Source organism: Eretmochelys imbricata, chromosome 14 (genome assembly GCF_965152235.1).
Source record: "Eretmochelys imbricata isolate rEreImb1 chromosome 14, rEreImb1.hap1, whole genome shotgun sequence".
Lineage (NCBI taxonomy): Eukaryota > Metazoa > Chordata > Testudines > Cheloniidae > Eretmochelys > Eretmochelys imbricata.
The window spans coordinates 34,477,415-34,548,658 of NC_135585.1; the positions used below are offsets into that span (position 1 = coordinate 34,477,415).

At 51.3% G+C, this 71,244-nt stretch overlaps 1 long non-coding RNA gene and 1 pseudogene across 1 annotated transcript; both read left to right on the forward strand.

Annotated features, from left to right (window-relative positions):
* The first annotated feature begins 23,279 nt into the window (after positions 1–23,279).
* LOC144274758 (uncharacterized) lies at positions 23,280–54,231 on the forward strand. Its single transcript, XR_013347950.1, has 3 exons — positions 23,280–23,434; positions 47,892–48,005; positions 54,180–54,231. It is a non-coding gene; the product is annotated as an uncharacterized LOC144274758 (long non-coding RNA).
* Positions 48,504–49,566, forward strand: LOC144274854 (uncharacterized; annotated as a pseudogene).
* Positions 54,232–71,244: the final 17,013 nt, after the last annotated feature.

The window sequence follows — 71,244 nt, forward strand, 5'->3', positions numbered from 1 at the left end:
CATGCTGGCGGCTCATCCAGAAAAAGAGGGAAAGAGCTCACCACTGCGACCACCTGAGGGATGTGTTGGGGTGAGATCAGCTGGTCAAAGCAGGCAATAGAGACAGAATCGGAGACTTGAAGCTCCTCGAGTGACCTCTGACCTTTCCAGACCTGCCCTTCAATCAGACACAGCGATTGTAAAGTTGAATGTGATAGTAACTAGACCCATTTTAAACCCTTCACCACAAAAGACAAAGCCCGTAGAATTCATCATTAACTATTTAATTCTCCTCCCCTGGCTCCCTACAGCCACCAGCCACCTTGGAGCTTTCCCTCGTCTCTCCCAGGCTGGGCTCACTTGATGGCAGGAGCTCAGCGGAGGGTCCAGCTTTGCTCTTTCGCTTCCATTCTTCCCGTCTTTGGGTGGCTGCATTTGCAACTGAGCAACCTGATCGAAACACTGAGTCCTCTGTCTCGGCAGGCAGGCCCAGCCGCGAAAGCCAAAGACTCCCTGAGAACAGGGGGAGGTTCGCCTCAACTCTCAGGAGTGGAGGCTGGGCCCATAGGGTAGGGTTACCATATTTGAACTTTCAAAAAAGAGGACACTCCGGGGGCGGGGGGGGGGGGGGAGTTGTAGCCCTGCCCCCTATCTACTCCCTCCCACTTCCTGCCCCCTGACTGCTCCCCACAGAACCACCAACCCATCCAACCCCCGCTGCTCCTTGTCCCCTGATCGCCCCCTCCCAGGACCCTGCCCTCTGTCTAAGCCTTCCTTCTCCCTGTCTCCAATTGCCCCCTCCTTAGATCCCCCCACCTGTCCCCCACTGCCCCGCCCCCTATCCGCACCCCTGCCCCCTGACAGACCCCTGGGTCTCCCACACCTATCCAACCACTCCCTGTCCCCTGACTGCCCCCGCAGAACCGTCGACCCATCTAAACCCCCCTGCTCCCTGTCCCTTGACTCCCCCGACCCCTCTCCGTATGCCCACCCCCTGACAGGCTCCCCCCAGAACCGCTGACCCATCCAACCCCCCCTGTCCCCTGACTGTCCCTTGGGACCCCATGCCCCTTCTCCAACCCCCCGTACCCTGCTGATCAGAGCAGTGTGTCTGGGGTGCGGAGCCAGACACAGTGCCCTGCTCCCCGGTAGAGCACGCAGCTCCCCTCCCGCCCCGAGAATGCTGCATTGGGAGGGAAATCCCGGACCTTTTGAGAGTTTTACAAATTCCTCCCGGAGGACGATTGAAAACCCCAAAAGCCGGACATGTCTGGGAAAATCGGGACGCATGGTAACCCGACCACAGGGACTCCAGGATCTGCAGCTGCTGCCACCTCTATGGTGAATCCTCCGACTCATCACCAACCAGCTCTTCCCCATTCTGCCAGCCGGCCCCACGGTCTGACCATGGAGAACAGAAATCCTTTGGGACAGCAGGAGAGTCTCCTCAATGCCGCACTCTTTGCATGGCTTCCCGCGGTCACCGGGAAACACGACTACCCTGCCCCAGGAGTCTCTCAAGGAGCTGCCGGCGCAGTCACTGGGCACCCACTCGTAATGGTCTCGGGCAGTGGCATTGCAGAGGGAGCTGAGCAGACCGTCCCTTCTGTGACTTCCTGAATTGCTGCCAGGACTGATTCTCCTCTGCGCTAGGGACAGACCCGAGGAAAAGCAGCCATGGTGGGGGAGGGGGCAAGACAAGCTTCCCCCTGAGCCCTTGACTAGCAGGCAAGCAGGACTCTGGGAGCCAGGGATCGGTGTGTCTTGCTGGGAGAGCAGAGCTGGAGAGCAGAAAAGGGCACTGGAGGAATTGTAGAAAAGTCAGTGTCATGGCCGGGTCATGGGCAGCCAGATCTAGTGGTCAGAGGCAGAGTCCACACTCACGAGACAGGAGTCGAGAGTCAGCTGGGTCAGGACATTGGAAGAGCAGAAGCAAAAGACCAAATTGTGTTCAGCACCTCAAGTCAGATGAGTCACCCCGAGTGCGGATGCCAGGAAATCAAGCCTGGGGAGTGGGAGCAGGAACAGCCAACACACGGTCCAGAGGAGGCAGGTGGGAGCTCGGGTGTTCAGACAGCTTCTTGTTCCTGCTGCTGGTTTAAGGAGGTCCCGGGGGCCGATTAGCTGCTCTGGGACTCTGCCAATGGGCCTCAGGGATGGAGCCTCAAACTGGGTCTGGACTTCATCAGTCCTAGCTAAGCAGTTTTTCGTAGGCTTCCAGGTGGCGTGCTGGAGGGTGACTGCTCCCAGGAACCCTGCAGACCTGGGTTAATGACCCAGGGGTCATGACAGTGACTGATCTCTCCCAGCTCAAACCTCCTGCACGAAACAGTCTCCAGGGTCCCGGACGCATCCTCTGAGAATAAAAAAAACACAGTCATGATGACAAATAGGCTATGGAACAGCCCCAAGTGCCCAGAAGAGTGGACGGTTCTTACCTCCAGGAGATGCCTGGGATCTTCCATCTAAGCCTCTTTGGGACCCCTGTTTCTTGGTCTGACAGGATGAGATCATCTGTCCCCACTGCTCCCTGCGCTGGGCTGGCTGCAGCACACATCTGTGTAAGAGGCTGGGCCAGAGAGATATTACAGTCAGGGTCCAGGCAGCCCAGAAGAAGAACAGAGGATCTGAAACCAGAAGACGAAGCAATCAAATCCGCGGATTCGACAGAGAAGTTTTGAACCCTACAGGGACATCAAAGAAGGTCTGTTAGGAAAGCTGAGGTGTTAGTCTGGAAACTGCTAAGGCAAAGATTGTGACTTGTTAAGATTCAGTTGAAGTCACTACAAAGTGCGTTGTATTTTGTTTGTCTGTTTGAAATTTGTCATTTTCTCTTGCTTACTTTCACTTAAATCTCTTCTTTGTTACTGTGCTTCCCAAAGCACCTCAGCGTTGTGTGTTCGAGTGAAGTGTGAGTCTCCAGCCTCCCAACAGGCTGAGCTGTGCCCTGTCTCTCTGAAGGTAGCGAATAATTTCTGAGCGGTGCTGGGCCCAGAGTCCAAGGGCAGTTCACCAGACATCTCGTGTGAAGCGCAAAGAGCAGGAGAGATTCAGGCCCCACTGATCCATGGGAACTTCCCACAGAAGAGGCTACACAGGGCTCCAGACACAGCCAGCAGGATCCCTCCCACAAGCTGGGCCGTGTCCTTACCCTCCCAGCCCCATAGCTTCCTCCCCACCCCAGCCTCAGGAACCCCTCCCACCTCCCTGCTCTCCCCACCCACTCTCCAATACCAGGCTGTTTCCAGAATGGAAGCAGGTGCGTACCAGAGTTCACTCACCGCTAGATGCTGGCCAGGCCTCGTCTCACCGCTTTCTCGCTGGGCTAGCAACCCCGTTGATACTCACTCTTGCAGTTTGCTGGCTGGGAACTCAGCCCTCCAACCAGGTGACGGTACTCTAGTCCACTCCTTCCTGAGACGTGCTCCTTGCAAAAGAAGTCCAAAAATGTCTTGAACAGAAACAAGGCCTTCCACCCTCGTGGGGAGATCTGCCTCAGCCTGATTTCAGCTCGGCCTGCCCTTCTTGGGTTTCTATGGTCTTCTGTGTCCCCTTCCTTAGGGACGGTGAGAGAAGCCAGTCCTACCCTGGACTCCAGGTTTTGTCCCAAGGCCATCTACTGAACAGCTCGCTCTGCTTCTGTACTTTTGATGCTGTTTTCCCTTGTTTCCTCTCAGGTGGGGCTCACTTGCTCATCAGTTTGGCCTAGCCCCAGGCTAGGCAGCCATAGGCCAAGCCACCCTGTTAGATACCCTCCTCCTTCCAATCCGGTCCAGCCTGGCTGACAGGTTTCCTGAGGGGATGGTGAAAACCCATTGCTGATCAAAAGGAGGTCAGAGTCTGTTCTTTAGGAGCTGAAGGTCCGTTTGTCGTGCTGCGGGAAGTGGAGCTGGAGAGCGGAGAAGTTAGGTGAAAGAGATTGCGTGATGGAGTCGGAGACTGAGGGACGGGAGCCTCCTCCCAGAAACGCTCCCAGGAGAACAGGTTTGAGGAGTTCTCTGGGGAGCCTCCTGCTAGGAAAAAAACAAGGGTGGCACATTGATGGAGATGTCTCTATCCCAGGGATGGGGGAAGCTCCCAGCCAGGCTGTGCAGCAGGGATCCCATTTCTCCCCCAAGAAACCCAGATGTCCAAAGAAGTCAATGGCTCTTACCTCCATGAGGGAACGGGATTTCCCTCTCAGCCTCTTTGAGAACTACCACTACTTGGTTTCCTCAGACAAGGGACCTGCCCCCACTGCTCCCTGAGGTGGTTCAGCTTCTGACTGCAGCCATCTGGGAGGCTGTCACACACCCCAGGGCCTAGAAGACGTGGGGGGAGGAGGCTCCTCTTCATGTCAGACTCTGAGAGCCCATAGAAGGGCCAAAGGAAGAATAAAGGGCAGGAGAGGAAGCTAGCCCTGAGCCTCTGTCCCATCCTCACCTCCTCAAATGTGGAGCTTCCTGAGCTTCAGTTGGGCAGACAGTCTGTAGCCCTGACACAAAGGTCCTTCTGCGCCATATGGGGCAGGAAGATCTCTGCCTGGGAGCACGGGGAATGGGATGGGGGTGAGATCAAGGAAAGAGGGGAGGGGTATGGGTGGGAGGGAAAGAGCTTCTGCCCCAGATGAAGGAATTTGGGGGGCCAAGGGAAGGACCCGGCTCCACAGAGAGGGCAGAGAATTTCTGTGAGTGCCAGGGGCCTCCATTTCTGCTTCCACTAGCCCCGCATTTACAGTGAGACAGAGCAGTACCTGCAGCAGGGAGCGGGACTTGCTGAACAGGGAGGGGAACCTTTAAGAGCATCAGACGAGCCACAGCCCTTGCAGCGCCTCGGGCATCTGGTGCAAGTGCCGGATGATGTGAAGCTGGCCCATGACCTTGGCTGTGACATCCTCGTGCTGCAGGGGAACGAGAACATGTCAGAGACGGAGACACTCCCCAGGAATCAGGGAGGATTAAGGGCACCTGGAACGAGCACCATCATTTCCATCCAGCAGCTGCTCATGTCTGAGTGGTGGATTCACCCTCCCGACCCCCAGGATGGAGGCTTGCTGTCCTCTCTAGTGACCTCCAGTGCCAACCCCCCTCCTTGTCGGGTGAGCTCCTGCCACCTCCCCATCAGTGCCCCTGACAGCTGTTCCACCTCCAACCCACCTGGGGACACCGCTTAAGTTCATAGAACCCTCTCCTCCACCCCTACCTCCATCCCCACCCAGGTACGGCAGGGAGGGGGCTCTAGCAGGGTGGTGGGGGGCAGGAGGGATTCTGGCAGCAGTGAAGTGGGATGGGGAGAGGTTGAGACCTTTCCCCAAGTCACCCCAGTGACAAAAGCTGAAACCACAGAATGGCAGCCCTGGTGAACGAGGCAGGTCAGCAGCCCCTGCTGACTGAATCCTCCCAATCTCTCGAGAGCGGGTCCAGCCCTACCAGCAGCAACACCAGCTTCCCACGCCCATGTGCCTCAGCCCTTCCTGCTCAGTCGCCATCACCAGTCAGTCCTTGGCCTCCCAGGCTGCCGGGGAAGGGAGCAACTCTCGATGGTGGCTCAGGTGACATGGACACTAGGCTATGGGGAAATGGGGGCAGCTCTGTGGGGCAGGAAAGGTTCCCAGAGGGCTCTTAGGGGACTCTCCTGTCCTTTCCAGGAGTGATAGCAGAGCACCACATCTGAAGAAGAGAAGTCCATGAAGTCCAGAAGTCCCCACTAGGCTCCTTGCCACCAGGCCAGCGAATGGCGATAGGATGGGAATGAGACCCTGGCCCCCACCCCAAGCTCCTGAGTCGATTGCAGCTGCTTACCGTGACCCCCATCAGTTGCTGGGTTTCTCCCAGGAGGGAGTAGACGAGCACCAGCCCAGCCTGGCTGACACGCAGCACAGGGTCATGGATAGCCAGCACTGCTGTCTGAAGGAAGGATCTTTTCTGACCGATGGAGAAGAATTTTCCAAAGACCTAAAACCAAGAGGACACGGGACTCTAGCAGATTGGCCAGAGCCAGCCTCCAAGTCCTGGCGGTACAATGGCGTCTAGTGCCCCAAAGGGCGGGGAAGAGAGCTGCTGTGGCCAAGGCACTTCATTCCCCAGGAGGCTTTCAGGGTCCCAGGGCTCAGGGAAGCCCCTTTATAAAAACGTCGCAGATGCTGAGGGACCAAAGCCTCCAGTGGCTCTTTCGGGAGGGCAATTTGTGGCAGGGGCCAGGATGGGCTGGAAATGGATCTCTAATGTGTGTGAGCAGGCCCACTCTGCTGTGCAGGGCACCGAGACGACAGGGGACCCTGTGTTGCTTCCAGCAGAGAGATCTCCTGCACCTCAGCGGCTAGAGGAGTGTGTGTGTGTGTTGTGTGGGTCGAGGGGATTGGAGCTGACGGACCAAAGGTCTCTTCACCCCAGCTTAGTGATTTCTCTCATTGCTGGGAATGGCCTCTGCATCTCCTTGGTTTCTTCAAGGGGAATCCAACCTGCAGCCTCACAAGGACAAGGTGACTCATGGCCCAGTCCCCATCCCAGACGCTCCTCGGAGACTTTTCTTCCGCTGCAGCAATTCAGCTTGTGGGAGGCGGGACAAGCTCACACAGTCTCTCTCACGGGGCGTCTTTGGAGCAGCGTTCTGTCGATGCGCTTGTCGATCCAGGAGCCGCTCCAGGGCCTCCTCTGTGATGTTGTGGCAATCACCCATTTCACCTTTGACTCCAGGCTGAGGGCACTGTGTTACAGTGTGTTCGAAGGTTTGGATATTCTCACCACAGTTGTGAGACGGAGCCGGGGGGTGTCTTTGATTTTCTACTTGTGCAGCAAGTAGCCGCAACTTGGCTCAGTGACAATGTGCTTCTTTGGAACAGTGGCTGAGGTCCAGATACTCTGCCATTCCCTGGCCAGGGCTGGAGACATGAGGGTGGCGCATGTGGTCCATATTGGCTCTGGAGCTCACTATGTCCCCTACCCAGTTCCCAGGTTGGGGCATTCTGCTTCCTGACCGGCAATGGAATTGGGCAAAGCCCACCTCCTTTCTCTGCTTCTACAGGGTGCAGGGAATTAAACAAGGGTCTGATCAAGCAATCGTGACTGACTGACTCAGGGCTCTCCTCTCAGACACTTGGGGATCAGCCAGGGGGACAGGAACAGAGAGACACCCTGAGCCATAATCCTATATTAACTCACCCACCCGGGGATCTTCCTTATGCCACAGAGCAATGCAGCCATGTAAGACACTCAAATCACGGCAACTAGCGAGGTTCCAATGTGGGACCTTTAGCACCAGCCTGTCCCACTGGTTGCTGGATGAGGAACTCTGAGCTGGAAATAAGGAGTGGGCTCTTTTCCTGTCTCCAGGAGGCATCCACTGCAGGGAACCCAGCCAGCCACGCCCTCTGAGCTGTGTCATGCCCTGGCACAGTGCCCTTACCTCCCCCACTCTGGCTGTATTCTTGTAGCCCAATAGCCTTCTGTCCTGGTGCCAGTCATAGCACCAGAGATCTTCCGCGTCATGTATGGTCAGCCCTGGAAGAGAGAGAGAGAGAGAGAGACTTTTCTCCTTCTGGTTGCAGTTTCTGTGTCCTTCCAATCCCATTGGTGGCTCCACAGTGGAGTGGAGAAGAACAGAGGCAGAGAGAGGCTTGTCCTCCAGCTGGGGTCAGTCTGAGAGAAATGGTGTGGGGTCCCATTATCCACCTGTGGTCACTCTCAGTCCCCTATTGGGTTCCGTGTCCCAGCTGGGTTCCTTACCCCTCTGTTGGAGCAGCAGCTGGTAGAGCCGGTAAGTCCCCTCCCTGGCCTGCCGGCTGATGTCCTTGTCTGGATCGCTGACAAATAGAGCCAGCTGGGCCACATGGTGCCCCATCCTAGGGAACTCGGCTGAGATCTAATGGAAGGGAGAGGAGAGGGGACTCCATCAGCATTTTCCTGTCAGCTCCCCTGGGCCAGAGGGCTCCTTCCCCTTAGCTCCTCTGCAGGAGATGTTGGGGGAGAGGAGCTTGAGATCGACCCTTCATTTGCTCTGCTGCCAAGAGAGCACGGAGCTGCTTTGGGATGCCAAGCAGGGGTGGAGCATGGGCTCCTTAAAGGCCCAGGGACAACACTGAACCAGGACAAGAAGAACTTGACTCAAGCCGAGCTCAGTCCCTGCTCTGACTCTGCCTCCCTATGGAGAACCCTCCTAAGCCACAGCCCCGGCAGCAGCCGATCCTGCAGCCCGCTGGAGCCAGCCTGCCTCCGCCGGGAGCCAGCAAGCTGGGGTCAGAGGTCACTTACGTCAAACTCAGGGAGGGAGACTGTGTATCTCAGCAGGGCTGTGCTGCTCCTGATGGCCCTGGCTCGCTCCTGCGACACCCTGGACACGACCCACAAGTTGATATTCTGCGGGGAAAGGAGGCAGGTCAGACTCAGTGGCCAGGTGCACCTGCTTTGCAAATGAGCCCCCCACGCCCCCAGCCCCAGGGGCCTGAGACATTCTGCTCAGGGGGGAATAGCTGAGGCCTTGATGGCAGAGCTTTAGAAGGGGATTCTTTCCCCCAGGACACAGCTTGTACCCTGCGGGTCACAACTTGTCAGCGTCTCTCTAGATTGGGACAATGTTCGGGGTCGGGGCTGGTCCCATCCTCCCAGAACTCCTGATTCCTGAACAGTTCACCAGAAAGGAGACTGAACTCTCGGCCCTTCCCTGCAATGAAAATCCTTGGGGGGATGTAGGGAGTGACTGAGAACACAATCCCCACAGGAATTTCAGAGCAGATCAGAGGGAAGGGCTGATTCCCTGGGCTCCTCCTGTTTCTGTAGGAAATGAGCGTGTGCCTCTTCTCTGAGAACCATCTCCCAAATCTCGTGGGGTGTGTGTGTTGGAGGGGTGGGGGAAGGGTGGGTTTTCAGACTCTCACTCCCCAAGACAGCCAGGAGCCCTGTGGTTAGTGCTCAGCAGAACCAGGCAGAGCTCTGGCTTGAAATCCCAGCTCTTTCCTCTGTCCCTCAAGAAGGAAGGACCTGACACTGCATTGCACTGACCTCCCCAACCAAGGACGGCCCACTGGGGACCCAGCTAGGAGAACACAGTAGAAAATGGATCTTCCAGTCTCTCCTTACCAGTCCTCCAAAGAGTTCAGGTGAAATGGGGCTCACCTCCAAGATGAAGTGGAGCCTGTCTGTGTCTGGGGACTCTGCCAGCAGATTCCCCAGCATGGCATCCAGGACCTCTGGGATGACTTTGTGCAGAGCCTGCAAAGCATGGGTCAGAGTTAGGGAACCTGGGTCTACACCTGCCATTGGATGGGAAGAGGGGTCTCTGGGAAGCACTGGGGAGACTCCAAACACATATCCTGTCCTCTCTCCTTCACATCCCACTGCAGGCAATTCGCAAGAATTGATGACCCTGGACCTTTGATCCATGAGCTTAGCAGGTCTCTGCAGAGGGCCTTGTAGGCAGAAGAGTATGAAACAGCCAAGTTGCTATGGATGGAAGCTGGGCTTCTGGGTAAAACACAGCTTAAGAAAGAAAGAAAGAAAGAAAGAAAGAAAGAAAGAAAGAAAGAAAGAAAGAAAGAAAGAAAGAAAGAAAGAAAGAAAGATATCCCCCAAGGAGGGGTAATCTCTTCCCTGCTGGAGGGAAGGATCCAACCCTGCAGCTTGTTCCAACTCCGCTACCCCACCCCTAAATCTGGAGCTCCAGCGAATCAAGGGAGCAGGGACAAAGGACCACTCTGGAAAAGTAAAAGGATGGAGGAGGAGGAGGTACCTGGATGTCGGTGGTGTCCTTCTGCGTGCCCAGGGTGAAGACGGAGTGAAGGGCAGCTCGCAAGAGGTAGGTCTCTAGGGCTGGCTCCAGGGCAGGTTTCATGGTGCTGGCAAGAGAGAGGAGCTGGTATTAGACTGTGCAGTACGGGAGTGGGACTGTCGCCAACACGGACACCAAGCCACAGGGATAGAGGCACAGGCTGGTGAGAATGGAAACTGAGGCACTTAGCTAGGGAATGATAAGGCCAAGGCGTCCCAGACAGACAGTGGCAGGACAGGAATAGCTCCTGTTCCCTGGAGCCTGCTGCCCCTCCTGTATCTGAGCCCGGGACTGAGCCCCTCCCCAAGGCCCCTGTCATGTTATGGGAGTGAAAAGAAGAGCACTGCCAGGAGAGAGTGAACCTTCCCACCCCACCATCTCAGCCAGAGGCGCCACTCTTGGGAGGTGACCTGGGAGGGAGAGTGACGGTGACTCCCAGCCTTGGGCCTGAGCAGCACTGGGGTGAGGGGAGCCGGCGGGGTGGGGGGGTGGGGCTGTCTCGGTACCAGAGGTTGCCCACTGCAGCCAGGGAGTGGGCGAGGACGGCGCTGGGTGACTAGTCATCGGGAAGCTCCTCGATGAGCTCCTGTGAAACGCGAAGGAGACAAAGGAGGGTGTAAGATTCAGGGCCGACTGACACCTCCTAGTGAGGAGATGACACAGCCAGTGCCCCACATGGCCAGCAGGATCCCCCACCACCACCCGCTCCCCCGATTCCTTCCTGCCCATCCGACTTGTCCCACTTCCCGGATTCCTGCCCAGCTCACCCCCAATCCCCTTCTCTCCTCCTCCCTCTCAAAACTGCCCCCATTCAGCCCCATCCCGATGACCAATCTGGGACCATGTAATTCCTTGTCCCCCACTCTCAGCTGCCCTCCAGCCCCACAATTCCCTCCCTGCCCACTACCCACCAATCTCCGAATTTCTCCCTTCTCTTCTCCCAAGTCTTCAGCGACAGCAATCCCTGTCCTCTGCTGCCACCTCCAATAGTACCCAGCCCCCACCCATTAGCCTGGCCATACCCTTGCCAATCCCATGTCTCTCTCCTCTCGCCAGCTGCCGTATGGTGTGTCTCACTCACCACGATCCTCTTCACCACAGCCACCTTGCAGCAGCGCGGCTCCAGCGTGTCTTCCCCTCTCTCCCGTGCAGCCAGACATGCAGGGTAGATGGCCCAAAGGAACAGGAGCTGCTGCCCTCATCCTGGACCCACCAGGAGTGGGGTATAGCGAGAGACAACCTGTTAGCAAGGGACCTTCCTGCCCCACCCAAACCAGCTCCAGGGCTCAGGCCTCAATGGGAGATTGTGGGGACCCGCCGATTGTCCAAATCCCCCACCACTCGTACGCAAGCAGGATCAGGAACTGGGACAGTGCCTGTGGGGGGAGACGACCTTGGCTGTTGTGGGACAAAGACCCCCATCTGGGGGTCCCACACCATGGATGTAAAAGGGCCCCATTAGGGGTGGTGGATCAGGAAGGACAAGACCGTTGGTAGGGGGTGGGGATACTGGGAAGGGACAGGGCAATCTTGGTTCCAGCCCAGGTGGGGAACATTTGTACCTTATCTCTGCACTGGAGCTGCTCTCGGATGAGCTTGAGAGCAGCTTCATCTTTGGCAACGTCCACCCCTTCCTCCTGCTCCGAATCCAGGGGGGTCCCTGCACCAGGGAGGGAAGGACAGGGGCGTGGTGGGCAGAGCAGGATTCAAGACCCCCCTTTCCACCTCAGGCACCCAGAGCAGATGGGGCCCCAAACCTCCCTCTCAGGGATGCCTTCAGCCCCCAACAGCTGCCGAAGCCCAGAGCAGAGCCCCCCTCCCCTGCCCAGGACTCCAGGGGAGGTGCCGATTCCCCTAGCCCCGGAGCAGCAAGGACCAATTGGCAGCAGCTCTTCACGCCCCCACCCCCAGGTCCCCGTGTGGAAGGGGCAGCTGTGTGACGGCTGCTGCTGTCCGTGGGGTTCGCGGGGCTCAGGCCAGACACCTGGGCTGGGGACCCCCCCGCCCATATCCCTGGGAGAGCGTCTGGGTCCAGGGTGTTCACATCCCGTCCTCAGCCCTCCCTCAGCCCAGCCTGGCTCCTCACCTGGAACAAAGCAGTGGTGCCTGTCGGCCTGGCTGCTGCCAGAGGCCCAGGTGCTGCCGCTGTCCCAGGCTGAGCTGCCGGTGCTGGGACAGGGACCTTCCCCTTCCTCGCCGGCAGGGGCTGGAAGGGCCTCAGAGAACGGGCAGGGCGAGGCCTCCTGATGGGAAGGAGGGCTGGGCTCCTGGGGCTGCTGCTGCCACCCTGCCCGGCGCCCCTCCTGGGCTGGGTCCTGTCTGCCAAACCGCAGCCTGGGCCAGCTCCACTGGGGCCTGGTCGGGGCCTCTCCCAGCTCGGCGCCTGCGCCGGGAGCCGGGGTCCTTTTCCAGAAGGCCGGGCACTTCCGCCATCTGGCCTGGACGGGAGCTGTTTCCCCTCCAGCGGGGACGCAGGGGTTTCTCTGCCCCTTGGGAAGATGGCAGCTGCTTCCCTCAGGCTCTGGGGCCACCTGCAGAGCCTTCCTCTGCAACATCCGCAGGAGCCTGGCCATCCTGGAACCGAGCGGGGAGCAGGGATGAGTCTGGGCTCAAGGCAGCCTTTCACTCCTGGGCCTTTTCCGTCCCTCCTCCTCCCTGCTCCAACCACAGCCGCCCCCTCTGCCCCCACAGGAGTGCAGGGCGTGCCATCTACACACACGGGCAGGAGTTCATTGCATGATCTGCTCCCAGCTTTCCCCCTCGTAATCCGTGCAGCTGCAATAGCCAGGAAGTCTCATCCATAGGGTCAGTCCCAAAGACCATCGGCTACTCTGGACAAGCAGCCCCCTCCTGTCATCCCAGGCCACTCTCCCACCCAGGCTAGAGAAGGAACAGAACCCAGGAGTCCGGACTTCTCCTGGGAAACCATTCCCCACCTCAAAGTCATAGAGACCCTTGGCACAGGAAGACCAGGGCCCTCCTCGTTCCCCATTGATTTCCAGGCTCAGCAGCTCACAGGGTCTGGCCCAGCTCAGAGACTGTCAGCCTGGAGAACAGTGTCCCACAAGGGAAGGGCTGGGAGCCCCATTGCTGGAACCTTTCCAAACACACTGGAGACGGCTCTGGAGAAGCCCCTGCCCGGTCTAAGAGTGAGGGGCTCTTGGGGGCTGTTTGCAAATGAAATCCCCCTTTGGAGATATTCTCTTCCCCTGTTTCTGCCTCTCCCAAGACAGACAGGGGAAGACACCGAGGAACCCGAATGCCACTCACTTGCTCTCAGTGATGGGATGATGGATGGCGGATGTTCAGGGTCAGCAGACGTCCCTCGCCCTCCTCCTCACTCTCTCCAAGCCCAAGGCAGGCTGGAGAGGGTGGTGACCTCAGGAGTTACCCTGCCCAGCCAGCAGGCAGGGTGATGACACGAGGGCGATTGACTGGCTGTGAAAACAAGAGTCTGTCTTATTGCCAAGGGACGGAGAAACTCAGCCAGCAGCAGGGGGGTGCCGAACACTGCCCTAGGGCGGAGGTGACAGCGCCTCCAGGATCCTGACATCCCAGCACTTTACACACCTTCCTGGAGCCTCCCAACCTCTCTGGGCTGGAGCGATGGGACCCCAACCCTACTGATAGCAAACGGGCCTCAGCTACCGGCTCAGGGTCACATCAAGTGTCAGAGCCATGGATGGACCCCTTCACTAACCACTGCCGCACACTCCCTCCCACAGCTGGCAATTGCAACCAGGCCCTAATGGCTGGTCCCCCTGCCTTTGAGAGGGAGGGTCACTCCTGCTTCCATTGCTGCCTATTGATCTGTGGGACTTTGGGCAAGTTGCTCCCCCTCTCTATGGCTCTCTGGGACTCACATCCCTGAATGGGCTTTAAAAAAGACAATGGTTAAAGTTTGGCCCCAACTAGTTCTTGTTTCTCGAGACGAGCCATTTTAGCAAAGTTTAGAAGTCTTGACATTCAACACCTGGAAACATCCCTTTCTCCTTCGCAGACGGCCTTAACATCCCTTATCTCACCCAGGCTCACTACTGCCTGGAGTTAGAGAATTGACCCTGTTCCCATTGGACCTACCCAAGGTGTCACACAGCAAAGCAGTTGACGGAGCCAGAAAGAGAAGACAACAGTCCTGACTCCTGTTCTAACTAACAGACAACAACCCCCCGGAGGCAGGGATAAAGCCCAGGAAATAAGGTCTGAACATTTGCATGGAAACCGTTTTCTGTCAGAAAATCCATTCAGACGAAACCACTTTGTTTCTTGAAATCATAACAAGAAGGAGGAAAATTCTTTGCAAAAATATTTGTTTGCAAAACAAGAGCATCTCCTGTTTATCATGGTGCATTAAACTGTCTCATCGTACACAAAGGAGAGACACTGTGGTCTAGAAAATTAGATGAGATGCTTCAGTCTGAGCTAAGTAGTTGCTGCTCTTCACAATTTCAAAACAATAAAATACAAATCCAATCGAATATTAGGTCATAATCTGCTATGGCTCAGTGTGATAGGACACCCCCTAGTCTGCACTGCTCCGAGTGACACTCTTCAGTGGATCCCCAGCATCCACCCATGGCGAGGTAGGTGGGAGAGGATTGTTATTCGTCCTTGACAGAAGGAGAAACGAAGGCTGAGAAAGGAGCAGTGACTTGTCTTAGCTGATGCAGCCAGTCAGTAGCAGAGTTGCTCTCAAATGAGCTACAGACCAACAATTGTTCCTAGTAATTATTCAGCAATTATTTCAGAAGAATTGGAATGTTCGAGAGGATCATGAACTGCTCCGAGACAATGAATGGAGAGCAGCGTCCAGATTGGTCAAACATCTAACTGGTTGTGACTTATTTGCTTGGTCATAAAAGAGAACAACAAAGACCAGAGTTTCCTCCCTGTTAATACCCCCCTCCTCAGCCAATCAAGGTTGGGACTTTGAGGGGTGGGAGGCTAAGAGTTCACATCAAATAGCCCAAAGAATGGCCCTGGTCACCACCGAGGGGATCACTCTCGGAGCACTAGTCCAGTCTCACCTCTCTGTGAGGGCCTCCCACAACCACCCCCCCGGACCCTGCCCCACCCACAGAGCTCCTGGTGGTGGCAGGAGAGCAGAGGAAAAGGACAAAGGAAGCAAGAAGAGAAAGGTAGGAGGGACAGAGGAAAAGGGAAAACAAAAAGGAGAAACCCCAATGTCCCCAGTAATTCTAAGGGACAAAGTCCTAGGTCGGAAATAAAATGCTGCCCCCACAAACTAGTGGTTTCCTTTCCTAAAAATCAGCCGGCACCTCATGGATCAGACTGAGCAGGTTCCAAACTTCTCCGAGGCTCTTACCTTCTATACAGGGATGTCTGTTTTTGAGCAAAACCACTAAAAGAATAGGAGAAAACTCCGAAGAGGGTCCTCCTTGCGCTCACGTACGTGCAAGTGAATGCTCTCTCAGTCCTCCAGGAGAGACCTCGAGAAGGAGACGTGCTGAAGCAAAGCCACAGGGATCTCCGAGGTTGCCCCTGTCCTGCACCCCTGTCCTGCCTGGCTGATGTCAAGATCTCTCTGTGAGGTCATCGCCTCCCCACCACCTCTGTCCAATAGGCTGAGGTCCTGCCAAAGGCCCTTGTGATGTCACTGCCACACCCACCCCTCCCCTGCAGTGCTGATGTCCTGCCCCTGTCCAGCCACACTGGATGTTTGAGCTGCTTCCCCTGGATCACCCCACTCAATGACTCTTCCTTGTGGGGATGACACCAACCACACAGTAAAACATCAGAGGCTTCTCCCCATGCTATGCTCAGTTTTTCATAAATTAGCAGACTTTATGGACAGAAGAGACAATTAGAGCATGTCATCTGACCCTCTGCATATCACATGCTTTCTGTAGCGCAAAGGAGCTAGTTTTTGACTACACACGTTCCAGAAAGGCATCTAGTCTTCATTAGAAGACATCAAGAGGTGGGGAATTCCCACCACTTCCCTTTCTAGTTTGTTCCTTTGGTGACTCATCCTCACGGTTGAATATGTGTACCCTCTTTCGAATACGAATTGGTCTCTTTTGAGTTTCCAGCCACTGGGTCTTGTTATGCTTTTCTCTGCTAGATTTATGAGTCCTTTAATACCTGATATTTTCTCTCCATGAAGTCACTTCAACACTTCAATGACGTCACCTCCCGATCTTTTTTATCATCTAAACAGGCTGAGCTCTTTCAATGGCTCACGAGCAGGCATTTTTCTCCAGCCCTTGAAATGTTTCATTGCTTTTTGCTGCCCCATCTCCAAGATTTCAAAATCGTTTTTCAAAGGTGGAAGCCAAAACTGGATGCAGGATTCCACGATCCGTCTTCCTCATGGTGTGTCACCTCCCTCTGCGCCTCACTGCTCTTTTCATACATCTAATGATGGCGTTAGCCCTGTTCACCACAGCATCACCCTGGGTGCTCATGTTGAATGGCTTGCCCAGCATGGCCCCGAAATCCTCTTCACAGTCAGTGCTTTCCTGAATACACTTCCCCACTCTGTAGGTGTGGCCTGCATGCGTTGTTGCTAGCTATAGGACCCTTCCTTTGGTTATTTTCAAATGTGTTTTCTTTGAATGGGTCGAGCTTCTCAAGGGATCCAATTGCTCTGTGTCACTGCCCTGTCCTCATCATTAATTACCACGCTACTACTATTTCATCACCCACCAATGTTAGCAGCAGTGATTTTTTATTTGGGTTGCAGTTCATTGATATTTATTTTCAAGAATTAGTCCCCGAGAGCCTCTTCATATCCCTAGTGCCCAGAACCTGCTCCACACAGCACAGGAAGAAAAGGCCGCCCGGCCCAGCTGTGCCATAGGGGCTAAGCACAGAACAACCTTAGGAGCTTGTGTCATCCATAGCTTCTGAACAACATGTGGGGGTCATCAGCTTACAAATACACTCTGGACTGGTAGCGTAGACAGGCCCCAAATGTTTCTAAGTGTCCCGCCTTGAAAAAGAGGAGAGAAAAAAACAGAACCTTGATTAGCTTTATTTTATAGTGATGGAAACTGAGGCACAGAGAAGCAAAGAGATTTGCTCATGGTCAAAAAGCCAGCAATAGAAAACGGCAGATCTGCTGATTGTCAGTCCTGGGCCCTAGCCGTGTTTGTCCTGGCGTCTCTGCTTCAGCTCCAGCAACAACCCGAGTCGAGGTTTTCTTCGTCTCCATGTCCTTTAACTTCACGTCACTGCAGAAGAAAGATTGTTTCTGACCAGCTGGCTCGAATGCAGGGAGATGTCTTTCCAGAAGACGTGCTCTGGCTCAGTCCCATGTCGTAGGTTTTCTGGAGGAAGCACTCGGTGACGTTCTAGGGCCTGTGTTGCACAGAAGATGGACAGAATGGTCCCTTCTGACCTTAATTCTTTTCTTTCGCTAGGAGGGTAACGCTGGACATTTTCTCTCATTCACTTTCCTTTGGAATAATTTCAATCCAGTCCAAAGGATTTCCTCTTCCATTGTGTCTTCAGCACCTTTCCTAGCAAACAGTTCCTGTTCGAGCACAGGTTTCCAGTTTCAGGCTGTCCCAGGGTGAGATGGCCATGAAAGGGGTAGTAGCTCAACTGAACCTATCCCCAGGTGAAGGGAATAAGTGCAGGGGCAGAAGGAGAGGCCCCGAGATAGGACAGATTCTTCTTCTGGGCTAAGAGTATAGTTGGATGCACTTCACTTCACTTCATCGGATGCATTCAGTGGAAAATACAGTGAGGAGATTTATATAGGTTTCAGAGTAACAGCCATGTTAGTCTGTATTCGCAAAAAGAAAAGGAGTACTTTTGGCACCTTAGAGACTAACCAATTTATTCGAGCATGAGCTTTCGTGAGCTACAGCTCACTTCATCGGATGCATACCATGGAAATATACACACATATATATACACACAGAACTTGAAAAAATGGGTGTTCTCATACACACTCACTTCAGATGAGCTATTACCAGCGGGTGGGGGGGGGGGGCGGGGGGAGAAAACCTTTTGTAGTGATAATCAAGGTGGGCTATTTCCAGCAGTTAACAAGAACGTCTGAGGAATAGTGGGGGGTGGGGGTGGGGGAATAAACATGAGGAAATAGTTTTACTTTGTCTAATGACTCATCCATTCCCAGTCTTTATTCAAGCCTAAATTAATTGTATGCAGTTTGCAAATTAGCTCCAATTCAGCAGTCTCTCGTTGGAGTCTGTTTTTGAAGTCATTTTGTTGTAATATAGCAACTTTTAGGTCAGAGATCGAGTGACCAGAGAGATTTGAAGTGTTCTCCGACTGGTTTATGAACGTTATAATTCTTGACATCTGATTTGTGTCCATTTATTCTTTTACGGAGAGACTGTCCGGTTTGGCCAATGTACATGGCAGGGGGCATTGCTGGCACATGATGGCATATATCACATTGGTAGATGTGCAGGTGAACGAGCCTCTGATAGTGTGGCTGATGTGATTAGGCCCTATGATGGTGTCCCCTGAATAGATATGTGGACACAGTTGGCAACGGGCTTTGTTGCAAGGATAGGTTCCTGGGTTAGTGGTTCTGTTGTGTGGTGTGTGTTTGCTGGTGAGTATTTGCTTCAGGTTGGGGGGCTGTCTGTAGTCAAGGACTGGCCTGTCTCCAAAGATTTGTGAGAGTGAAATGGCCCACCTTGATTATCACTACAAACGGTTTTCTTTCCCCTCCTCCACTCTCCTGCTGGTAATAGCTCATCTGAAGTGAGTGTGTATGATAACACCCATTTTTTCACATTCTGTATGTATATAAATCTCCTCACTGTATTTTCCACCTAATGCATCCGATGAAGTGAGCTGTAGCTCACAAAAGCTTATGCTCAACTAAATTGGTTCGTCTCTAAGGTGCCACAAGTCCTCCTTTTCTTTTTGCTTAGATGAATGGGTCTGTAGTTGCCTGGATCACTTTTTTCCCTCTTGCTTTACTATCATCGGACACTAGATGGGGAGGAAGAGCCTCACCAGCTCTATAAAACCAGCTGGGGGAAGGCTGGGAGCAACAGGTATCAGAATAAGCTAGACCCGGGCTTCTCAAACTTTTGGTTTTGCTGGCCCCACTTTGAAAGGCTATGACAAACCCCAACACCCAAACAGTCATAGCAAGTTACTGTACGGACTCATAGAAATATACGCATGGTATTGCCACCCTTACTTCTGGGCTGCTACGGGCGGGGCACTGCCCTCAGAGCTGGGCAGCTGGAGAGGGGCAGCTGTGGTAGCCCTCTTCCCCTCCTGCCCCCCTCCCCTGAGAATATTTTTGTGATCTCTTGACCCCTCCTCCCCCCTCCAAAGCCTTGCAACCCCCTTTTGGGTCAGGACTCCCAGTTGGACAAATGCCGAGCTAGACAATCTCAAACCATGAACTAGTTCCCAGGCGTCTCTGGGCCGATTCTCAGAGGAGGCAGCTCCCAGAATCAGGCCCTCGATGGCTCTCCCAGTGCAGCAGGCCCTGGGTGCAGCGATCCATTTGAAACAGGAACCCCTGCAAGATGCTCTCTACCTTCAGTTCCTGACCCCTCCAGGGGCCGAATGCATCTCCCCCATCCTCAGGCAGAGCTCAGAGCAGAGTTAGCAGCAGCAGCCCCTCCCCGGCGAGAGCTCCAAGCGAAGGCAGGGGCCTGGCAGAGAGAGGAGAGGGGCACAGGCAGGTCAGCGGAGGGGTGGAAGGTGGATCCCACCTCAGGAGATTTAACAGAGAGAGGAAAGTGGGGCTGTGAGCGCGCAGAACAGAGACACCCCCCAGGAAATCCCCCCACCCCAGACACCGAGATCCCGGCCTGGCAGAGGGGTTCGCTGCCCAACACTTACTCACGACAGCTGCAGCAAGGGGTCCCTGTGGGGCGGGAGGAGCTTCCACCCCGCTCCGGCTGGCTGGATCTGGAAAGAGAGAGAGAGAACAGGGAGAGGAGAGTGTGGTGAGGAGTTGGTGCCCAAGGGTCCCCCTGCCCCGCTCCTAGCTCTGTAGCCCCATTGCAGGGGTATCTGTGGGTGTGTTCTGGGAAGGGCCGGGGGCTCTGCTCCACCAGGGCTGAGAGTGTCAGAGCAAAGTAACTGTAACACTGCTGAGTCCCCCACAGCTGCTGGGTTTGGGCCACTGCCAGGGCCCTCTACACTGGGGTTAACATCTGGATCCTGGCCAAGCTGGTTCTAGCCCATGTGGCCAACCCCCAGTGACCAAAAATCACAAGTCAGAGCCCCCCAAAACCATGAGATTGGCTTAAACAAGATGAGATTTTGAAAACAACTGTGGGTTCTGTTCTTGATCTCCTGGTGGTGCAGCCTTTAGGGGTCACCTTTTCAAGCTTTTCTCCCCATCCAGGAGGGCTAGAGCAAGAAAAACTTCTGACAAAAATGGCCAACCCCGCAAAAATCTTCTACCAGAATCAGAAAAAATTAGTCCAGAATGATTGAAAACAGAACAATTTTTGTTTTTTTCCAAGAAGACAGTGAATGTTTTTTATTAAAGCCGACACTTTCCACAAAAGGTTGCCTTGAATCAAACACCCAATTTTTCCAAAAAAAAAAAAATAAATAATTGAACCATTTCAGTGGTTCTCAAACTTTTGTCCTGGTGACCCCTTCCACACAGCAAGCCTCTGAATGCAACCCCCCCGTTATAAATTAAAAACCACTTTAATATATTTAACACTGTTATAATGGCTGGGGATGAAGCAGGGTTTGGGGGTGGAGGTTGACAGCTCATGACCCCCAGTTTGAGGACCCCTGGACTACACTGAGCATGCACAGACAGAGAGCCAGAGGGTTGAAAGGCTGCTGGGATGGACAAGACTTGTGGGGCTCTGAGAGACTGTCCCCCCCGCCACCCCACAGCAGTGTGAATTCAGCTCCAACCAGGGGCAGGAATCTGAAATCAGTTAAACAGCAGAGACTTCATGCAGGCAGAGGTCCGGCTTGCCGGGCAGGGACAGCTCCTTCCCTTCCAGAACATGGGCATCAGCAAAACTCAAGCATCAGAAACCTGGGAATTAGAGGCAAGGGACAGAGGGCCCCCCCGCTCCCCCAGCTTGGAGAGGGGGAAGGGGAGGGGAGAGGGGAGACAGAGGCCCCTCCCAGCTCGAAGAGGGGGAGGGGGCCCCTTAGTGGGAGCGGTCGCCAAACGGCGATGCCCAGCCCATGAGTCGGGGTTCCGGCGGGGGGGGGCTCTGGAGGGGGCGGTTCCAGCCCCTGCCCCCCAGTGTCCCGGAGCTCCCCCAGCAAGCCCGGCGTGGGTTGCATGTTTCTCACTGGCTCAAGACCCTGAGGGGAAAAGGACCCTGCCAGATTTACTTGGGGGTGGGTCTTTTGCTCATGGGTTGTGTTATGAATCCTGTGGGTGGTGTTTCCCCAGCACAATGCCGCATTGTTTCCCTCCTTTATTAAAAGGCTTTTGCTACACTCAGACTCTGTGCTTGCGAGAGGGGAAGTATTGCCTCTTGGAGGCACCCGGGGGTGGTTTGTAATTCTCTCAGGTCTCTGGGTGGGGGCTCGAGCTGGTTTTGTATTGCGTTATTGAAACCCCTAGATACTCAACCTGGCCCTTGTTGCTGCTAACTCTGACGTGCAGAAGGGTTACAGTTACATAGGAATTAGATACAGTGCTCCTGTCAGCTAATTTCCAAGTTATCTGCAAAAAAACCCTAGATTTTTCAGATGCCTAAGTAGTACCTGTTAAAGTTCCCCCCACATCTCAAATGGCACCCCAGCACCCCCCCCAGCATGTACTGAAAATTGTTCAGTCCCTGTCCCAACACATAACACCCCCCCCATGTATCTCTACTTTTCTCCAGCTCCCTCCATCCTACCCCCATTTTCCCTGCACCCCTGGGTCTCTCCCTGCCCCCAGATGTCTATGGGGCTGTCTCTCCGAGGCCCCATTCCGGAGAGAAGCATGTGGCAGAGTTGAGAATGAATGCCAAGTGATAGTTACATTCCACAGTTTCCAGGGAAACTTTGTTCCCTTGGGTTTGTGGCTGGCTGCTTCTTGGCTCTGTTCCCAGCACTGACGTGCTCCCTGGGCTGCTTTTCTGGCCCCCCTGGCTGGCATGACCCTGTTCCCCAGCTCAGTTTGGACCCCTGCTTTCTCCTTAGCTCAGCCCCTCTCTCTCTGACCCAGGCAATTCTGGCTCACACAGAGGATGGGACCCCCCTGGCCTCCTGACTCCCTGAGTAACCTGCCCGCCCTGTCAATCAGGCTGACCTGGCGCATTGGCCTCTCCCCATTGTTCCTGGGGACTGGCAGTCTCAGGGTCCTGATTTCCCATTGACCCTTCCCCTTCCTTTTGGTACTGGGAGCTAGCTAACCCAGACACCCCCACTGAGTTTTAGGAAGTGGACAACAGTTGCCTTACATCAGGGAGACTTGTACCCCCAAAGGGAGCAATGTACCCCCAACTTCCTTAAACTGATGTGGCTCTCAGCCACTGTTGTAAAAGCAGGAGGGTTTATCAGCTGTCTGGAACACAGCGTAGAGAGTCCTTGGTTCGAACTGAGAGTTCCGGCATGGTCCATCCGCGTCAACCGAGAGCCCTTTGACCCCTTTGTTGTCCCAGTTCAGGAGAGCGTCCCCGATTCCAGTGGCCCCACACTGAACAACCCCCAACGTGGCTCCTCTTCAGCCCTTTCTTTTTGTTCCTGGGCAAACCTTGTCCCCTGGCCTTCATCCTCAGCCCTTTGTTCTCCAGCTGGTCCCATCCCACTGGCTTCCTGCAGAGGATGGGCCATCCATGATCGTTAGTTGCTGGGTGCCAAATGTCTGGGCAATTGGAGTGGCCATTGTCTTCTGGGGGTCTCCATGGGCAAGGGGCCCTGGGGCCCCAGGGCCCAGGCATCTAGGCGTCGGCCACGTCTGTATCTCTGGGTCTCTACAAAGGATAAACAACCTTTTCCCACCACCTACTTAACCATGCAGCACATAGGGGAAACTGAGGCACACAGTATTCATACAAAATAGTACAGAAAATTCCCACTCTGTCACAGTTCCAACCCTCCCCCAGTCTGTGCCCGGGGCAGAGAGGCCCTTCTTTGCCCCTTCTCCCCCCGTCCCACCAGTCTCTGCCCCTGCTCGCCCAAGGATTGCAGTGGCTCTCAACTTTTCCATACTACTGTACCCCTTTCAGGAGTCTGATTTACAGACCCCAAGTTACACCTCACTTAAAAACCATTCGATTACAAAGCCGGACATAAAAATACAAAAGTGTCACACAGCCACTATTATGCAAAAATTGCTGACTCTCTCCTTTTTACCATATAATTATAAAAGAAATCAGCTGGAAATGTACATGTCGGTGTATACTCCATAGAGCAAGATGAAGACGTCACTGTCTGGAATGTTGGTTTGCACTGACGTCACCAGTGCTTTCAGGCAGCCCCTTGTAAAACTAGGCCAATAGCGAGACGAGCAGAGGCGGATGAGGGTTTCCTGGGGCCGTGGGCCAGAGCAAGTGGACCCTCCTCCCCCTCCGGGGCTCCCGCCCCTTGTCCAATCAGAAGCAATATGCTAATAAGGCGTATGATCTTCCCCCTGCTGTGTAGTTTCATTCTCCTGGGGGCTGGCTTTTTCGGGCGCTTTCCCTTGCAAGAGCCATGGGGGAAGACATGATGTGTGTGAAGGGGGGAGTTGGGGTTCCCCCCTTCAGCTAATGCACAGAGAGGGGGAGATGGAGCAGGGACCTGCCTTGCAAAGGCTGCTGCAGCCATGGAGTCCCTGGAGGAGGTAAGCTGTGATCTTCCTCCAGAGCAGTGCCCTGGGAACCTGACTCCCACCCCCGCTCTGCAATGGAGGGACTGGGGTTAGGGTGGAGACGGGGGTTTATTCTGAAGATCCCAGTGTCATCACAGCCCTGTGATTATTGTTACAGCCCCCACAGGCAGGCTGCAGGGCCCCGCAGTGTCTGTGGATGACATATGATTTGTACTGCAGCCGCTGTTGAATTGTGTGTCCATTCTTCAGCCACAAACTGAGATCGAATATTTTTGTTTCCCCCAAAGTGAGGTGTTGGGTTAAGGGGAGATTGGGGGCGGGGGGGTTTCCAGGAAATGAACAGTAGCTTTTAGACGTGCCAGAAAACCCAGTAAAAAACCCAGAATTGCTCCCAAGTCGGCGAGACGTCCTGCCTTTCAGAAAGGGCTCCTGTTCTCTGGGAAATCCTCCCTTCGGGGGACAAATCAACCCCGTGTGCAGACGTCACTTCTCCCTTCCCGAGGAGCCTGGCCCAGAGCGCGGCGTGCATCGCTTGGCCTCCTGCCCCGGCCACTCCAACCTCTGGGGTCCCATGCTCGTGGCTGGGGGCGGGGGTGTTACGGCAGCTGCGGGGGGGCAGGCTCCTGGGGGACAGGATAGCTGGGGTCTTTGCAGGAGCCTTCGCGAGAGAAGCTCACCCCTGAGCAACCCGACAGCTGTGCTCGCCCCTCGGGGGCTGCGAGCAGGAGCCGCAAACAGGCCGTGTGGCCGAGGAGCTCTCTGGGTGAAGGGCAGACGGTGTCTGACCCTGCATTGGCCTGGCTGGGGCGGGCGGGCTCGCTCTGCTCGTAACTACAGCGGGAGAACAAAGTTCCGCCACCAGGGTGATGTTTAAGTTGAGGGGGGGGGCGGGGGGAGAGACACCTTTAAATCTGCTTGAATGCTCTGGGTGCCGTTGTCACCCCCAGCGCCCCTGTCTTCTTTCACTTCATCTCTCCCAGGTGGTGGGTGCAAGACCCAGGCTGTGGCTGCCTTTGTCTGTACCCCGATGGCCGGGTTCCTCTCCCTTCTCAGGGGCAGGGGTGTTGTGGCCGGGCTGGTCCCAGAATGTGAGAGAGACAAGGCGGGGAGCTGATAGCTTTTCTTGGACCAACTTCTGGTGGTGAAAGGTACAAACTCTGGAGCGCCACAGAGCTCTTCTTTGGGTTTCCTCTGATGTCCTCCCCCAGCCCTGAAGACGAGCTCTATGGAGCTCCGAGTTTGTATCTTCCACCAGTGGAAGTTAGTCCAGGAACAGGAATTACCCGGCTGGTCTCTCTCTTGCCTTGTTGCCGTCCTACTCTTTCTCTCCACCCGTTTCACATCTGATGTTCAGGCTGGGAGCTCTTTGTGGCAGAGATTGTCTTACTATCTGTGCGCAGCATCCCCAGACCAACCCCTAACCCGATCCAGGACAGGAACCTCTCAGCTCTACCCTATTTCTTTCCACTGCAGTCCTGCCTCAGGGATGGAAGCCCCATTGTGCCAGATGCCATAAAAAACATATCACAAAAAGACAATCCTTTCCCCACGGAGTGTGCAGGCGAAGCACAATAAGTAATTCTCAGCCGCTTGTGCAGAGGAGCAGCCGTGACCTCTAGTGGGAAGAGGAATTTCCATTGCTCGAGCACAGACAATCATAACAATAGTGTAATAAAGAATACAACTGCTCGAGAGGTTGGATCCCAAAGTGCTTTACCAACCACACCGTACTTATGGGACTCCTTTCCCCCCACTACTGACATGCAGCCACCTCTGGGGTGAAACTCCACAACTGTTCAGCAGCACACAACACGGGCAGACGATGTCTTAGGGGAATGGATGAAGCAGAATCCACTCACCTATTGGAATTTCAAAGGGCATTTGAGGGAGGCAAATTGTAGTCCCCCGAACTGTCATTTGAACCGACTCAGGTCTCCCCCATTAAAGAGGAGCCATAGGATTTGTAACGACCATAATGGGACCTTGCTTTTAACTCCCAGCTGAATCCTGACACCAGCAGAGGTAACAGCACCCCCAGCGGCCAGGTTGAGTCTCTGAATCATAGAATCATGGAATATCAGGGTTGGAAGGGACCTCAGGAGGTCATCTAGTCCAACCCCCTGCTCAAGCAGGACCAATCCCCAACTAAATCATCACAGCCAGGGCTTTGTCAAGCCTGACTTTAAAATCTTCTGAGGAAGGAGATTCTACCACCTCCCTAGGTACATTTGAATGCACCAAGCCAGAGATTCCTCCCAGCCAGTGATTCCTACATCGAGCCCAGAACTTGTGACTGAGTTAGAGCAGATCATTCGTAAGAGAGCAACTCCGTGTAAAGACTTTGAATGAATTCTCTCCTCTCCGGCCTCCCAGCACCTTGCTTTCCTGACCTACAGCGTGCCCGGCTGTTTGAGTGCTGACCCTGAGAAAAGCCCTCACTAGTACATTGGGCCTGAAGGCTTTTTACTAGGGCTGGCAAGCGATTAAAAAAAATAATTGCGCTTAATCGCACTGTTAAACAAAAAGAGACTATCATTTATTTAAATATTTTTGGATGGTTTCTACATTTTCAAATATATTGATTTCAATTACAACAGAATACAAAGTGTACGGTGCTCACTTTATATTTTTGGTTACAAATATTTGCACTGTAAAAAACAAAAGAAAGAGAATATTTCAATTCACCTAATACAAGTACTGGAGTGCAATCTCTTTATCATGAAGGTTGAACTTACAAATGTAGCATTATGTACAAAAAATAACTGCATTCAAAAATAAAACAATGTAAAACTTTCAAGCCTACAAGTCCACTCAGTCCTACTTCAGCCAATCGCTCAGACAAACAAGTTTGGTTACATTTTGCAGGAGATAATGTTGCCCACTTCTTATTTACAATATGACCTGAAAGTGGGAACAGACATTTGCATGGCACTGTTGTAGCCGGCATCACAAGATATTTATGTGCCAGATGCGCTAAAGATTCATATGTCACTCCATGCTTAAACCACCATTCCAGAGGCCATGCGTCCATGCTGATGACGGGTTCTGCTCGATAACGATCCATGGCAGAGCGGACTGAGGCATGTTCATTTTCATCATCTGAATCAGATGCCACCAGCAGAAGGTTGATTTTCTTTTTTGGTGGTTTGGGTTCTGTAGTTTCCGTATCAGAGTGTTGCTCTTTGAAGACATCTGACAGCATGCTCCACGCCTGTTAGCCGACGGCCAAGGATGTTTGGTGTGGTGCCAGCTATGCCCGTTTATACCATCCGTGACTTTAACCGCTAGGACGCACTGTCCCTTCGCGGCGGGCAGCCCGGGCTAGGCTGACGGATGCCCCAAGGTCCTAACCACCCGTGACTTTAACTGCTAGAGCTCAGAGCTCCTTCGCAGCGGGCAGTCAATACTGACTGAGAGGTGCCCCAATGGCAGCACTAAGAGCCTCTCCACACCCGTGACTTTAACTGCTAGAGCTCAGAGCTCCTTCGCAGCGGGCAGCCAGGATTGACTGACAGGTGCCCCAAGAGTTTGCCCCGTGGAGGCAGCACTACTCAACGCTAGGCTCTTCGTACTCTCACCTAATGGCCAGGCTTTAGAGCCAAAACGGCTGAGGTTCTTTAATTGTGTTGGCTGCTTTACAATAAACCAGAGAAAACAAGACAGGCTTATGCATAAATGGTTACCAAAATTTATTAAGCTAGATTCTAATCATATGGTTACAAAATTACTAGTGCCTACTTATTTAAATGTAGAGATGTTACACACACAAACAAGTTACAAAACTGAAGCCACAATCCCAAAGAAAGAAAACAAAGTATAGAGCTCTATTTCAAAATATGTGTACACTAAAGATAGGAGATCAGGTGTGGGTGCTTCTTACCCTCCTTGCATCTCTCAATTCCAGCGGTGCCAAGCCAGGATCGGTCACTCAATTCCGCGGAAAGACGAATAAGGGACAAGGCTTAGGGACCCTCTTAGCTGCAGAAGCCTTGGGAGGCTGTCACTTATCTGACCAGCAGATAGATAGTGAAAAGCACTCAAAAATCATGGTGCTGTAGGTCCCCTACTTATACCTCTGTACTCCTTTATTCTCTTTCTCCTTTCTTATGCCAAATTGAGGCTGGTCTGTCTGGGTGACGCCAGCTTTCGCAAGAGTAGTTTACACTTGCAAGGGAGAGAAACAATAAGTGTCGACTACTGGACATTTCTTTTATCAGGGTAAATATTTTCCCACCTAGGATGTTGGTGTGTGTGCATCACGCTATTTAGTAGGGGCTAAGAGCCATGTCTGTCACAGGGCCTCTGCCTGCTGTGAGCTTAATCGTTGTATCTGTTCCCAGAGGCACATTGTAGCAGCACACCTGTGCTTTTCACAGCTTCAAAGGCTGTGCTGGAATATATGTTAAGTGCCCTGTTCCGGCTTCCTCCTGTGTTTCCAGCAATGCTGGTCGGGGGGGGGGGGGCGCTGTCTGTCTGTCTACATTCCAGCCCCTGATGCTCCACACTACATCCCAGATTGCAAGGTGGCAGTGATGCCAGCACCTCTTGCCCTCCTTGGGGAAATCTCGAAATACCCAACAACCAAATTAGAGGATGAGGGTTCGCGGAATTGGTTAGGATCCCTTTTTAGCTCTAGGTATCTGATTTGTGTGGAGGAAAGAGCAGTTTGAATCAAACGCTTCATAATACATAAAGTTACACAAAAAACAATTACAATAATTAAAATGGTTAAAACAATATTCACAACCGAATGTAAAAACGGGGAGAGGGAAAATCCCAAGTGTTGAGCTAACCATTGCATCCATGAGGTTTGTCCATTCTCAGCCACTGCATGTAAAATTTTAACTGCACCTTTAATAGCAAGAGGTACAAATTCAATTCCCAGTCCATTGGTTGAATCTAGCAAGGTGCACATCCAGCAATTTGTAGCACCAGCAGCTGAGGCGATGGTTTGGATTGCTCCCCGAAGAGGATGTTCTGGTATTGCCAAGGTGACTGGAGCCAACAAAAGGATCATGAGGGCTCGCAGGAACATATCTCTGGTGGGTCGTGTTCTAGCTAAAAAAACTTATTTTAACACTAAAAGCAAAAATTACACCTGCTATTATAAGTAATGACAAATATATCAACAGTCCATAGTAGTCTCTAGTGATCAAACAGGTCTGCTGCATGGTCCATTTTGCTGACAGGTTAGCTGGCAGGTTGCTCGGAACCATGGGACCATTCCTGCAATAAATCACATGGTCAGCCGGTCTTGGATGCGATCCAAGCCTCTGTAATGGTTATTAGCCTTTTATCAGCATTTAAGGCACTCCATACACCTTTCTCTTTATAGGCGTGCAAAACACAGGTAAAGGTTCCCAGGGCTGGGTGTTTAATCACAACAGTATCTCCGGGAGCATACTTGGAACTGTGCAGTGGTGTTCTGGCAGGGGAGATAGCTTTCCCTGTAGGGAAGAATCCCCTGCTGATTGGACTTCCTGTAGGAGTCTGTCTGTTGTTTAATCTCTGCACCACTTCGTCCAGTCTGTCTCCCCATGTGCCATCAGTAGGCTTCAAGTGATTCTTTAGCAACCCATTCCAGCGCTCGACCATGCCATTAGATTGAGGTCGATATGGAAGGTGGAAGGTCCATTGGACTCCATGGTTAAGGGTCCATTCCCTTACAAGTTTATTCTTAAAATGCGAACCATTATCTGATTGGATTTCTTGAGGCATTGGGACAATTGCTGTTAAGCGGTTTAGTCCCATAACTGTGGACAACCCTGTTGCCAATCGGGTTGGATATGCAAAACCAATCCCTGAAACAATTTCTACCCCAGTCAAGATGTATTTCCACCTCAGTCAAGATGTATTTCCACCTCTGCCTTGTAGTGGGCAGTGGTCCGACATAGTCCACCTGCCAGGTTGCCCATAGTGTTTTTCCATCTCTTAGCCTGGCAAACCTTTGTCCTTCTGCTATATGTTTTCTAGTCTCAGCACAAATAGTGCAGGCTTGCACCAGGTCTCTAGCCTGTCTGTGGGTGATAGGCCACCCCCTGATATGTGCTTGCCACACTAACTCATCACTTCCTGTGTGTCCTAAATTATCATGTAACCATGAATATAAGCGTTCCCATTCTGCTTGTGTGGTAAAGAGCTGGGCAGCTGCATCGGCTAAATTGTTTAACTGTGCAGCTGGGGTATTATTCCTCTGATGAGCTGAGACATGTCCTATAGACAGGGGTTGTTGCAGGGCATGCTGATATAACCACTTCCAGTATTCCAGTCCCCAGACTGGTTTACCTCCTATTTCCCAGTGGTTATTTTTCCAGTTAGCGATCCACTGAGTGGCACCTGCCCATACCGCATAGGAGTCCGTATATACTGCGGTGGCTCCTGCTTCACAGGCCAGTTTAATTGCAGCCAATTCTGCAAGTTGTGCTGACCCATCAATTTCAGCAGGTAGGGGTGCTGCAGAGGTGTCTGCAGGCACTGCTGCAGCTTTTCCCTTCCATTTTCCTTTAACCAGCCTGGCACTGCCATCAGTGAACCACACTCCCTCAGGCTTAGAAGGATCAAATGGGTCAGCATCCTTAATGGGAGACTGCTGTGGAGGTAGGCGGTATTCATCAGGCATTCCTACTTTCCACAGGGATTCCTGAATCATAGTGGGGTTTTGTGCAGTGTCTGCACTCCCTACCCTGTGGTGTATGTAAAGTGCCCATCTTTGGATAGTCATCTTTTGTGCTACACCAGGTGGTAACTCTTTCCCTTCCAATATAGGTTTAATGATTGGAAGAGGAGTGTGAATTGTGATGTCCTTATCCTGAGTTAATTCCTCAAGGCTGTGTAAGCTGCCAGAAGCACCTTCTCATAAGGCGTGTAGTTAGCCTGTGACCCTTGCCATGACTTGGAACCAAACTGAATTGGTCGTCTGGGAGCAGTGTCACTTTCTTGCCAGAGAGCATAAGACATTCCAGTGGCTCCCACAGTTAGGTACAAATGGAATGGGGCTTCAGGATGTATGGGACCCAGAGCCTGATAGGTGTGTATCTCCCCTATCAGTTGCCTGAGGGCTTCCTCATGGGCAGGAGCCCATTCCCAGGCAGCACTTTTCTTTAACAAATTGTACAATGGTCTGGCTATAATGGCAAAGCCAGGTACATGTTTTCTCCAAAACCCCAGGGTTCCCAAAATCTGTCTCAATTGATCTTTACTTTCAGGGGAAGGTGCCTGATTTAGCTCTTGCACAGTGTCATTAGGCACAGACCTCCTACCTCCCATCCATACAGTACCTAAGAATTTTATCTCTTGGGAGGGACCTTGGCATTTCTCAGCTGGTAACTCTAAATTAAGGGCTTCTAGTGCTCCTTTGATTTGATTCATAGCCTCCTGTACCTCTTCTGAGGTTTTCCCACCTATTAAGATGTCATCAATGTATTGCACAGTTTGTACATTGGGTGGCAATATAAGGTCATCTAGGACCTTTGCCAGTGCCCCATGGCAAATAGTGGGTGAGTGTTTAAACCCTTGTGGCATTCGGGTAAAAGTGTATTGTACACCTTTCCAAGTAAAAGCAAATCTTTCCTGGTCAGCTGGTTGCAAAGGGACCATGAAGAACATGTCCTTTACATCTAATACTGCTAGCCAGGGTTTATCCCAGGTTTGTATGGTGTTTACAATATCTGTTATGCTAGGGACTGCTGCAGTTAATGGTCCAGTGTTACTGTTTAGCTTCCTATAGTCTATAGTGAGTCTCCATTTGCCATTTGGTTTCTTGATGGGCCACACAGGAGAATTAAAGCGAGAGTGGGTACGAATTAAAATTCCTCGCTGTTCCAAATCTTTGATCAGGTCAGTAACAGGGCTTATGGCCTCAGCTGGAACATTATACTGCTTTATGTTTGTTACTGTTGAGGGCGGGAGAGCAGGCGCGCTGCTAAGTAAGTTTACAGAATAGTGGGGAGGGCTTTCCTCTTCCAGGTGGGTGGCATGAGGAACAGAACTGACTCCAAAAGCCCATCTTTCCCCATTAATCCTTCCCTTCTTTCCTCTTAAAACGTCCATGCCCAGTATGTTGGCATTGCCCAAAATCACCTCATATTTTCGGGGCTGATGGTGGGGTTGCAAGGGGATATCCAGTTTTATCTTAACTAATGGGTAAGTTATGGTACTGCCATTTACTCCTGTAACAAGTACCTGCTTTCCGCCAGTAGGTGGCGAGCCCTGAAAACTTTCTCGTTTAATCATGGACCTTTGAGCCCCTGTGTCCATTAAGAAAGGAATAATGTGTTTGTCATTTACAGTTACATGTATCCGGGGGTCTTTTGCTGTTGCTTTCTCCTCTTTGGATTTAAGCTGGTTTATTAGGAGAGGAGACTGACCCCCGCAAGCTAGTTTCCCTGCTCTGGTAACTCTTGCAGTTGCTGCAGCAATGGAGTATACCGGGTGTCTGCAGGTGGGGAAAGAGGAGAGAGCTGCAGAGGTGCACTGGGGGTAGCATTAGTTGTCTCCCAGTCAGCTCTTTTAAAGGTGGTGAATAATTTTAGCCGCTCTGTGGGCAGTCCATTTATCACATCTCTGGGATAACCTAAAGCCAGACATTGTCTCCACAACTTGGCTCTAAGCTCCTTTTCCTCTTGGGTTGGCTCTCGCTTGTTTTTATGTCCTTTAGATGGTGCCCCCTTGTTTCCCTGAAGGGAACGCATCTTAGCTTTGCCTGTCAGTGCTCTGATGTCTCCGAATTCTCTAAAGTATGACACCAGAAGGTTTAGCAGTGCCCGAAAGGTACTGTTATGTGCTGCAGCTTCTGATCTAAGGGACAGTGCCATAGCCCTGTGGTTACTTGGAACTCCCTTAAGCAGGGGTCTGAGATCATCTACATCTACCTGACCCTCCCATGGGCTTTCATAGGCTAACTCTTGAGGGTTTTGGCCAAGCATGCTAATAACAGCCACAGTTAATAGAGCTGTTTTTACCTCATCTGTGTTGGTCCAGTGCATTACTGTGGGTTCATCTCGGTCTGCTGGGTAAATTCCTCTTGCCCATCGACAAGCCAGAGACCAAAGTGTTTTAGGGGTGTTCCCCTCTGAATGTTCCAGGAATATTCCTGCACCTAAGTTAAGGCGCTCAGTTTCTTGGGCTGTCAGGCGTATATATCCACCCCCAGTGTCCCAGAGGCGGACCAGCCACTCTATTATACCTTCCTCAGGCTTTTTAGCAAAATCTCCCTGGATTGTTTTTAACTCCATGGGAGTATATTGGCGGGTGGTAATTTTGGTAAAGTGTGTTGGAGCTTTACTCCCTTTTCCCTTTTTACCTCCCTTCTTTGTTTTTGAAGAGGTGGATGGATAATTGTCATCCCCTTCTTCATCCAGCTCTGCCCCACTCAAATTTTCCTCGTGTTCTTCTGATTTGTGATGTGTGATAGCTGGTCTTAATTTTACAGAGGGACCTTCCTCCTCAGAGGAGGGGGACTCATCTGCTGAATCCCAAATGTCTCCATCCCATTCCTCAGGGTCTAGCCAGAGAGCAGTCTCAACTTTAGCCCGGTTGATTCTGCGTGTTTTAGTCTCCAGCTTTTCCCTTCGTTCTATCCCTTCTTTCTCAATTAGGGGAAGTAATCTTTTCAGAAGATGTTCCATATCCCTATTCAGTGTTCTTACTCTGGTATCTAAATTCTGGCATTCCTTGCGCAGTGTGTCCCTTTCCTGTTGTAGCCTATTAAATTCTATTGCCAGACTATGATAATCCTTACAGGCAGCTTGCCAAATGTTAGTAAGCAGCCATATACAAGCACCTTTTCCTTTCCCTTTCTTCATCTTGCAGGCAGTTCTCCAGTTACAGAAATGCTGCCAGATCTCTGCTGGTTTTCCCCAATATTTCTCCAGCAGTTCTTTGCTCCACAGAGGATTTCCCCATCCCTCTTGGGTCAAACTTTTCTCTAGCTCAGGGAATTCTGTGGTGTTTATCATGACTGGTTTCATTGTGTTACTGTAGTGCAGCCTATATCACAATCCTGTTCGTGACACCAATTTCTGTTAGCCGACGGCCAAGGATGTTTGGTGAGGTGCCAGCTATGCCCGTTTATACCATCCATGACTTTAACCGCTAGGACGCACTGTCCCTTCGCGGCGGGCAGCCCGGGCTAGGCTGACGGATGCCCCAAGGTCCTAACCACCCGTGACTTTAACTGCTAGAGCTCAGAGCTCCTTCGCAGCGGGCAGTCAATACTGACTGAGAGGTGCCCCAATGGCAGCACTAAGAGCCTCTCCACACCCGTGACTTTAACTGCTAGAGCTCAGAGCTCCTTCGCAGCGGGCAGCCAGGATTGACTGACAGGTGCCCCAAGAGTTTGCCCCGTGGAGGCGGCACAACTCAACGCTAGGCTCTTCGTACTCTCACCTAATGGCCAGGCTTTAGAGCCAAAACGGCTGAGGTTCTTTAATTGTGTTGGCTGCTTTACAGTAAACCAGAGAAAACAAGTCAGGCTTATGCACAAATGGTTACCAAAATTTATTAAGCTAGATTCTAATCATATGGTTACAAAATTGCTAGTGCCTACTTATTTAAATGTAGAGATGTTACACACACAAACAAGTTACAAAACTGAAGCCACAATCCCAAAGAAAGAAAACAAAGTATAGAGCTCTATTTCAAAATATGTGTACACTAAAGATAGGAGATCAGGTGTGGGTGCTTCTTACCCTCCTTGCATCTCTCGATTCCAGCGGTGCCAAGCCAGGATCGGTCACTCAATTCCGCGGAAAGACGAATAAGGGACAAGGCTTAGGGACCCTCTTAGCTGCAGAAGCCTTGGGAGGCTGTCACTTATCTGACCAGCAGATAGATAGTGAAAAGCACTCAAAAATCATGGTGCTGTAGGTCCCCTACTTATACCTCTGTGCTCCTTTATTCTCTTTCTCCTTTCTTATGCCAAATTGAGGCTGGTCTGTCTGGTTGACGCCAGCTTTCGCAAGAGTAGTTTACACTTGCAAGGGAGAGAAACAATAAGTGTCGACTACTGGACATTTCTTTTATCAGGGTAAATATTTTCCCACCTAGGATGTTGGTGTGTGTGCATCACGCTATTTAGTAGGGGCTAAGAGCCATGTCTGTCACAGGGCCTCTGCCTACTGTGAGCTTAATCGTTGTATCTGCTCCCAGAGGCACATTGTAGCAGCACACCTGTGCTTTCACAGCTTCAAAGGCTGTGCTGGAATATATGTTAAGTGCCCTGTTCCGGCTTCCTCCTGTGTTTCCAGCAATGCTGGTCTGAAGGGGGGGGCGGGGGGCTGGCTGTCTGGCTACAGGATGGCACAGTTCACAGCGACGTCCCCCAGGTGCACTGCGATGGCTTTCACCAGGCGGTTCTGGATGGCGTTGTGGTGCAGCTGCTAGGCTCTGGAGTGGGGCTTGCAGCTGCACAGGACATGGGGCAGGGTCTTGTTGGAGTAGCCACACTTCCTGCAATGCTTGTCTCGGTTCCTGTGGTGGATGGCTCCGTTGAGTGGGACGCAGTTGAGCCGGGCATGGTGGATGAACCGCCGGTCAGTGAAATGGGTGAAGCCACCCCCGGTGAGGAAGTAGTTGGTGGTGTCCCATTTGCTGGTCAGCTCAAAGGCTTTACCCTGGTCCAGTTTACGCTTCAGGGTTTCCACATACAGTGAGTGGATGGCTGTCCCTTGGGGTGATGATGGTGTTGTCATCAGACCTCATCTGCAGCACCAGGACTCCCAGCTCCTGGCGCTCCTCGCACCACTCTGAGTGGCAGCCGATGCGCTTCCCCAGGTGACACGTGGCGTTGCAAGCGTGGGACCACAGTGAAGCAATGTCGCACCCATCCCGTCCAAATTCGCCATCCAGGGAGCCATTCAGGAAGGTGACAATGTCTTGGTTGGAGGGGGCTCTGCTGATCTGCTTCTTTGTCACGTCACGGAGGGCGTTCACTGCAATGTTCCTTACTGTGGAGTCGGGACACGTCAGCAGGTGGAAGGTGTGGGTGATCATCGGAACGTCGCACAGGTCACCCTTAAGTGGGACGTTGGCACCTCCATGCCTGTGGGCTCTGTAGACTAGCTCGTTGCTGGCTCTCTGGGGACGGAAAAGCCACTTCTTCACCAGCTGCCAGATGATCTTGTCTGCCTTGTTGAGGGGTACCTTCGCCACGGCAGATTCACTTAGGACAAACGAGATGCAGGGGATCAGAAAGGTGTTCAGCGTGTTTATCTTCTGCCACAGTGCCAGCAGGGAGGTGTCTATCTTGGCGGCATTCTGCAAGATCTCCTGGATGGCGTCCTCGGGTGTCTGCCGGATAGGGAAACCCGTCGGCAAGCCGAGGTGCTGGTATGGCTGCCCATCTACCAGGGGGATGACAGCCTCACCCTGGATCTGGAAACCCATCTCCCTTTTGCTGTCATTGATGTGGAGAGTTGTGCACTTCTTTGCATTGAAGTGGAGCCCCATCCAGTCAGCAGCTCGACTGGTGGCATCTAGCATACCGTGGAGGCTCTCTGGATTGTCTGCGGTCAGGACCGGGTCATCCGTGTAAGCCAGGATGCTCACCCTCTCATGGTGGAGGTTGAAGCCATCTGTACCATTGGAGATCGCTCACAGCAACGGCTCCATGTGAGGTTAAAGATGATGGGGCTGAGGGGACAGCCGTGCTTAACTCCACTCCAGATCAGGATCTCGGTGGTCTCCCCTTCGACTGAGCAAATGGTGGTGCTGCATCCCTCGTACAGCTCTCGGATCACATAAAGGAAGTTCTCTAGCATCCCAAATTCCTGGAGTGTGGCAAAGTTGTGATGGTGGGGCATGGACCCAAAGGTGTTAGCCAGGTCAAGCCACTCTACTGCACACTGCCTCCACTGCCTTCTGGCCGTTTGGATGCAGTTTGGAGGATGAAGTTGTGTTCATAGCAGCCCTCGCAGGACATGAAGGCTTTCTGGATGGAGCTGATGGGTCCCCTGCCCACCGACCACTCCATGATCCTCGATGCCAGGCAACTGGCATACAGCTTGTACATTGTGGAGCAGAGGGAGATGGGCCTCCAGTTGCTGGGGTCATCCGGCTCGCCCTTCTTGTACACCAGCACCATCATGGCCTTCTTCCAGGTGCTGGGAGTCCAGCAGAATCGCTTGCACTGGTTGAAGAGCGTGGCGAGGACCAGGCAGCCAGAATCTTGCTTTTTCAGGAGGCTGTAGGGGACGCCGTCTTTCCCAGGAGTCGTGTTTTTTGTTTTGAGAGTCTGGCCATCACTTCCTTGGGCGTACGGTCAGGCTGCAGGACGCCTGCTTCGTCGACACGGGGCAGGGGCAGAGGCACTCTGGGTGCTGCGTGTCACTCCGGGCTGTGCGTCAAACACATCACTGAAGTCGCTGTAGAGACGCTCAGATGGGATCGTGCAGTAGGGCGAGGGCCCATCTAAGATCTCCCTCATGGCCTTGGAGTGGTTCGCCCGGTACAGCTTTCGGATCCTGGAAGCCGCTTCTGGATCGTAGCGGCGGCTGGTGTCTCTCCTTCTGGCTCCCCTGGTGGTGGTGGTGTTGTGGTTCACAGCTGGCATTCTGTGGGCAGGCGAGGCGTTCTCCTGGTTCATACTCCTCCCTGGGATCAATTTCCAAGGACAGTTCTCAGGTGAGCCTGTCTACAAGGAGGTCAAAGCCGTCAAAGGAAGCCGTTGCTTGTAGCTCCTCGGTCCAGGCAGTCTCCCACAGCGTGGCAGCCCTCACCATTGACCGCTGGTCCTCAGGGTCCTCGACCTCTTCCGGTGCAGGCTTTGAGCCTGCTGCATGGTTGGCCTGCGGTCTCTCTTGTGGGTCAGGATTCCCATCGGTTGGGTGCTGGGGCAGGATCTCTGGCGGGATACTGGTGTTGGTAGTGGTCAGAGAGATGCGGTCCGACTCGGGGGTTGCTGGGACACCGCCGGTCCTTCTATGAGTGGCTGCTGCCTGGGTGGTTGCTGCTGGAGCGTGAGATCTCCTGTAGGCCGTGTCCCGCAGAATAGACTTGGGGCCGTGCTGGTCCGTCTGCAATGAAGACCTGGTGCTTTGGTGTGGCGGTGGGGCTGGTTCCTCCAGTGATGCCTGGAGTTTGTAGGGCAATCTGGGGCATGGCGCTGGCTCCTCCAGTGGCTGGAGTTCAAAGGGTGGTCTTAGGCGTGGCGCTGGCTCCTCTCTCTGATGGCTAGAGTTGGCAGGGCGGTCTGGGGGGGTGCTGGCTCCTCTGCCTGCTGGAGCTCAGGGCAGTCTGAGGCATGGCTCTGGCTCCTCCGGTGGTTGGAATTCACAGCGTGGTCCGAGGGGCGGCGCTGGCTCTTCCAGCGACAAGATCTCGAGCAGCTATGCGTGGTGGGGCGCTGATCCTTCTGGGGACGGAGACATACTGGACAGGTGGCGAGGCAGCACTGAGTCGTCTTAGCATGGAGATCTGCTTGGCGATATGCAAGGGTGAGACAGGCCTCCTGCTGGCAAGGACCTGGGTGATGTTCCCCGAGGCAGCAGGTACTTTCTCAATCACAGCATCCCGTTCTGTGGGCCTGGCGATGGGGCTTCTTGGTGGCAGCTTATGAGGTTGGCTTTCTTTGTTGAGGCTCAGGAGAAGCGGGTCAGCAGGCAACAGGAGGGCTGGGAGCTGGGGCAGGAGACTGTTCCCTTGAGGTGTTTCCTGCAGGTGACTTGGTGCATCTTGCATTGCTTCTGCGTCTCAAAGGGCAGGCTGCAGAGGGTACAGCTGAAGGCGACCCGCTTGCTGTGGCATCTCTTCAGGTACCTGGTGACGCCACCAAGGAGGTGGAAGCTTCAGGGCAGAGAGCAGATGGGGCAGATGAGCATGTCCGCAGCAAGGGGGTACAACAGGTAGATGGGGTGCTCAAAGTAGCAGTAGCTCCAGAGTAGCAGCAGTGGAATACATCTTCACAGCAACATCAGTTTTTTCAAAAATGGCAGCAGCAGAATCCATCTTCAGAGCAGGTGTTGTAGACATCCATCAAATAAAAAATTAAACTGATAAGAGCAGGTACTACACTCGATCTGAGCTCCAAGGAGCCGAGAAGCTTGAGAGAGGAGGTAGGCAGCCTGCCAGTGTATGCTCATATATTACACTCCCACCATACCCTGTAAAACTTTAGTTTTATCTCTTACCTCTTTCCATTATACTAACAAACCCATCTGGCCAGGCAGAAGCAACACACACAAGTGTCTTGTCCTTTGGTCAAACATATTAGTATAATATAAGAATATCTAGATAAGAATATCTAAAATCAAATGGGCAAACAAGATGCAAAATTCTATCTCAGGCAGGGCTGGCCTTACCATGAGGTGAACTGAGGTGGCCACCTCAGGTGCCAGACTGTGGGGGGAGGGGGGGAGCACCACAAGGACCCAGAGTGTAGAAAATTGTCTGCTGCTGGTGCATCTGTATTCTCTCTGCTCTAGATGCACAGAGATGGTGGAGTGCTGTGCTGGGGGAAGGACGGCACAAGAGACATAACAGGCAGGTAGGAGAAAAGGTGAGACGGAATAACAGAAAGCAGCAGGGGCTGCAGGGAGAGAGAGGAGGGGGAGCAGGCTTGTCCCCTTGTCTGCCCCGGCCCAGCGCCTGGAGCAACAGCTTGGATGTACTTCTCTCACTACCTGATCCTGCACCGCAACCAGCACTATGGGGAAACTTTGGTTCCTGAGTTCCTACTAGCGCTATATTGCCTTCAAAATCAACTACACACGGGTTACAATTTAGCTGCATTTCAACTTTTTTATTTAACTGCATCAGTTTAATTAAGCATCACTCAATCTAATCTGAATCCCAAATAATCTAGAGCAATTCATTTGTGTATCTGGCCGGTGGTCTTATTACTCTATCTTCAGAGGCAGTCCCATGGCCCCATGCTATTGTTTTCCGACTGACCACTTGAGATTCAGTTGTGGCGTCTGGTATTGTTAGCGTCTCTGGGTTGGATGTTGACACTCTTGCTGTTTGTATTGTCTTTTCAGGTTTTAGACCTTCTTCTGTCAAGTGATGCACCACATATTTTATCTCTGTTAGAGCCAACTTGCATTTCCTTTTGTTCAGTTTCAGGTTCCTTTCACAACGCTTGTCAAGTAGTCTCTTGAGTCTTTCATCACGTTCTCATATGGTGTTCCCCCACACCAGAATGGCATCTGTATTATAACATTCAACACCCTCCAGATCTTCACAGGTCTGTTGGGTCACTGTTGGGTATTCTTCAGCAGCGGCACAGATGCCAGAAAGGAATTTTGGTAAATCTGTACCTGTCAAATGGTATGTCAAATATACAAAGTCTAGAACATTTTTTCATCCAGCTGTACTTGTCGAAATCTATTATGGCATCTAAAATAGTGAAAACGGTAGCTTTTACTAGCTTGCTGGCAATTTCTTCTACTTTAGGGAATTGAAAATGTTCCCTTCTTATTGTTTTGTTCATACCTACATGTCTACAACCCCCCGTCTCTTTCCCGATGCTCCCCGCACAAGCCGCCCCAGCAGCGCCAGGGGCGCGTTTCTCGGGGACTCTCTCGGCTTCGGTCACGCCGGGGGTGTCACTGGGCTCCGGACGGGGAGCAGGGCGAGGCTTGTGGCTGGTCTCTGGCAGCGGAGGGGTTAACCCTGTGGCTCGCTGCTGAGGGCGGGGAAGTTGCTCTGGCTCTTGCTGCTCCGCAGCTCCGGGGCTGAGCTTCCCGGGTCAGACGCCGCCGCCGCCGCCTCCATCGTGAGCCGGAGCTTGGGCTGAGCCGCTGCTGCTCCCAGCGGGGTGTGTGCGGGGAGAGCCCTTCCCCAGCGCCCCTCGGGGCCCAGCCGGGGGGACTTTCTCCGGGGGCTGGAAGCAGCCCCGGGCTCCGCCGACACCAGCCCCTGAGCCGGAGCCTGCAGGGGCGGGTGCAGGGCGGGTGGGATGTTACAGAAGCACAGAATCCCCGATCAGCTTGTGTGTCCGCACAAAGCGGCCTCAGATGTGCCCGAGCTGCTGTTCTCATGGCCTGGCTTGCGCTGCCTTCTTGTCCTGAGCCCTGTAAAGTCGTTTCGCTCCTTAAGTCATTTACTTTTCAAACTGTTTTTATTGCTCTGAGACCTTCATCCTTTCCCTTCATTAACATTGTGCAGAGGGCTGTTTTTATGCATCATTCTGTGTATTTTTAATAACAAGAGATCACTGAAAATATTCTGGTGCTGGTCGTTACAGCAATCCCATCACACACTGTTTCTAGTGTAGCACTTCCTGTTGGTACTGCAATTGTAGTTTTTCATTATAATTTTTTGTTCTTTTTTTTTTCCTAGACAAGTTTATTCTTTGGGACCACGTGATATCAAGGCTGACAGATTTCTTGGGTTAGTGTCAGAACACTTCCCCCCCCCCCGCTGATAATAGCTCACCTTAGCTCACTGATCACTCTCTTTATAGTGGGTATGGCAACACCCATTTTTTCATGTTCGCTGTGTGTGAATCATAGAATATCAGGGTTGGAAGGGACCTCAGGAGGTCATCTAGTCCAACCCCTGCTCAAAGCAGGACCAATACCCAACTAAATCATCTCAGCTAGGGCTTTGTTAAGCCTGACCTTAAAAACTTCTAAGGAAGGAGATTCCACCACCTCCCTAGGCAATGCATTCCAGTGTTTCACCACCTTTCTAGTGTGGGAAAAGTTTTTCCTAATATCCAACCTAAACCGTCCCCACTGCAACTTGAGACCATTACTCCTCGTTCTGTCATCTGCTACCACTGAGAACAGTCTAGACCCATCCTCTTTGGAACCCCCTTTCAGGTAGTTGAAAGCAGCTATCAAATCCCCCCCTCATTCTTCTCTTCCGCAGACTAAACAATCCCAGTTCGCTCAGCCTCTCCTCATAAGTCATGTGTTCCAGTCCCCTAATCATTTTTGTTCCCCTCCGCTGGACTCTTTCCAATTTATCCACATCCTTCTTGTAGTGTGGGGCCCAAAACTGGACACAGTACTCCAGAGGAGGCCCCACCAATGTCAAATAGAGGGGAACGATCATGTCCCTCGATCTGCTGGCAGTGCCCCTACTCATACATCCCAAAATGCCATTGGTCTTCTTGGCAACAAGGGCACACTGACTCATATCCAGCTTCTCGTCCACTGTAACCCCTAGGTCCTTTTCTGCAGAACTGCTGCCGAGCCATTCGGTCCTTAGTCTGTAGCGGTGCATGGGATTCTTTTGTCCTAAGTGCAGGACTCTGCACTTGTCCTTGTTGAACCTCATCAGATTTCTTTTGGCCCAATCCTCTAATTTGTCTAGGGCCCTCTGTATCCTATCTCTACCCTCCAGCGTATCTACCTCTCCTCCCAGTTTAGTGTCATCTACAAACTTGCTGAGAGTGCAATCCACACCATCCTCCAGATCATTAATGAAGATATTGAACAAAACCAGCCCGAGGACTGACCCTTGGGGCACTCCATTTGATACCGGCTGCCAACTAGACATGGAGCCATTGATCACTACCCGTTAAGCCCGACAATCTAGCCAGCTTTCTATCCATCTTATAGTGCATTCATCCAGCCTTTCTTGAACTTGCTGACAAGAATACTGTGGGAGACCATGTCAAAAGCTTTGCTAAAGTCAAGGAACAATACGTCCACCGCTTTCCCGTCATCCACAGAGCCAGTTATCTTGTCATACCAGGCAATTAGATTAGTCAGGCGTGACTTGCCCTTGGTGAATCCATGCTGACTGTTCCTGATCACTTTCCTCTCCTCTAAGTGCTTCAGAATTGATTCCTTGAGGACCTGCTCCATGATTTTTCCAGGGACTGAAGTGAGGCTGACTGACCTGTAGTTCCCAGGATCTTCCTTCTTCCCTTTTTTAAAGATGGGCACTACATTAGCCTTTTTCCAGTCATCCGGGACTTCCCCCAATCGCCATGAGTTTTCAAAGATAATGGCCAATGGCTCTGCAATCACAGCTGCCAACTCCTTTAGCACTCTCGGATGCAACGCATCCGGCCCCATGGACTTGTGCTCATCCAGCTTTTCTAAATAGTCCCGAACCACTTCTTTCTCCACAGAGGGCTGGTCACCTCCTCCCCATGCTGTGCTACCCACTGCAGTAGTCTGGGAGCTGACCTTGTTCGTGAAGACAGAGGCAAAAAAAGCATAGAGTACATTAGCTTTTTCCACATCCTCTGTCACTAGGTCGCCTCCCTCATTCAGTAAGGGGCCCACACTTTCCTTGACTTTCTTCTTGTTGCTAATATACCTGAAGAAACCCTTCTTGTTACTCTTAACATCTCTTACTAGCTGCAACTCCAGGTGTGATTTGGCCTTCCTGATTTCACTCCTGCATGCCTGAGCAATATTTTTATACTCCTCCCTGGTCATTTGTCCAATCTTCAACTTCTTGTAAGCTTCTTTTTTGTTTAAGATTAGCAAGGATTTCACTGTTAAGCCAAGCTGGTCGCCTGCCATATTTACTATTCCATCTACACATCGGGATGGTTTGTCCCTGTAACCTCAATAAGGATTCTTTAAAATACAGCCGGCTCTCCTGGACTCCTTTCCCTCTCATGCTAGTCTCCCAGGGGATCCTGCCCATCAGTTCCCTGAGGGAGTCAAAGTCTGCTTCTCTGAAGTCCAGGGTCCGTATTCTGCTGCTCTCCTTTCTCCCTTGTGTCAGGATCCTGAACTCGACCATCTCATGGTCACTGCCTCCCAGGCCTCCATTTGAGAAGCATTTCCAGCTGGGGGCAAGCCAACAGACAGTCTGTGCAGATGGAAACTACAGGCTTTTTCTTTGCCAGGATGTAGATTTTTGTCCCGCCCTGTTTCTTGCCAAAGAATGGCCATGTAGCAGGTAATGATCCATCAGCCTTGTTTTCACCTGGCGGAGGCATCAGTTTGCTCTTTGTCTCTGAGGAACTGGTTTGGCCATTTCAGACTTACTTGTAAAGCATATTTTTAGTTATGATTGCAGCTTATGTTTATAACTTCACATACAATGCAGCTACTTGCATTTTGCCATGATGATATTGGTCAGCAAATGATGAGTTTTTCAATGATGCCTCACAAGGCACGCCTTGTCGTCAGTTGTTGGCTACGTGTATGTTCTCTCTGTGTGCTGCACCAGCTCTGTGCAGATATCTGATGCAGGAGACCTCGCTGAAACTGCCCAAAAACATCACAGACTCAGGTCATGGGAAGGTGCTCAGCCAGGTTTATTGCCAACAAAGCACTGTAGTATTGCCCTGGTTACATGTACACTAATACATGAATGCCCGTGACAATGGACCAGCTCAGTGAGTGTTGGGACTTTCTGCTTTCCCCTTGGCCAAAAACACCCCTTCTGTGACCTCTCTTTTATACACTGAGACAAACAAGCTATATATTGCCCCTCTGCCATGGTTAGTTACCACCCTTTACCTGGCATCTGTAGGCTCAATCAAAACATCCCTATCCATCACCTTGTCATGCTGACCTTATTCTTAGGAGGGGTCAGTGTGTCCCTGTATCATCTTCAGGGAGTGTGTTTACACCATAACCTTGTATCTGAGCAGCAATAGTGAGTGCCAACTCCTCAGGGCTTGGAGGTCCCTCTTCTCCAGCAGCAGGGAGAGCACAGCCCACCTGCTTGACAGGAGGAGCACCATGCTGCCCAGGGGCTCTGCCCAGATGATGGCAAGGTCTGCAGCAAGGACATCCCAGAATGTGCAGTAAAACTGCATGGTCAGCCATTGATGCCTGCAGATTTGTTAGTGGGCATCAAACAGAGGGCTTCTGAGAGCTTGGCCAGAGTGAGAGGAAGCTGTAGTCAGTCTCGGTCACCCAGGCCGACCTTCAGGAGCTCATCCCACAGGGCCACTCCAATGTCAGTATTGGTTGATCCAGAGAGAAAATGTTGGTGTAGAAAGCTCTCACCCTTTATCACATGTGCTCCAGATCCACAAGAGGGGTGCCATCTTCTGCTAGGAGATAGGTGATGTGGTTTTTTTGCTCTTCTGCTCTTCTCCAGAGCACAGAAGAAGCAGGAGCCACAATACATCTCCTAAAGGGGTCCGATACATGACCAGACAAAAGCAACTTGGACCTAGTGTTTCTCCCAACACACACTGTGCAGGGACAGATTTTCAGGGTTGGTAGCCATGCATCTCTCCACCTCCATGACCTTCCATTCCAACTTATCAATCACGGCTTCCATCACTGCTCCATCCCTCTTTCAGCTGCTTGTCAGTGGACCAGTTCATAGAAGGTCAGACCTTGTGGTCGGAATGGGAGTCAGGCCTAGTCATTGGAATCCAAGTGCCAGAGCCAAAGGTCAAGACGGTTGGAGTGAGGAATCAGAGCCGAGGGTTGGAACTGGATTACCAGGAGTCAGGGAAGGCAGGACCAGGGCTGGTTCTGATCAGGAGAGGAACAAGACTGGGTGCAGGGTAAAAGCTGGACTGGAGCTGTGGAGGAGTGAAGCAGGAGTAGGGCTTGGAGAGATGAGCACAAGGAGGCAGACAGTCCATGGCCATGTGCCTTGAGCAGCGAGTGAGATACTACTGCTGCTGTGCTTCAGAACCGGCTTTCTAGCTTCCTCAGCCAGTCAGGCAGGGCAGGTCATCAGGCAGCCTAGCCAACTCGTTAGGGTGTCAGGAGCACAGAGCAAGTGCAGCTGCAGGGCCCTACTCCTGACACTGGTCTGGTGGGGTAGTCTCAGCAAAACAGCTTGACACTCACCTTGACCACTTCCCAACATCTCCGTGCCTCTACAGTCACCAGTCCAGCCAAACCTCCCGGAAGGACTCCACAAAGCCAGCATCCTCTTACATGGTATTATTACAATGCCAGCAAGCCGGCCTGAGCTGCTCAGCTACGAGGGGGTGTCACCGTGCCTCAGGGGGTCACAACTGAGAATACCAAATTCAGGACAAACGGCTAAGCAATAGGGCAGACACACCCCAAAACTGGTGATTATTCTTCCATAAGATATACCAAACCAGCAACGAAAGTAAACTTCTGTCTCACCATGCTGGCTAACAAGAAGTCAGAAATGCAGCCTCCTTTGATATTCCAGTCCTTTTTTCAACACGCAGACTCTAGACTTATTGATGAGTGCTTATTTAAAACCAATTTAATCAACCAGAGGGTTCTTCTGATTCCCAAGGACAAGCCATGTACCCAGGTCAATATATAACTCAGATCTTACCCAATAGTCATGCTGTTGCCAATCCTTTAGTATCTAATATCTAAAGGTTTATTTATCAGAGAAGAGAAAGAGGGGAGAATTAAAATCGGTTAAAGGAATCAAATACATATGCACATTGCAAAGTTTTTGTATCAGGTTTGAGGCAGTAATGACATAAACTACTGGCTTGTTAGGTCTCTGCTTCCTTCCAAAAGATTGGAAGGTCAGAATGCTCCCATTAGTATAAGTCTATAGTCCAGAGATCAGAGCAGGGAAGACGCAAAATGGAGATGTTTCCATTGTGTTTGTTGATGGGCCATCAATTGAATACTCCATTCACAATGTGCAGGCTAGACTAGATGTAAACTACCTTGAGGGTGTTACCACAGGAGCAAACATATTTGAAATACAGGTACATAGTCAATATTAATAACTGGAAATACAAAAAAATGATATACACATACAAACAGGATAAACATAGTCAGCAAATCATAACTTTTCCCTTGATACCTCACATGACATTTTGCACAAGATTTGGTAGCAACAATGATGTACATGGTCCTATTTTAATCATGTAATGTCACAGGGGGACCTTCCCAAGGACTAAATGATGGTCCAAGAAGGGGTCTGGCTGAATGTGTGAGGAATGGGCCCACAAGATATAAAAATGTGAAAGGTAGATTCTTTCCAACCGAGGGGTGTGACTGAGCCACCTGCACCCAGAGAAAGGTGAAGGAGGTGGAGGACTGGGCACCCGAGGAAGGTTAGGAAACAACATAAAGAGGCTGCTGCTGGCAGAGTAGAACCAAGGCAGCAGAAGGAGAGCTCAGCTGTAGCCATAGCCACACACGCCCCCGGAGGATCAGCACAGCCAAATGCCACCATGGCCAGCTGCAGGAGCAGAAGCTAATTTGGGCAGCCTGAAGGCCCGCATAGGCAGTAAGGTATCAGGAGCGTCGGAAGGGCCTGAAGCAGCCAACCAAGGATTCACCTAGTTGCTCAGAGAACTTTCTCTGTCTCCTTCTGGATTAAGTAGTGCATCCAAGCCAAATAGTAAGGTTAGCCGTCGCCCCCACTCAGGAGCTTTGTGAACAGAGCCCTTGGGGAGCTACAACTCTGCTAGATCCTTTCTCTACAAGCTCTAAGTGACCTGCCAGGCAGCAGCTGCAATCTGAGCACTGCCTCTGGGCCTCGGTTTCAGACCTGCAAGCCCTCACAAGAGCTCACGTTTTAAGTAATGTGTTCCTGTTCTGGCGTGGGATGCGGGGAATGGGACTGGCCATGATGGAGATTTAGTTGTACCCTGGAGAGTGAAGCAGAATGCTCAACTCCCCTGGGCAATAAGCTGGGCCATTCCCGAGGCAGAGGTAATGCACCTTTACTCCAGATGAGTGTCATGGGATCTTGTATGGTCTATAGCCCAGTCTCTGTAAGATTGGGAAGAAGCCTCTCTGGGTGGGTGTCAGGGTTCCCTCTCCATTCTGAACTCTAGGGTACAGATGTGGGGACCTGCATGAAAGACCCCCTAAGATTATTTCTACCAGCTTAGGTTAAAAACTTCCTCAAGGCACAAATCCTTCCTTGGACAGGTACTGCCGCCACCACCAAGTGATTTAACAAAGAATCAGGGAAAGGACCACTTGGAGTTCCTATTCCCACAAAATATCTCCCTAAGCCCTTACAACCCCCTTTCCTGGGGAGGCTTGAGAATAATATCCTAACCAATTGGTTACAAAGTGATCACAGACCCAAACCCCTGGGTCTTAGGACAATAGAGAAATCAGTCAGGTTCTTAAAAGAAGGATTTTATTTTATTTTCTTTAAAAGGTAAAAATCCCCTCTGTAAAATCAGGATGGAAAATAACTTTACAGGGTAACAAAAGATTCAAAAACACAGCAGAACTTCCTCTAGGCTTAGTTTCAAAGTTACAAAAAACAGGAATATACCTCCCTCTAGCAAAGGAAAAATTCACAAGCAAAACAAAAGATAATCTAAGATGCCTTGCCTTGCTTTTACTTACAATTTTTGTCATATGAGAGCCTTTTAGGATGGTTTATAGGAGAAGGAGTTTTCTGACCTGATGCTTCTCTGCTTCCCAAGAGAACACGCACCACAAAGCCTTCCCCCACCAAGATTTGAAAGTATCTTCTTTCCCCATTGGTCCTTTTGGTCAGGTGTCAGCCAGGTTATTTGAGCTTCTTAATCCCTTACAGGTAAGGAGGAATTCTAGGCTACCCTTAGCTGTATTGTTATGAGAGTGGGTGACTCAGATCCTGGGTCCTGAAGTAGTAATAGGGATGACCTTAATAAACAAGATCAACACATGATAAATTGTTTCCCAAGCAGGATTTCCAATTTCCAAACCTAATGTGAACTCCTGGATGAAGCGAGGGGAGGAGCTGCACATCCTGAATCTCCAAGGCTATGAGAAAGAGGCGATCATCAGCGACACCCACACAGGTGAGGAATCAGCTAAACTGACTCAGAAACCAATTACTGTATCCTCATAGCAGATGTCACTTAGACTTGATGAAAATGCCCATCTGACCCTTCAGCCTGTCTTCATCTCCAGTGAGAGGATGTGGAGGAAGGATGGATTCTCTCTTCTGGGGAGGGGTTGTGAGGAAGGAGGATGAACTCAGCTCATGATATTTCAACTTCCCCAGCTATTATATGGGTGTGTTTTCCCCTTTTCCTGTTCCCCTTTCAGAGTTTTCCTTTCCCCCCAGCACAGAGAATGACTCCTGTTTGGATTATCTCTCTATCCCACAGGGGATGGGACGGTGAGTGAGAACAGCGAGAAGAGTCTTCAGCAGGAAGGTCCTGAGCAAATGGCACCACATGGGATGTTATGGGGAAGATCTGAAGGGAATGTTTCCCAGAATCCTGAGCAGAGAGAAACTTGTGAGAGTCAGCACAGGCCAGATAGGCAGCAGGGAAACCATCCAGGAGAGGGACATGGTAAATCCACCCACAGGAGCAGAGTGGTCAAAAGAAACAAAGAAACTGATCAACAGAGAATACACGATCAAGAGGGAGCCTACACTTGCAGTGACTATGGGAAAAGCTTCCAATGGAGACCAGTCCTTATCTTACACCATAGAATCAACACAGGCAAGAAACCCTTCAACTGCTGTGATTGTAGGAAGAACTTCAATGAGAACTCAAATCTTATTATCCATCAGGGAATACATACAACTGAGAATCTGTAACTGCCCTGACTGCGGGAAAAGCTTCCCTTGGTGCTTAAGTCTTATTGAACATCAGAGAATCCACACAGGAGAGAAGCCCTTCAACTGCTGTGACTGTGGGAAAAGCTTCAATCGGTGCTCAAATCTTAACATTCATCATGGAATCCACACAGGAGAAAAACTCTTTAACTACTCTGACTGCAGGAAATGCTTCAGGGAAAGCTCACACCTTGTCACACATCAGAGAATTCATACAGGAAAGAAACCCTGTAAGTGCTCTAACTGCGGGAAAAGCTTCAGTCAGAGCTCAGACCTTATTAAACATACAAGAAAGAGACCCTATAACTGCTCTGATTGCGGAAAAAGCTTCCATCGGCGCTCAAGGCTTATTGATCATCAGAGAATCCACACAGGAGAGAAGCCCTTCAACTGCTCTGACTGCAGGAAAAGATTCAGTCAGAGTTCATACCTTATTAAACATCAGATACTACAAACGAGAGACACCCTATAACTGCCCTGAATGCAGGAAAAGCTTCCGTCAGAGCTCAGACCTTGTTAGACATAGGAGAATCCACACAGGAGAGAAACCCTTCAACTGCTCTGATTGCAGGAAAAGCTTCAGGGAATGCTCAAACCTTAATGCACATCAGAGAATTCACACAGGAGAGAAACCCTATAACTGCTCTGACTGCGGGAAAAGTTCGGTCAGAGTTCATACCTGTGACGAAGTGGGACTGTTCTTAATGTTTCCTCTGAATAGTGTGGGGGTGCCTCAGTTTCCCCTAGGCAGCTCTTAAGTATCTAGGTGGTGGGATAAGGGTGTATGATCATTGCAGAGCCCTAGAGAGCACGTGTGTGCAGGGGTTTGAACACAGAGAATGGCCAACACCCTGTTTCCTGGCAACTGATGGCCTGGGCCCTTTCCCCCCTGCAAGGTGAGAGCTAAAGGGTTGGAGAACAAAGGAATCAGGTGACCTCGTGGCCCGGGAAAGGGACAAAGCCCAGGGGAGGAGGGGCTGGAGGGAGTTTCAGTTTTGGGGCTGGCTGGAGACATGGAGTGAAGGGCAGACGTGGTTGTCTGGCTCACAGCCCCCCAAAATGGACCCAGCTGAGGGGTCCGGTTCTCTGCACCTACAAGCTCTGTGTTAGACCATGTTCCTGTTGTCTAATAAACCTTCTGTTTTACTGGCTGGCTGAGAGTCACGTCTGACTGCGAAGTTGGGGTGCAGGACCCTCTGCCTTCCCCAGGAGCCCCGCCTGAGTGGACTTGCTGTGGAAAGCGCACGGAGAGGCAGAGGATGCTGAATGCCCCGAGGTCAGACCAAGGAAGGTGGAAGCTGTGTGAGCTTTGTGTCCTGAAGACAGGCTGTTCACAGAAAGGCAACTGCCCCAGAGTCCTGACTGGCTTCATAGGGAGCAGTTCCGGAGCATCGCCCAGGGACTCCGTGACAATACCTTATTAAACATCAGATACTACATGCAAGAGAGAGACCCTATAATTGCTCTGACTGTGGGAAAAGCTTCCCTCGGCACTCAAATCTTCACAATCATCATAGAATCCACACAGGAGAGAAACTCTTTAACTGCTCTGACTGCGGGAAGAGCTTCAGGGATCGCTCATACCTTATTGCACATCAGAGAATTCACACAGGACAGAAACGCTATAACTGCCCTGACTGCAGGAAAAGCTTCAATCAGAGCTTACACATTCTATCAGATCAGAGAACCTAAAGGGGAGAGAGACCCCATAAATTCCCAAGGACAAGAAAAGCCTCAGCTGGAAGTCAGTCCTTGTTGCCCATCAGAGAATCCACCCAGGGAAGAACGCTTTAAATGCCCAGAATTTGGGAAATGTTCAATGAGAGCTCAGCCCTTAATAAACCTCAGAGAAGCTATGGGGAAGAGTGCCCGAGAGCAGAAATGCCTTTCAGCACAACTCATCTTCCATGAGATGTAAGAGAATCCACCCAGGATACACCCCGTAAAAGTGTGCTGGCTAGGGATGGGCAAAGAGAATAACATTTTTGCTTATTCCTACAAATCTTAGCGGGTCCAGCATGGCTACAGTGGCCATGTAGTGAGGACATACAACCTTATTGAAGCAGAGAATGAAATCTCCTCCCTAGAACAGAGCCATGCAGAACAAGAGGCTGAGATAAGATTCCCACATTATGATGGGACTTGATTATGACTTCTTGGCAAATGTGAATGTTTTGTGTTCAGCCACTTCACTTCATTTAAGTGTGATGTTATACACCTAACCCCCTTTTTTCCTTGTCTGCTGTGACTTCTCATTCATCCCTGATAATGATTTTAGGCTAGAATCCATCAAAGGACTTAAGAGTTGTGACAAAGTGTTCCAAATGCCAAACTTTTGGGTACATAGACTATCAGAGGAACAGCAGTGGGATCCACAAAGACTGAGTTATGTGACCAAGCCCCTTATAAAATGAATGAGGAGAGATGGGTGCCTTAGAATGGAATCCCCAAATCCCCACACATTACATGGGGAGCCATGTAAGCTACCTAGTGTGGCATCCTGACAAGAGTGTATGACCTAAGCCCGTTCCTTTTATGGGAATAGGTGTATATCTCTGCTTCCAGTTCATGAGTCATGGAAGTGAGACGATGCTATGATGATAGGGCCCAGTCCAATAGACATTTTCAGAGGCTGCCTAACTCTGCAGTGAGGGAATCTCCCTCATAATCTTTTGGTCAGAGGTTAGGGTACTCACCTAGGATGTGGGAGACCAATTCAAGTCCCCTCCGCACCTAATAAAGCCAAGAGTTTAGAACAGGGATCTGCCACCTCTCAGGGGAGTGCCCTAGCCTCTCAGCTCTCAGATATTCTGAGGTGGGTGTCTCAATATATCCTAGAACCAAGAGTTGGGTCAAGACAGAGAGTGAAAATGACCATATAGAGTGGTGGTTAGGGCACCCATGTGTGAGGTGGATATCTCTGAGTCCAGTCCCCTGGCTCCAATTACTCTTTAAGTGTGCCTGAAGACAAAATCCTAAATCCTGCCACGAAGAAGATTGTGAACTTCATGGCAGCTGGAATTTCTGTAAAGGTTTAAGAAATCAATTGTTGCTAAAATTCTATAGGGAATTTCTGTTCTTCAGGGAAGTTGGAATTTGGCCTTGGAGAGCATAATTATTGCTTCCCATTGGAGTTCAGTTCTGTTCCCTAAAACTGGACTCTTGGGCTGGTAGGTGCTGCTAACTGAAAAGTACCCAGTTCATATAAACCCAACAACTTCCATCCAATTCTGAAAAAGATCCTAATTTCAAATGGTATGAAAGAAAAGAATTCTGCTAGAAATAGTAAAAAGTAAGCCTTAAAACTGCTTCAGATTGCGGAAAATTCTTCTAAAACAAAACTGGAATGGGTTATAGGATTTGAATGTGACACTATTGTAACTAAAACTGACTTAGTGCTGATTGAAACTGCATGCGTTCACATGTAACGTCCACATCCTGGGTAAGCACCCTAACCACTGGGCTAAAAGCTATGAGGGAAACCATCTCCTTTCACCCTCCCCCAGCCTCCTGCCTGTTTTGTGTGGAGCAAGGCAGCCTCTGATCATGCTTACCAGATTGGGCCTCCACCTACCTTCCCCTGGTTTGTGAGTTGCACTGGGGCTTAGAGGAGAGACAAGGGCTTGGGTGCCTAGAATGAGGCAGCTGGGTGCATGCCTAGAAGCAGGAACATAGGCATCTAGAGGATTTTTACCACAAAAACGTAGGTGCTGAGTGAGGTTAAGAGCCTACAGGGATAGATGGAACCTGAGTGGGAGTGCTGTTACCACAGGGGTGCCTAGTAAGGAGTCTAAGAACCTTTGTGAATCCCCCACCCCACCCCACCCCACCCTTAGTACAATGGATACATACAGATAAAGAGATGGGCTCCTTTGGATTGTCAGTATGATGTCCTGACTTGTCTCTGGGCACTGAGGTAGGAGAATGGTTTATTTGTGACTTTCTTGCTTTGAACCAGGAAGAATTGGTGATTCATGTACCCCAACTTTTGTATGTATTATTCTAACCATTTTCAGCTAGAGACATGTCTAAATGCTGCTGCATTTCAAGCTGTAGTAATCATATGACTCTGAATTTAATTAAGAATCATGCTATGCCTAAGATTGATTCTTTCTTAAGACAAAGTAAGAGAAGTATTAAAGATTTTGCTAGATTTTGTTAATTTGACACTGATTTAAACTTGATTGTCCCATCCAACCTATTAGATTTGTCTAATTTCATTTTTTGTTTGAAAGTTTTAATACCAAGTCAAATTATAGTTTTAAATCGAGTTACTACATTGAATTTATAGTTGGTCATTTGATACTAAAGCCATGTTTACATTAAAAACTTTCATCAGTGCAAGTTAAATCAACAGAAAGATGCCCCAGTTAGCATATCACTTGCACACATGCAAACTTGGCTCCCTGCATCAGTGCTGCACATATTCACCAACATGGCACTTTTCACTATCCACCATCTTTGACAGAAGCATGGAGCTTGCACAGCTCCGCTCTGTTGTCATGAATGTTGCAAGCACAGGATGACTAATCCTATAGTATTTGCAGACCCACAAGAAGAACTGCAGCAATGGGGGCCATGACGATTTCCAATACCTCCTGTCTACTCTAGGCAGGATCATGTCTAGTTTATGTAATTAGCATGAGCAGTTGCATACAACGACTGAGAGCTGCTAGGAGTGTTTATCAATCTGGGCAATTAGAAAAAAGCATTTCAAAAATATGTGGGGTTTTAAAAGGTTATGTCTGGCATCTGGTCTCCAAGATTCCTGGGCCGTGGAGTTCACAACTGTGACCAGAGAAGTCAGTGTTGGACATTATGGGATTGCTGATGGAGGACTCTTAGGATGGACATGGGTAACACGGTGTCTACACTCGCACTGCATCGACCAAACCGGGTCGCCCATGGCTCAACACCATACAAGGAGATGGTGTTATTGTGTCCCTGTAATTACTCCTGGGGGAATTCTGTGCTACTGCGCATGCGTATAATTATTGAGTCGCACATATTTTTAATATTTTAAGCAGAAAAAAGCTTCTGCTAGAAGCTGCCATAATCGGAGCAAGACCTCTGTACGGATACTATGTAAGGAGCTGTGTCTCCAGCCTGACAATGATGCCCTTAAGGTCTTGGAGTCAAGGCAGGTCACGGGAGGTGATGTACCTCAGATCCTCCTTTCAGACAGGAGGCAATTGCGGTTACCTCCCTGTCTGGCCATCTGTGTATTGTGTGCCTGATGTTGGATGTCTCTTTGCGCACTGAGCCAGGTGCAAAATTAGATTGCAAAATCCACAAAAAAGGGAAATCTACAGGAAGAAACTAACAGCAGGGGGCTGTGTGTGTGTCCATCTGTCGTGTTTAAGCATAAAGACAAAGGATTGGTCTGATCTCTCTCGGTGTGCAGAGACCTACTGGATCCTTCCCCTCGGAGACAAACTGACAGTACGCATGTCTCATGAAACAAGGGTCCGAGGCTGCCTGGCTGTGAAGTGCTGCAAGGATTTCGCTTGAGCTGTACTTGGTTAGACAGAAGAATATCTTGTTAGTTCAGTCTCGGCTCTAGAATGCATGTTATGACTTTGTTATATGTAACCATTTGTTTCCAACACTTCCACTTGACTCTTGGCTTTGTTGAACCGAGGCATGATTTAGCTGTGAGCCTATGGCAGCGCTGTGTGTTAAGTGGAGCAGTGATCTGAGCTGGACCTGGTAAGCTGGGGCAGAGGATGTTAACTGTTCCTTTGGAAATAGTAAAAAGAAAAGGAGTACTTGTGGCATCTTAGAGACTAACCAATTTATTTGAGCATGAGCTCATGCTCAAATAAATTGGTTAGTCTCTAAGGTGCCACAAGTACTCCTTTTCTTTTTGCGAATACAGACTAACAAGGCTGTTACTTTGGAAATAGTGAATCTGTGAATCCTGCCAGTGCCTAGGGGACCAGGGGCTGGAAGCTCCAGACTGATGCTCAGAGGGCTTGAGGGCAGAGTGGGCCTGTTCCTACCCTGCAGTGACTGCAGGCCCAGCAGCAAGTGCGTGTGGCCAGTGGAATTGGGGAGCTGACCCCTGGCAGGTACAGACAAGGCTCCCTCAGGCAAAGGGCAGGTGGTGGCGAGGTGCCTCCCAGCCCTGGGTATCCTGGGAAGCATTGCAGGGTATTAACTTACTGCAGGTTTCGGGCAGTTAAAAATTACACCCCAAGGCCCCAGCCCAGTGAGAAGGACCAAGGAGAGGAACTGTGACTGCGCGGGGCACCTGAGTCCCAGCACCGCCCAGAGTTCTGCTCTGCCTAAAGCCCCAGTCCCGCCCCGTGAGTAGGGCTTTACCAAATTCATGACCATGAAAAATGCATCACAGACTGTGAAATCTGGTCTCCCCTGTGAAATCTGGCCGGGGGAGGAGGGGATATGTCCCAGAACTGCCCCCCTTACGTCTACCCCGCCTTCAGAGCTGGGCGGCCAGAGAGCAGCAGCTGCTGGTCTGGTGCCCAGCTCTGAAGGCAGCGCTGCTGCCAGCAACAGTGCAGAAGTGAGCGTGGCATGGTGGATTGGCGGGGGGGAGGGCCAACCTTATGCGTGGGTGATGCGGGCAACTGCCCCGAGAGCGGTGGTCAGGAGGGAACCCCGCCACCCACCAGCTCCAGGCCCTTTTAACCTCTGAGTGCTGGACCCTGGAACGGGGGAGGGGCAGGGCTGGGAGTGTCCCGGGCAGGGGCTCCTACCGTGTGCCAGGCTCTATCTGCAAGTTCAGGCTGGGCTGGGGAGGAACAGGACCTCGTCCCCTGCATGGGCTGCTCCCAGGGCCAGATCAGAACCTCCCCCAGCAGCAGAAAGCTCCGTGGCTGTCGGCCGGGAGCCCAGCTCTGAAGGTCGCACCACTGCCAGGAGCAGTGCCGAAGTCAGGGTCGCAATACCGTGACACCCCTCCCCCAATAGCCCTGAGACCCCAAATGACCCTCTTCTGGGATGGGATCCACACAGTTACAACAGGGTGACATTTCAGATTGAAATAGCTAAAACTGTGAAATTTAAAAGACTTTCAAAAATCTCATGACCATGAAATTTACCAAACTGGATGGGTGAATTTGATAGGGCCGTACCCAGGAGACTAAACAGGGGGTACTTCACATTACAGATACACAAATGTGGATCCTCAGTTGCACTGTTTCTATCACGGCCGCTTCTTTCTGGCAGATCCATTTGAGCTCCGCGGCACACGTCTCAGACAGAACCTAGCTGCCTTTTATCCACCCGCAGCTGTTCCCAGCAGCAGAGCCTGAGAAGCTGCAGAGTGAGAGAGAGTCCGTGTCACTGTGGGTCCCTGTAACAAGGAAAGGCCCAGGGGTGAGTCTTTCCTCCCCCTCCCCGTAATGGGAAGCTGGGCTCTGGTGTTGTCCTTCATCTCTAACTTCCCTGCGGAGCGTCAGTCGAGAAGACGTCCCAGGCTGTGAGATGACTTAGGGCAGTGGCTCTCAACCTTTCCAGACCACTGCACCCCTTTCAGGAGTCTGATTTGTCTTGCGTACCCCAAGTTTCTCCTGACTTAAAAATGACTTGCTTAGGGTATGTCTATACTATGGAATAAGGTCGAATTTACAGAAGTCGGTTTTTTAGAAATCGGTTTTATATATTCGAGTGTGTGTGTCCCCACAGAAAATGCTCTAAGTGCATTAAGTGCATTAACTCGGCGGAGCGCTTCCACAGTACCGAGGCTAGAGTCGACTTCCGGAGCGTTGCACTGTGGGTAGCTGTCCCACAGTTCCCGCAGTCTCCGCTGCCCATTGGAATTCTGGGTTGAGATCCCAATGCCTGATGGGGCTAAAACATTGTCGCGGGTGGTTCTGGGTACATATCGTCAGGCCCCCTTCCCTCCCTCTCTCCGTGAAAGCAAGGGCAGACAATCATTTCGCGCCTTTTTTCCTGAGTTACCTGTGCAGACGCCATACCACGGCAAGCATGGAGCCCGCTCAGGTAACCGTCACCATATTTCTCCTGGGTGCTGGCAGACGCGGTATGGCATTGCTACACAGTAGCAGCAACCCATTGCCTTATGGCAGCAGACGGTACAGTACGACTGGTAGCCGTCCTCATCATGTCCGAGGTGCTCCTGGCCACGTCGGCTGGGAGCGCCTGAGCAGACATGGGCGCAGGGACTAAATTTGGAGTGACTTGACCAGGTCATTCTCTTTAGTCCTGCAGTCAGTCCTATTGAACTGTCTTATGGTGAGCAGGCAGGCAATATGGATTGCTAGCAGTCCTATTGCATCATCTTCTGCCCGGCAGGCAAGAGAAGAGGATGGCTAGCAGTCCTACTGCACCATCTTCTGCTGAGCAGCCATGAGATGTGGCTGGCATGCAGTCCTTCTGCACCGTCTGCTGCCAGCCAAAGATGTAAAAGATAGATGGAGCGGATCAAAAGAAGAAATAGACCAGATTTGTTTTGTACTCATTGCTTCCCCCCCTCCTCTGTCTAGGGGACTCATTCCTCTAGGTCACACTGCAGTCACTCACAGAGAAGGTGCAGCGAGGTAAATCTAGCCATGTATCAATCAGAGGCTAGGCTAACCTCCTTGTTACAAGAACAATAACTTAGGTGCACCATTTCCTATTGGAACCCTCCGTGAAGTCCTGCCTGAAATACTCCTTGATGTAAAGCCACCCCCTTTGTTGATTTTAGCTCCCTGAAGCCAACCCTGTAAGCCGTGTCGTCAGTCGCCCTCCCTCCGTCAGAGCAAAGGCAGACAATCGTTCCGCGCCTTTTTTCTGTGCAGACACCATACCAAGGCAAGCATGGAAGCCGCTCAGCTCACTTTGGCAATTAGGAGCACATTAAACACCACACGCATTATCCAGCAGTATATGCAGCACCAGAACCTGGCAAAGCGATACCGGGCGAGGAGGCGACGTCAGCACGGTCACGTGAGTGATCAGGACATGGACACAGATTTCTCTGAAAGCATGGGCCCTGCCAATGCATGCATCATGGTGCTAATGGGGCAGGTTCATTCTGTGGAACACCGATTCTGGGCTCGGGAAACAAGCACAGACTGGTGGGACCGCACAATGTTGCAGGTCTGGGATGATTCCCAGTGGCTGCAAAACTTTCACATGCGTAAGGGCACTTTCATGGAACTTTGTGACTTGCTTTCCCCTGCCCTGAGGTGCATGAATACCAAGATGAGAGCAGCCCTCACAGTTGAGAAGCGAGTGACGATAGCCCTGTGGAAGCTTGCAACGCCAGACAGCTACCGGTCAGTTGGGAATCAATTTGGAGTGGGCAAATCTACTGTTGGGGCTGCTGTGATGCAAGTAGCCCACGCAATCAAAGATCTGCTGATATCAAGGGTAGTGACCCTGGGAAAAGTGCAGGTCGTAGTGAATGGCTTTGCTGCAATGGGATTCCCTAACTGTGGTGGGGCCATAGACAGAACCCATATCCCTATCTTGGCACCGGAGCACCAAGCCGGCGAGTACATAAACCGCAAGGGGTACTTTTCAATAGTGCTGCAAGCTCTGGTGGATCACAAGGGACATTTCACCAACATCAACGTGGGATGGCTGGGAAAGGTACATGACGCTTGCATCTTCAGGAACTCTGGTCTGTTTCAAAAGCTGCAGGAAGGGACTTTATTCCCAGACCAGAAAATAACTGTTGGGGATGTTGAAATGCCTATATGTATCCTTGGGGACCCAGACTACCCCTTAATGCCATGGCTCATGAAGCCGTACACAGGCAGCCTGGACAGTAGTCAGGAGCTGTTCAACTACAGGCTGAGCAAGTGCAGAATGGTGGTAGAATGTGCATTTGGACGTTTAAAGGCACGCTGGCGCAGTTTACTGACTCGCTTAGACCTCAGCGAAACCAATATTCCCACTGTTATTACTGCTTGCTGTGTGCTCCACGATATCTGTGAGAGTAAGGGGGAGACGTTTATGGTGAGGTGGGAGGTTGAGGCAAATCGCCTGGCTTCTGGTTACGCGCAGCCAAACACCAGGGCGGTTAGAAGAGTACAGGAGGGCGCGGTACACATCAGAGAAGCTTTGAAAACCAGTTTCATGACTGGCCAGGCTACGGTGTGAAAGTTCTCTTTGTTTCTCCTTGATGAAACCCCCCGCCCCTTGGTTCACTCTACTTCCCTGTAAGCTAACCACCCTCCCCTCCTCCCTTCGATCACCGCTTGCCGAGGCAATAAAGTCATTGTTGCTTCACATTCATGCATTCTTTATTCATTCATCACACAAATAGGGGGATGTCTACCAAGGTAGCCCAGGAGGGGTGGTGGAGGAGGGAAGGAAAATGCCACACAGCACTTTAGAAGTTTACAACTTTAAAATTTATTGAAGGCCAGCCTTCTTTTTTTTTGGGCAATCTTCTGTGACGGAGTGGCTGGTTGGCCGGTGGCCCCCCCACCGCGTTCTTGGGCGTCTGGGTGTGGAGGCTATGGAACTTGGAGAGGAGGGCGGTTGGTTACACAGGGGCTGTAGTGGCAGTCTGTGCTCCAGCTGCCTTTGCTGCAGCTCAACCATACACTGGAGCATGGTTTGGTCCTCCAGCAGCCTCAGCATTGAATCCTGCCTCCTCTCATCACGCTGCCGCCACATTTGAGCTTCAGCCCTGTCTTCAGCCCGCCACTTACTCTCTTCAGCCCGCCTCCTCTCCTCCCGGTCATTTTGTGCTTTCCTGCACTCTGACATTATTTGCCTCCATGCATTCGTCTGTGCTCTATCAGTGTGGGAGGACAGCATGAGCTCGGAGAACATTTCATCTCGAGTGTGTTTTTTTTTCTTCTTTCTAATCTTCACTAGCCTCTGGGAAGGAGAAGATCCTGTGATCATTGAAACACATGCAGCTGGTGGAGAAAAAAAAAGGGACAGTGGTATTTAAAAAGACACATTTTATAAAACAGTGGCTACACTCTTTCAGGGTAAACCTTGCTGTTAACATTACATACATAGCACATGTGCTTTCGTTACAAGGTCGCATTTTGCCTCCTCCGACTGCATGGCTACCCTCTCAACCCTCCCCCCTCCCTGTGGCTAACAGCAGGGAACATTTCTGTTTAGCCACAGGCAAACAGCCCAGCAGGAATGGGCTCCTCTGAGTGTCCCCTGAAGAAAAGCACTCTATTTCAACCAGGTGACCATGAATGATATCTCACTCTCCTGAGGATAACACAGAGAGATAAAGAATGGATGTTGTCTGAACGCCAGCAAACATACACTGCAATGCTTTGTTGTACAATGATTCCCGAGTACGTGTTATTGGCCTGGAGTGGTAAAGTGTCCTACCATGAAGGACGCAATAAGGCTGCCCTCCCCAGAAACCTTTTGCAAAGGCTTTGGGAGTACATCCAGGAGGACCGTGAATGCCAGGGCAAAGTAATCCTTTCACATGCTTGCTTTTAAACCATGTATAGTATTTTAAAAGGTACACTCACCGGAGGTCCCTTCTCCACCTGCTGGGTCCAGGAGGCAGCCTTGGGTGGGTTCGAAGGGTACTGGCTCCAGGTCCAGGGTGAGAAACAGTTCCTGGCTGTCGGAAAACCGGTTTCTCCGCTTGCTTGCTGTGAGCTATCTACAACCTCATCATCATGATCTTCTTCGTCCCCAAAACCTGCTTCCGTATTGCCTCCATCTCCGTTGAAGGAGTCAAACAACACGGCTGGGGTAGTGGTGGCTGAACCCCCTAAAATGGCATGCAGCTCATCATAGAAGCGTCATGTTTGGGGCTCTGACCTGGAGCGGCCGTTCGCCTCTCTGGTTTTCTGGTAGGCTTGCCTCAGCTCCTTCAGTTTCACAACTGCTTCAGGCCTCTGTCCTTCGTGCCCTGGGAGATTTTGACAAAGGTTTTGGCATTTCAAAAACTGGAACGGAGTTCTGATAGCATGGATTCCTCTCCCCAAACAGCGATCAGATCCCGTACCTCCCGTTCGGTCCATGCTGGAGCTCTTTTGCGATTCTGGGACTCCATCATGGTCACCTCTGCTGATGAGCTCTGTATGGTCACCTGCAGCTTGCCACGCTGGCCAAACAGGAAATGAGATTCAAAAGTTCGCGGTTATTTTCCTGTCTACCTGGCCAGTGCATCTGAGTTGAGAGTGCTGTCCAGAGCGGTCACAATGGAGCACTCTGGGATAGCTCCCGGAGGCCAATACCGTTGAATTGTGTCCACAGTACCCCAAATTCGAGCCGGCAAGGCCGATTTAAGCACTAATCCACTTGTCAGGGGTGGAGTAAGGAAATCGATTTTAAGAGCCCTTTAAGTCGAAATAAAGGGCTTCATCGTGTGGACGGGTGCAGGTTTACATTGATTTAATGCTGCTAAATTCGACCTAAAGTCCTAGTGTAGACCAGGGCTAAGACTTTTCAGTGTAGACCAGGCCTCGAACAGACATTGGACATTTAACATGAGCAAGTTATACAATGGGAGCTTTTCCCAAACATCTCAAAGAGTAAACGTCAAGCAGCACTCACCGCACTGGATCTAATGGGGAACCGTCCACCCAGGTCCATTTCCCCCCTGGGGGTGTCACTTTAAGGCCAATCCAGATGTAGTTTGCATCTTGTACAACATCTTGTATGAAATCCTGTGATGTGCAAAGCAGAGGGGGCGGGGATGAGTATCCTGTACATGCTAGAATTCCCTTAGTGATCCCTGTCACGGAGTGTGGGGGAGTCCAGGCCCTGCACCCCTCTTCTTGGGATTCACTGAGACTCTTAGCCAGCCAGTAAAACAGAAGGTTTATTGGACAACAGGAACACAGTCCAAAACAGAGCTTGGGGGTACAACCAGGACCCCTCAGTCTGGGGGAGCAGGGAGCTTAGACCCCAGCCCTGGGGTTCCCTGTGTTCCTCCACCCAGCCCCAAACTGAAAACTAAACCCTCCTAGCAGCTCTCTCCTGCAGCCTGTCTTCACATTGCTGGGCAGAGGTGTTACCTCCCCCTCACACTCCTGGCTCAGGTTACAGGCTCTCAGGTCTCCCATCCCCAGGGCACATTCCCAGGTCAACACTTCACCCCTCCCTGCTGCGTCACATCCTCACAATCCCATGAAGTGCCTGCTCTCTCCTTCAGTAGCTCTGCCCATAATGCCAGCAGGAGACCCCACCAGCCCCTGAGTTAGTTCACCCTCTCCCCTGGGTGGGCAGGGTCCCAGTGCAGGTAAACATGGCTCTCTCTATGCAGACATGGTAACATCAGCACCAGTCCTTGGTGGCACAGGGTGAGCTGGCCCTTTAAGGGAGTCCTGGATTGAGCCTCACCTGTGACTAGGTGCCCCTGGACTCAGAGGCAAAGGTGATGGAAGCAGGTGACCAGGAGCCAGGCCTGTTGGGGCTACAAGGGCAGTCAGGCTGGGCAGGGAGAGATTTCATGGGGTAGGAGGTTTGTGTGAGTAGCTCTATGCAGAAGGGCTCTGCTGAGCTCTCAGACAGAGAGCCTGGGAGTGAAACGCCTACAGGAGCCAGCTGGGCAGAATGGGGTGGGAAAGCTGTGGGGTTCTTGTTCTGAACTGTATGTTAATAAGCCAGACCCCTAGAAGGGGAGAAAACACCCCAGTGTGGAGTTTCATTTGCGGGGGGGTGGTAGAGTCAGGCTACACTGGGATTGTAACTAGTGACACACGTCTTTCTCCAGCTGGAGTTGGATGAGCCTGTATTTTATGTTACCATCTCCTCCCGGTTCTGGATCACGAGCATGCGAGAGCTCTTCCCGAGCAGTCGTCACGGCTCCCAGTCCAGTCTTTACGCTCCTTAGACAGCCAGTAGCACTTGTCCCCATGCAGCAGCCAGTCCCTGGGGCAGAGTTTGCACCCGGATCCCTCTGGAGGGAGAGATGGGAACCGAGGTGTCATTAATTCTGAACCTTCAAACTACAGCTGGATGAAAACTCTTGTTCAAAGTTGTTTTTTAATGGAAAATGCCATTTTGAGCCAAATGAAAGGTTTTATTTTGATTGCCATTTTTCATTTTTTGATGGGGGAGTGAAGTTAGAATGGAAATACTGGTTTTGAGGGTGGGAGGGAGGATTTCATTCAGTTTTGGAGGGGAAATAAACATTTACTCTTAACAGTTCCCTCCATTTGAAAAGTGGGGGAGGACTTTCACTTTTCTACTTCCTTCAAAGGACATCAAACTGTCATTTCTTTTCACCTTTTTCATGACCTAGGCTTACACTGTATCAGCTCTAGTTCTAGACATTGCTGAAGTTTCCCCTACAGTTGTGTAAAAAGCAGGGCTGTCAATTAATCGCCGTTAACTCACGTGATTAACTGAAAAAATTAACTGTGATTAAAAAAATTAATCGTGATTAATCACACTGTTAAACAATAGAATACCAATTGAAATTGATTAAATATTTTTGGGTGTTTTTCTACATTTGCAAATATATTGATTGCTATTACAACACAGAACACAAAGGGCACAGTGCTCACTTTACATGATTATTTTTGATTACAAATATTTGCACTGTAAAAATGATAAAAGAAATAGTATTTTTCAATTCACCTCATACAAGTCCTGTAGTGCAATCTCTTTATCGTGAAAGTGTAACTTACAGATGTAGATTTTTTTCTTACATAACTGCACTCAAAAACGAAACAATGTAAAACTTTAGAGTCTATAAGTCCAGTCAGTCCTATTCTTGTTCAGCCAATCGCTAAGACAAACAAGTTTTGTTTACATTGACGGGAGATACTGCTGCCCCCTTCTTATTGACAATGTCACCTGAAAGTGAGAACAGGCATTCGCATGGCACTTTTGTAGCTGGCATTGCAAGGTATTTATGTGCCAGATATGCTAAACATTCATCTGCCCCTTCATGCTTCGGCCACCATTCCAGAGGACATGCTTCCATGCTGATAATGCTTGTTAAAAAAAATAAATGCGTTAATTAAATTTGTGACTGAACTCCTTGGGGGAGAATTGTAGGTCTCCTGTTCTGTTTTACCCACATTCTGCCCTATATTTCATGCTATAGCAGTCTCGGATGATGATCCAACACATGTTCATTTTAAGAACACTTTCACAGCAGATTTGACAAAACCCAAGGTTTAAGAATCTGAAGTACCTTCCAAAATCTGATCGGGACGGGGTGTGGAGCATGCTGTCAGATGTCTTCAAAGAGCAACACTCTGATACGGAAACTACAGAACCCAAACCACCAAAAAAGAAAATCAACCCTCTGCTGGTGGCACCTGACTCAGATGATGAAAATGAACATGCCTCGGTCCGCTCTGCCATGGATCGTTATTGAGCAGAACCCGTCATCAGCATGGACGCATGGCCTCCGGAATGGTGGTTTAAGCATGGAGGGACATATGAATCTTTAGTGCATCTGGCACATAAATATCTTGTGATGCCGGCTACAACAGTGCCATGTGAACGTCTGTTCCCACTTTCAGGTCATATTGTAAATAAGAAGTGGGCAACATTATCTCCTGCAAATAGTAACCAAACTTGTTTGTCTGAGCGATTGGCTGAAGTAGGACTGAGTGGACTTGTAGGCTTGAAAGTTTTACATTGTTTTATTTTTGAATGCAGTTATTTTTTGTACATAATGCTATATTTGTAAGTTCAACTTTCATGATAAAGAGATTGCACTCCAGTACTTGTATTAGGTGAATTGAAATATTCTCTTTCTTTTGTTTTTTACAGTACAAATATTTATAACCAAAAATATGAAGTGAGCACCGTACACTTTGTATTCTGTTGTAATTGAAATCAATATATTTGAAAATGTAGAAACCATCCAAAAATATTTAAATAAATGATATTCTCTTATTGTTTAACAGTGCGATTAAGCGCGATTATTTTTTTTAATCACTTGCCAGCCCTAGTAAAAAGCCTTCAGGCTCAATGTAGTAGTGAGGGCTTTTCTCAGGGTCAGCACTCAAACAGCCGGGCATGCTGTAGGTCAGGAAACCAAGGTGCTGGGAGGCCAGAGAGGAGAGAATTCACTCCAAGTCTTTACATGGAGTTGCTCTCTTACGAATGATCTGCTCTAACTCAGTCACAAGTTCTGGGCTCGATGTAGGAATCACTGGCTGGGAGAAATCTCTGGCTTGGTGCATTCCAATGTAATTCCTTGAGGTTTGACGGTGTGAGCTTATAAAAGCTGAACAGGGACAGACCCAGGCTGTTTCCCAATGGGAAACCTCAAGGGAAACTCAGTGTTGAAACAAATAAGACGGATGACACCCCCGACTAAGGCAGAACTGAACCCAGAGACTCAACCTGGCCGCTGGGGACGCTGTACCTCTGCTGGTGTCAGGATTCAGCTGGGAGTTAAAAGCAAGGTCCCATTATGGTCATTACAAATCCTATGGCTCTTCTTTAATGGGGGAGATCTGAGTCGGTTCAAATGACAGTTCGGGGGACTACAATTTGCCTCCCTCAAATGCCCTATGAAATTCCAATAGGTGAGTGGATTCTGCTTCAACCATTCCCCTAAGACATCATCTGCCTGTGTTGTGTGCTGCTGAACAGTTGTGGAGTTTCACTCCAGAGGTGGCTGCATGTCAGTAGTGGGGGGAAAGGATTCCCATAAGTACGACGTGGTTGGTAAAGACCTTTGGGATCCAACCTCTAGAGCAGTTGTATTCTTTATTACACTATTGTCATGATTGTCTGTGCTCCAGCAATGGGAATTCCTCTTCCCACTAGAGGTCACTGCTGGTCCTCTGCACAAGCGGCTGAGAATTACTTATTGTGCTTCGCCTGCACACTCCCTGGGGAAAGGATTGTCTTTTTGTGATGTGTTTTTTATGGCATCTGGCACAATGGGGCCTCCATCCCTGAGACAGGACTGCAGTGGAAAGAAATAGGGTAGAGCTGAGAGGTTCCTGTCCTGGATCGGGTTAGGGGTTGGTCTAGGGATGCTGCACACAGATAGTAAGACAATCTCTGCTGTGAAACGGGTGGAGAGAAAGAGGAGGACGGCAACAAGGAAAGAGAGAGACCAGCTGGGTAATTCCTGTTCCTGGACTAACTTCCACTGGTGGAAGATACAAACTTGGAGCTCCACAGAGCTCGTCTTCAGGGCTGAGGGAGGACATCAGAGGAAACCCGAAGAAGAGCTCTGTGGAGCTGCGGAGTTTGTACCTTTCACCACCAGAAGTTGGTCCAAGAAAAGCTATCAGCTCCCCGCCTTGTCTCTCTCACATTCTGGGACCAGCCCGGCCACAACACCGCTGCCCCCGAGAAGGGAGAGGAACCCGGCCATCGGGATACAGACAAAGGCAGCCACAGCCTGGGTCTTGCACCCACCACCTGGAAGAGATGAAGTGAAAGAAGACAGGGGCGCTGGGGGTGTACAGCGCATCACAACGGCACCCAGAGCATTCAAGCAGATTTAAAGGTGTCTCTCCCCCCGCCCCCCCACCTCAACTTTAACATCACCCTGGCGGCGGAACATTGTTCTCCCGCTGGAGTTACGAGCCGGGCGAGCCTGCCCGTCCCAGCCAGGCCAATGCAGGGTCAGACACCGTCTGCCCTTCACCCGGAGAGCTCCCCGGCCATACGGCCTGTTCGCGGCTTCTGCTCGCTGCCCCCGAGGGGCTGAGCTTCGCTCGCGAAGGCTCCTGCAAAGACCCCGGCTACCCTGTCCCCCAGGAGCCTGCCCCCCATAGCTGCCGTAACACCCCCCCCAGCCACGAGCACGAGCCCAGAGGTTGGAGGGGCCGGGGCAGGAGGCCAAGAGATGCGCGCCGCGCTCTGGGCCAGGCTCCTCGGGAAGGGAGAAGTGACGTCTGCACACGGGGTTGATTTGTCCCCTGAAGGGAGGATTTCCCAGAGAACAGGAGCCCTTTCTGAAAGGCAGGACGTCTCGCCGACTTGGGAGCAATTCTGTGTGTTTTACTGGGTTTTCTGGCACGTCTAAAAGCTACTGTTCATTTCCTGGAACCCCCCCCCCCAGTCTCTCCTTTACCCAACACCTCATTTTAGGGGAAACGAAAATATTCAAGCTCAATTTGTGGCCGAAGAATGGACACACAATTCAACAGCGGCTGCCGTACAAATCATACATCATTCACAGACATTGAGACGCCCTGCAGCCTGCCTGTGGGGGCTGTAACAATAATCACAGGGCTGTGATGACACTGGGATCTTCAGAATAACCCCCCGTCTCCACCCTAACCCCAGTCCCCCATTGCAGAGCGGGGGTCGGAGTCAGGTTCCCAGGGCACTGCTCTGGAGGAAGATCACAGCTTACCTCCTCCAGGGTCTCCAAGGCTGCAGCATCCTTTGCAAGGCAGGTCCCTGCTCCATCTCCCCCTCTCTGCGCATTAGCTGAGCGGGGAGCCCCAACTCCCCCCTTCACACACATCATGTCTTCCCCCATTGCTCGTGCAAGGGAAAGCGCCCGAAAAAGCCAGCCCCCAGGAGAATGAAACTACACAGCAGGGGGGAGATCATACGCCTTATTAGCATATTGCTTCTGATTGGACAAGGGGCGGAAGCCCCGGAGGGGGAGGAGGGTCCACTTGCTCTGGCCCAGGGCCCCAGGAAACCCCCATCCGCCTCTGCTCGTCTCGCTATTGGCCTAGTTTTACAAGGGGCTGCCTAAAAGCACTGGTGACGTCAGTGCAAACCAACATTCCAGACAGTGACGTCTTTTTCTTGCTCTATGGAGTGTACACCGACATGTACATTTCCAGCTGATTTCTTTTATAATTATATGGTAACAAGGAGAGAGTCAGCAATTTTTGCATAATAGTGGCTGTGTGACACTTTTGTATTTTTATGTCCGGCTTTGTAAGCGAATGGTTTTTAAGTGAGGTGTAACTTGGGGTCTGTAAATCAGACTCCTGAAAGGAGTACAGCAGTATGGAAAAGTTGAGAGCTACTGCAATCCTTGGGCGAGCAGGGGCAGAGACTGGTGGGACGGGGGGAGAAGGGGCAAAGAAGGGCCTCTCTGCCCCGGGCACAGACTGGGGGAGGGTTGGAACTGTGACAGAGTGGGAATTTTCTGTACTATTTTGTATGAATCCTGTGTGCCTCAGTTTCCCCTATGTGCTGCATGGTTAAGTAGGTGGTGGGAAAAGATTGTTTATCCTTTGTAGAGACCCAGAGATACAGACGTGGCCGACACCTAGATGCCTGGGCCCTGGGGCCCCAGGGCCCCATGCCCATGGAGACCCCCAGAAGACAATGGCCACTCCAATTGCCCAGACATTTGGCACCCAGCAACTAACGATCATGGATGGCCCACCCTCTGCAGGAAGCCAGTGGGATGGGACCAGCTGGAGAACAAAGGGCTGAGGAGGAAGGCCAGGGGACAAGGTTTGCCCGGGAACAAAAAGGAAGGGCTGAAGAGGAGCCACGTTGGGGGTTGTTCAGTGTGGGGCCACTGGAATCGGGGACGCTTTCCTGAACTGGGACAACAAAGGTGTCAAAGGGCTCTCGGTTGACGCGGATGGACCATGCTGGAACTCTCTGTTCTAACCAAGGACTCTCTACGCTGTGTTCCAGACAGCTAATAAACCCTCCTGCTTTTACAACAGTGGCTGAGAGCCACATCAGTTTAAGGAAGTTGGGGGTACATTGCTGCCTTTGGGGGTACAAGTCTCCCTGATGTAAGGCAACTGTTGTCCACTTCCTAAAACTCAGTGGGGGTGTTTGGGTTAGCTAGCTCCCAGTACCAAAAGGAAGGGGAAGGGTCAATGGGAAATCAGGACCCTGAGACTGCCAGTCCCCAGGAACAATGGGGAGAGGCCAATGCGCCAGGTCAGCCTGATTGACAGGGCGGGCAGGCTAATCCGGGAGTCAGGAGGCCAGGGGGGTCCCATCCTCTGTGTAAGCCAGAATTGCCTAGGTCAGAGAGAGAAGGGCCGAGCTAAGGAGAAAGCAAGGGTCCAACCTGAGCTGGGGAACAGGGTCGTGCCAGCCAGGGGGGCCAGAAAAGCAGCCCAGGGAGCACGTCAGTGCTGGGAACAGAGCCAAGAAGCAGCCAGCCACAAACCCAAGGGAACAAAGTTTCCCTGGAAAATTGTGGAATGTAACTATCACTTGCCATTCATTCTCAACTCTGCCACACGCTTCTCTCCGGAATGGGGCCTCGGAGAGACAGCCCCATAGAGATCTGGGGGCAGGGAGAGACCCAGGGGTGCAGGGAAAATGGGGGTAGGATGGAGGGAACTGGAGAAAAGTAGAGATACATGGGTGGGTGGGTGTTATGTGTTGGGACAGGGACTGACCAACTCTCAGTACATGCTGGGGGGGGGGTGCTGGGGTGCCATTTCAGATTGGGGGGCAACTTTAACAGGTACTACTTAGGCGTCTGAAAAATCTAGGGTTTTTTTTGCAGATAACTTGGAAATTAGCTGACAGGAGCACTGTATCTAATACCTATGTAACTGTAACCCTCTGCATGTCAGAGTTAGCAGCAACAAGGGCCAGGTTGAGTATCTAGGAGTTTCAATAACGCAATACAAAACCAGCTCGAGCCCCCACCCAGAGACCAGGGACAATTACAAACCACCCCCGGGTGCCTCCAAGAGGCAATACTTCGCCTCTCGCAAGCACAGAGTCTGAATGTAGCAAAAGCCTTTTAATAAAGGAGGGAAACAATGCGGCATTATGCTGGGGAAACACCACCCACGGGATTCATAACACAACCCATGAGCAAAAGACCCACCCCCAAGTAAATCTGGCAGGGTCCTTTTCCCCTCAGGGTCTTGAGCCAGTGAGAAACATGCAACCCACACCGGGCTCACTGGGGGAGCTCCGGGACACTGGGGGGCAGGGGCTGGAAACCCCTCCCTCCAGAGCCCCCCCCCGCCGGAACCCCGACTCATGGGCTGGGCATCGCTGTTTGGTGACCGCTCCCCCTAAGGGGTCCCTTCCCCCTCTCCGGGCTGCGGGGGTCCCCCGTTCCTTTCCCCTCTCCAGGCTTGGGGGCGGCGGGCCCTCTGTCCCTCGCCTCTAATTTCCAGGTTTCTGATGCTTGAGTTTTGCTGATGCCCACATTCTGGAAGGGAAGGAGCTGTCCCTGCCCGGCAAGCCGGACCTCTGCCTGCATGAAGTCTCTGCTGTTTAACTGATTTCAGATTCCTGCCCCTGGTTGGAACTGAATTCACACTGCTGCGGGGTGGCTGCGGGGGAGGGGGGGGACAGTCTCTCAGAGCCCCACAAGTCTTGTCCATCCCAGCGGCCTTTCAACCCTCTGGCTCTCTTTCTGTGCATGCTCAGTGTAGTCCAGGGGTCCTCAAACTGGGGGTCATGAGGTTATTATGTGGGGGTCATGAGCTATCAGCCTCCACCCCCAAACCCTGCTTCATCCCCAGCCATTATAACAGTGTTAAATATATTAAAGTGGTTTTTAATTTATAACGGGGGGTTGCACTCAGAAGCTTGCTGTGTGGAAGGGGTCACCAGGACAAAAGTTTGAGAACCACTGAAATGGTTCAATTATTTTTTTTTTTTTTTCCAGAAAAATTGGGTGTTTGATTCAAGGCAACCTTTTGTGGAAAGTGTCGGCTTTAATAGAAAACATTCACTGTCTTCTTGGAAAATTCAAAAACCAAAAATTGTTCTGTTTTCAATCATTCTGGACTAATTTTTTCTGATTCTGGTAAAAGATTTTCACGGGGTTGGCCATTTTTGACAGAAGTTTTTCTTGTTCTAGCCCTCCTGGATGGGGAGAAAAACTTGAAAAGGTGACACCTAAAGGCTCCACCACCAGGAGATCAAGAGCAGAACCTACAGTTGTTTTCAAAATCTCATCTTGTTTAAGCCAATCTGATGGTTTTGGGGGGCTCTGACTTGTGATTTTTGCTCACTGGGTGTTGGCCACATGGGCTAGAACCAGCTTGGCCAGGATCCAGATGTTAACCCCAGTGTAGAGGGCCCTGGCAGTGGCCCAAACCCAGCAGCTGTGGGAGACAGGAGAGAGATTTGATGTGTTCCCTGAGGTTCAAATTAGCAAGAGAAGCGGCCGGGGAGACGCATTATAAACTGGGGGATCAGTGACATTCAGGGTGAGGCAACATTGAAAATACTCCGTAGTGTTACAGTTACTTTGCTCTGACACTCTCAGCCCTGGTGGAGCAGAGCCCCTGGCCCTTCCCTGAACACACCCACAGATACCCCTGCAATGGGGGTCCAGAGCTAGGAGCGGGGCAGGGGGACCCCTGGGCACCAACTCCTCACCGCACTCTCCTCTCCCTGTTCTCTCTCTCTCTTTCCAGATCCAGCCAGCCGGAGCGGGGTGGAAGCTCCTCCCGCCCCACAGGGACCCCTTGCTGCAGCTGTCGTGAGTAAGTGTTGGGGAGCGAACCCCTCTCCCAGGCCGGGATCTCGGTGTCTGGGGTTGGGGGATTTGCTGGGGGGTGTCTCTGTTCTGCGCTCTCACAGCCCCGCTTTCCTCTCTCTGTTAAATCTCCTGAGGTGGGATCCACCTTCCACCCCTCCGCTGACCTGCTTGTGCCCCTCTCCTCTCTCTGCCAGGCCCCTGCCTTCGCTGGGAGCTCTCG